This window comes from Malaclemys terrapin, chromosome 7 (genome assembly GCF_027887155.1).
Source record: "Malaclemys terrapin pileata isolate rMalTer1 chromosome 7, rMalTer1.hap1, whole genome shotgun sequence".
Lineage (NCBI taxonomy): Eukaryota > Metazoa > Chordata > Testudines > Emydidae > Malaclemys > Malaclemys terrapin.
This window is the reverse complement of record NC_071511.1, coordinates 60,992,127-61,055,884: the sequence shown is the minus strand read 5'-3', so window position 1 is coordinate 61,055,884 and position 63,758 is coordinate 60,992,127. Positions and strand designations below refer to the sequence as shown.

Sequence of the window (63,758 nt, the reverse complement as noted above, 5' to 3'; positions counted from 1 at the left end):
TGCCATGTTGCTCAATTGCATTTCCATTAAATGTTAAGCATGAGGTACAGAGGGGCAATGGGATCCTTTGCTCTTCCCAAAAGGCAGAGAGAGACCTGGACAGTGTCAATTCCAGATCCAGAATTTGAGCCTCATACATGCAAAATTTGGGAGTGCCTGGCTCAGGGGGATTGGCTCAGACCCAGCTGTTCTTCTGTATTATTTATTTATTTATTTGTATTATGGTAGCATTGAGTCCCCAGCTCCATTGTGCTAGGCACTGTACATGCACATAATGATTCTTTCAATTGTTTCTGGACTCAACTGGTAGTTGTCCTTCACCTGGTGAGGAAGGGCTGATATCAGGGAACAATAACACGATTAGGCTCCTGGGGTAGAGCGATCTGGCAGCTTAGTTGGCCTAAGACAGGGGTCGGCAACCTTTCAGAAGTGGTGTGCCAAGTCTTCATTTATTCACTCTGATTTAAGGTTTCGCGAGCCAGTCATACATTTTAACGTTTTTAGAAGGTCTCTGTCTATAAGTCTATAATATATAACTAAACTATTGTTGTATGTAAAGTAAATAAGGTTTTTAAAATGTTTAAGAAGCTTCATTTAAAATTAAATTAAAATGCAGAGCTCCCCAGACCGGTGGCCAGGACCCGGGCAGTGTGAGTGCCACTGAAAATCAGCTTGTGTGCTGCCTTTGGCACACGTGCCATAAGTTACCTGCCTCTGGCCTAAGATTTGGGTTTATTTCTCACTCCAGTCCGATACTGCATTTTAGTGCCACATCCATTCCTGCCTCTGTGAATTGCATTTTATAAGGCCAAGATGAAAATGAAGGGAATTTGCTGCTGCTTCTGTTCACCCTCCTTGTGTGCCTTTTAAACCAGGCATTCTCAACCTTTTTCTTTCTGAGGCCCACCCCCAATGGCCTGGCAGTGCCACAACTGTTTTTCTGCATATAAAAGCCATGGCCAGCATTAGGCGGTAGCAATCAGGGCAATTGCCCAGGGACCAACGCCACAGGGGGCCCTACAAAGCTAAGTTGCTCAGGCTTTGGCGTCAGCCCTAGGTGGCAGGGGTCCCATACGGCAGGGCTTCATCTTTCCGCCCTGGGCCCCAGCAAGTCTAATGCCGGCCCTGCTTGGCAGACCCCCTGAAACCAGCTCGCGACCCCACAGTGGGCCCTGGACTCCTGGTTGAGAACTACTGCTTTAAACCACTGGGTGGTTCATACACAGCCAACTTCTGCCTTTTCTTCTCTGAGGCTGGGAACTGCCCGTAGATCTCCTGAGCCCCACTCCAGTGCCTTAACCACAAGCCCATCCTTCCTTCCTGCTCTAACGAATAGTGCATGAGGGGTACAGAAGGACAAAGAAGAGAAGCAGCTGGAGGAACAGAAACTGATCTCTCCTATCACTGAAGGTATTGCACATTCAGGGAACTACAAACAAATGGCTTCTTTGATGCTTACAAGAGTGGAAATGACACTCCCCTAGTTGAGACTGAATCCCTGTATGTGTACTTTCACAGTCCTTAAGCTTCAATAATGGGGGTAGGGTGTGGGTCTCATTACAACCCAGCTGGCCAGGGAAAGCACTATCCAATTGGGTGTTTGATTAGGGAAAGCAGTGAATGCTTAGCACAGTTATCAGGTTTAAGGCCAAGGACTGAAAAGGGGGACCGTATCTTAGACCTAGAAAGAACAGAAAAGTCCATCTTTCCCACCCTCTTCTGGTGACTGGAGGGTGGCTAGCTGCAGCAGGGATGCTGACAAAGACCTGGAATAAAGCAATAAGTCAGAGGTGTTGATTCAGGCTGTTTAGCCAGCTAGTTGTGTTGCTTGTCCACTTTGTCACTTGCAGGAACTCCGCCCATGACCACACCACCACCAAGTGGGTGCTCAGATTTGTCATGCAAAACCTTATAGAGCTGGTGGGGTGGATTTCTCAGCCCATTTGGGAGGCTTGGCTGCCAGTGACAAGTACCTGCTGGAGCTCTGCACTCCTCAAAGACTCCAGACCAGAGCCCACCTGAGCTGCAGCTGCACTTCTCCTCCTGTAACAGCCGAAGAGGATCCAGTTGACATGGCGGCATCCCAGGCCTGGCGCTGCCTCGCATTGCTGCTCCTGCTGCTTTGTGACCCCGCTCGCTTGTCCAGGGTGCCCGCGCGGACGCAGAGGAAAGGGATTCTTGCCGAAGCCATGCGGAGACTGCAGGAGGTCTTTGACATTGAGGCCTTGCCCCATGATGTCCTGCCTCACAGGAAGCCACCCCAGTTTATGGTAGATCTTTTCAATAAGGTGGCAGATTCCAACGGGATCACGAAGGCCCCAGGGCTGCTGGAAGGCAACGTGGTGCGGAGCCTTGAAGACCGAGGTAAGCCACAGAGAAGGAGGCTGGGTTAGGATAAGTGGGACAAGACAAAGCTAGGGAGGCAAATTCACCCCTGGTGTAACTCCACTGAAGCTAATGGGTTTGTGGGGAGAGCAGGGCTGTATATGGAGGGGGGGAGGGGGAATGAAGAGTATGCTGGTGTGTATGTGTGTAGGAATGTGGAAGGGTGTTGGGTGATGTAAAGTGTTTTGTGTATACATGACCCCTGTAGATTAAACTTTTATATGGAAGCCTTTGATACAAACTCATTGCTACTTAGTGAATGCAGGGGGAGGTGGGGCATCCCAAATTCAGAATAAACACAGGTCTGATTATTTTTTAAAAATTCTTTTAAAATATCCTGTGCACAGAAAATTCAATTTGGTCCATTTTATTAGCAGCCTGGCTCTTGCATGGTTATATGCTTTTGGTTTGCTGTGAAGATCTATTTTTAATTCTATTTTCACTTCATTGTCTTAAGTCTATCACTATTTTAACACACATTTGAATAGTTCTTCCTGTTACTGCAGGTGACATATTGCCATTTCTTGGAAAATCAGAGTATTCTTTCTGTGTCTTGCATGTTGGACTGGTTATTAATAGTCCTGGGTTTTTTTCCAGATTATTTTGATCAGTTTTATTTCTACTTCAACATCTCTTCGGTTGGGAGGAATGAACAAATGCTAAAAGCTGAGCTCAGAGTTTTCAAGCTGAATAAAAACCATGTGCCTCAAAAATCTTTTTGGCAACATTTTCTCAAAGTAAGTGGGCGATTATATTATTAACAATAATAACAAATGACTAATCAACAGACAGTGTCTTTAAGCTAACAGAGTTAAAAAAATCAAGCATGAAAGAAATGAGACTGAAACCAACTACCCCATGAAACTATCCTGTGTTTTATGTGATTACTGCCAGCAATTTAGAAGTTTGACTTCAACAAGCAAAGCAATACAGCCAGGTTTTTGGTTTTGTTGCTAGGCTGTTTCTTTTTTTCCCTTGAGCTTTTTTCAATGAAACATTCATGCGGCCAAACAATCTACTGGTTTATCTGTGCAAAAGCAAACAGGACAGTTCAGTGATCCCTGAAGGTGAGCTCAAACCACAGCCAAGCTATCCCGGATTTTGAGACATTTGCAATCCAGATCCAAATTCTGCAGCTCCCTCCAGTCCATATCTACGGAATCAGGTGGCCTGTGAACCCAATGGGCAAATATGTGGGGCAACAGGAAACTTGGGACAATATCAAGTAGTCAAAAGAGACAAAAAATAGATGGCCAGGTGATTTTTCCATTTGCAGATATTTCTTTTTGTGTGGCTCTTAGTACATGAGATAATATCCAAGTGCTGAGAGAATATTCACTGTTTTGTTTTGTTTTGTTCTTTGTTTCATTATGATTACCAGATATACAGGTTCTTATTTATTACTTACCCCTAAAAAAATACTGAGGATTAGGGGTATATATCTATCTAGGATTAGGGATCTAGATAGACCTATCTGTAAGTATAGTAGATTTACATTACTTCTTGCCCTTATGGGAAGCTGACCAGAAGCAACTTTTTAGTTTCAGTCTAGGTCAACAGACAGGGTGAATCCACGCTGGAAGTGGAGGAAATGTGTTTCTTTGATGCTGACCTCTTTGCTGGAGACCATCAATTGTTCCCCATTTAATTTTGTTTTGTTGTATTACCATATTCAAGGTGGATGTGTATGAGCTTTTGGACAGGGGAAGTAAGCCGCAGAGAAGAAATCTCATTTCATCCAGATTACTGTCTTTGTATACCGAAGGCTGGGAGGTGTTCAATGTCACGCAGACAGTAAGCAGAGAATTCTGAATTCCGTTGTTTTTTATGCTAAAGATATTGTAACAAATTCATGGCCATGGGCTAGGAACTTCATGCTGGATACCAAAACTTCAGGGCACTAGCAGAGACAGAACCTTAAATTCTCTAGCTCCAAAGCCACAAGTCCGATAACCTGAGCTGATTAACTGGTATCAGCATACGGCCTGCGACAGCCAAATGACCTTAATTCTGCTCATAGTAACATCATACAATAACTACATAATTATGATTAAAGCATTTTAATGTTTGCGGTCCCAGGGTAGATGTCATTGATTTCTTCAGAGAAATTGGTTTTTCATTTTCTTTTTATGCTCATGGCATCACTGTAGGGCAGAGTTAAGATTATTTGGGTGCTTTAGCTTTGTATTTTCCATACCTTAATATCTCTAGATCCTTATAAATGTAACCTTAACTCTAAATCTCTTTGGTTTGTAATACACGTTTTGGAGATGCCCTTACATTATTGATATGTACTCTCAACCTTATCTCCAGCTGAACCTGGTTTTTTTGGTGTGGGGAATTTCACTTAAAAAACAAAATTAACCATCTGATATCAGTAATGAGTTGAAAATCTGTGCTATCAGCCTTATCTAATTATTTTATTCTATGTTTAAGATCAGATTCACAAGCATGCTATGGATGACTGGTTGAATTGCCTCTGATGTTACAATGGCTTCAGCCAAGAGTGACCAGAGCCAGTGACTTAGCCTTACTTGTTAGTCCACAATCATAATAGTCAGATCCAGCTATTGTTAATAACTTAGCTTGATTGCTAATTTCTTCAGATGTAGCCTGCGTGTGAGATTTAACAATATGGAAAGTCTGGAGTCTGTATTATTCCATTATTAAGATTACTTGGGAAAAGAGAGGTCTGAAAAAGGATTCTAAATTCCTGGCAAGGATCAATTTTAAAATTAATTTTAACTCATAGATTAATCAATCAATGTATTAGTAAATTCTCCAAAAAATAATTCTGTATTTAAAGGCAAGGGCTGTGGTTTTGGGGAAGTTACACTGTATACACAACACAAAGATGGTGAGTCCCTGGTTTAAGTACTAAGCTCAATTTAACCTTAACTAGGCAGTCACAACTATTGTCTTCATAATAATATACATATCTCCTGACAATCCTTTAACCTCTTCCTTCTTCTCCCATATAAATATTACTTAGTCCTAATGAGATAGACTTATTCAAATGATCTTTTCCACTTTTCTTTTTTGTTCCGAGGTTTCCAAATGGTTTGGAAACAGCAGCACTAACCATGGCTTTTTGATCACTACAACTCATCTATCTAAAACCAAAATGGAATCCAACTTCGTCAAGTTTGCCAAGAGCCGGCACAATATGCGAGACAGTAGGAATGCTTTCTTGGTCCTCTTCACCAATAATGACAGACAGAAATCTTCCAGCTTCCTGCCCTCTTCCACTGGTAAGACAATGCAACAGTAACTCTTTGAACAGCCGCTCCCTTTAATTAGTTCCGTTACTTCCTCATCCATTTTCTGCAGATAGTTTCATGAGTCACATGCAGTTTCTGACACTGAAACTGATTCTGGTTTGCCACTGTCAAAAGCTTGCTTTGATAGAATCATTTTATTATTTCCTCCTGTAGTGGGTCACCAGACATTTTAGGCCAGGTCTGTACTAGGAGCGCTTTGCTGGTATAGTTATACTAGTATTCTATACAGGCAAAGCACTCCTAGTTTGGAGGCAGTTTAGACCAGCAAAACTGAAGCTTATTCGAGCCTCACCATGAGCAAAACAAGTTATACTGACAAAAGTGCAGTTTTGCCTGATATAACTGCATCTACACTAGGTGCTTTTACCAGCACAGCTATGTCAGTCCCAAAACACAACTCATCGCATCCCTGACCAACATAGCTATGCTATGCCAACAAAAGTTTGTAATCTTCAGTCTACAGACCCGGCCTAAGTATGTCTTCTCTTCATGCCCACCATTCTAGTCAAAGGTGTAGAGCCAGTGACTCCCAGCCTCTGAGCATGCAATGTCAACTCCATCAATATGTGGAGTTCAGGACCTCATGGGATGCAAGGTAGAGCTGGGGAAGAGGCACAAAATGCTAGGGAGGGTAGCAAGCAGAAGGAGGGAAAAGGAGATACACTGGAGGAAGGGAGAGAAGAAGGCCAGAAGGGAAGACACGCTGGAAGTGTCACTCAGATTGTGTGTTTGTGTGTGTGTGTGTGTGTGTGTGTGTGTGTGTGCATGTGTCCACCATGCAATGTTTTAGTAAGTTAAAGAAAAAAATTGTAATTTATACTACAAAGGTTTCCTATTTATTAAATTTATCTCCCACAAAAAATGTGATGGCTATGAAGCTAAGGTTGCAGGCTCATATCGGGCTTTAGTGCATATTACCTTTCAAGCAGGTAAACAACAAACAGAATAACACAAACAAAAATGAGAATCCAGGAATGCAGAGGTAGAAGGCAGAAGGTTGCACTTCTCAAATGAGGCACTCAAGCCACCTTAACTCAGCCCCTGTAGAGAGATGTTCATACCATCTTTCCTTCTTTCCCTGTAGACTATCGAAAGCATGCTTGAGAGAATGTTGGTTTTTATCTTTTGTTTCCCACAATCATGTCTTTAATACTAAGTGTGATGATTTGTCACTTCTTAAGTATCTAACATCCTGACAGGGCCATAAGCAGTTAGAAAATGGAGTTATGCAGTATCTGTATTCTCTACTTGACAAACCTCCTAGGGTACCTCAGAGGGGAATGCTATTGCTGCAAGCTACAAATCATCTCAGGAGGTCCACAGAGAGGAGGGACTCGGTGAGCACTAAGCTTGGGGAACAGAAGATCAGGAAGGCAACCCCTTCATTCCTGTGGACCTTCTGAGGTCTGCAAAAGCCCTTGGAGAAACTAAGGAGGCTTCTTGGTCCCTCACTCAGGAGGCTGGCCAGGGTTTCCTTAGGGGCTGAGTTACAATTTTAAGTCTATCTGTGCAAGGAAAAGGAGTAGAAAACTTTTAGTTATTTTATTTAGGTAAGAAAGTGACCTGCCAAGGAAAAATATATTGTGTTGATATCTACTTTTGCTTCTTTATGACTCATAATAAAAGCCAAAAGGGTGTTTTGTTTTGTTTGTTTAAAAAGGAGGAAGGGTTCTGCTTCTTCTTTACATACATTAGACTTGCAGGTCCTGTCTAGGCTGGAAGATTCTACATGACTGGAGAGCTTATGCAAATGGTGATATCTCAAAATGGAAGCTCAGCTGTCCAGAGGGGAAGGGGTTTTTAGTCGGGTAGTTTAAAACTTTTTTTGCTTTTGCTTTTGGTTTGCATTTTAAAACATTGATTTAACTGCAATGACTAACTGACACTTTGAATAAGGGAAGTCTTTGTTGACTGTTCAATACTTCACCTCTTAAATTACAACAAACATCCCTTACACCTCCCACTGATCCTCTACCAAAGCTAAGAGAGATTAGTCTTTACAGTCCTGATACGTCCAAATAAATAAAACTTAAAAATAAACTTTCCAGCCTTATTTGTACATCAGAAAGGACCCAAACAAGACAACATTGTGCTGGCTCATGAGAACCAGACAGTGAAACTGACTAGAAAAACAGTGAAACAGACCTGCCTAGTGTCAAGTTTACAGTGAAATTCTGGCTCCCTGTCCAGTAAAAGGACTTTATGTTGTAGCTTGGAGACAGAATCCTGCTTCTCAGCGTAGGGAACCTTTGCCCCATCTACAATTTGTGGTCAATAAATCTGGGCAGTCCGTGTTTCTCTGGTTCTCTCCGTTTCTTTCCCCTCCGCTTTATTATACAGAGACATAACCAGATTTGGCTCCGTAGTGCAGGGAGCTGTGCAGTCTCCAACTGTTTCATGATTTCCTGACCCTTTGCTTTGTATTTTCACTGCTTTTTGGGTCTTGCATGCCAAGTTGAAGCTATACATATTCAGACTGGAAATAAGGCGTGCATTTTGAACATAGGATCAGGATGAGGATAATGAATCATTGGAACAACGTACCAAGGGTCATGGTGGATTCTCCATCACTGGCAATTTTTAAATCAATATTGGATTTTTACTTTTTTTAAAGCTAGGCTGTAGTTCCAAAGGGATCCTTCTGGAGGAGTTCTCTGGCCTGTGTTACACAGGAGATCAGACTAGATGATCACAATGTACCTTCTGGCCTTGGAATCTAGGACTCTATGAAGAAGACTTCAGGATTTGGTCCTGAGGGAAGTGCAGCCTAATGTATAAGTATTTAAGATTTATAATACTGTCATTATCTAAGGCTATGTCTACACTCCGAGCTGGGAATGTGATTCCCCTGCCTTTGTATACATACTCACACTATCTTTGAGTAGCAGTGTAGCCACGGAAGCACGGATAGCACAGTGGAGACATGACTAAGCCATGGGTAGCATGCACATGGCGAAGCCATGCCTCCACTGCAACTGCCTGCACTATTGTAGCTGCGCTGCTATTTGTATTCGTGTTAGCTCAATGAAAGCTATGTGTAGCCTATGTGTATACGGACAAGAGCAACCACAACCCTTACTCATGGTATAGATGAAGCATAAGTGTCATGGTCGTTACCCAGTTTTGTTTAAATCTATGTGTTTCATGGGGACTGTCTCCTTTGAGAGCAATAAACTCCTCCCAACGTCTAGACAGAAATACTGTGTTCTTCATGACAAAGAACTTACCCCTGTCATGTCCTTTTGCTTTCAGAATTCCAGCCATCCTTGCCTGAAGACGATACTTCATCACACCTACCTCACCAAAACGAGGTCTTTGCAAACATCAGAGTGAACAAAAGCAGAAGAATTCGGGATACCTCCTTCTTCTCCCCCAAAGGCCAAATTGTGCCATGCCAGCTCAATGATCTCTTCGTCGACTTCCATGAAATTGGTTGGGCGGGGTGGATCATTTCCCCACGTGGCTACAAGGCTTATTATTGCAAAGGGGCCTGCCTGTTCCCCTTAGGGGAAAGTCTAAGAGCGACCAACCATGCTACCGTCCAGTCCATAGTGCATACGCTGAAACTGTCCAAAGACGTCAGCACGCCGTGCTGTGTCCCAGACAAACTGAGTTCCATTAGCATTATGTACTTTGACGACAGTGAGAATGTTGTCCTTAAGAATTATAAAGACATGGTGGCCACGAGCTGTGGTTGTCACTAACAAGAGCCCTTTCTGCCTGCAACTGACTTGCATCTGGACTCGGTGCACCCATTCTCCACAGCCCCAGTGGTGCTGGAACAACTTTTATAGTGAGGGTGCTGAAGGCGGATACCATGTATTTGGGTTGTTATTTCTACGTCAAGCCGGGGGGGCGGTAGCACCCCTAGTTCCAGCACCTACGCACAGCTCTTGTGATGTTCAGTTTAATAACATGTCAGATAAGGGAGGAGCCAGGCAGTCTGAGAGTCAGGACTTCAGGGTTCTGCTCCATGCTTGGAGGCATGGGGGCATCCTCTGCAGCTGGTTCCCAGGCCAGGCCCGCTCCCGATCTGCGTATCCGTCTAGTGCTCCTTTCCAGGGACCTGGGTCTCTGTAGACTGCTCCTCTATGGTTAGTGTCATTCATAGCCACTACGACACTAAACTATAGAGACCCCCCAAAAGTCCTCCAGGACAGTAAGAGCACATTCCTCCCCAAGCCCAGGAGATCGGGTGGGAGCTGGGGACTACACTTTAGGCAGGGGCTGTATGGTCAAGCATGTCTGTGGGTGGATTCAGAGAGGTGGCTGGAACCTGGAGGGGAAGGGGAAGGAGAGGAGCTGGGGCAAGGGAACCTGGAATGGGGGTGGGGCAGAGATTTTATGCAAATTAACTAATACATATTCATCAAATATGCAAATATGGTATTGCTCTATTTGCATGGGCTCCAGATTTGCAGGCCTACAACCCTAAGGGTCAGGTCCCACCAAGGGGGCCCCAACAGTGCTGGGCACATAGTGGCAGAGTTGTTCCTCAGCCTTGATCCAACACCTGCCTGGCACACCAGCTCCTGCATGTGCAATTGCCCAGCATGGCCCATTACACTCCCCTGCCCCCTACTCTTTCTAAAGCGAGAGGGAGACCATGCTGCCCAGGCTGCAGGAACAGCTCTTTCTGCTGTGCGTACATGGCAAATGCCTGCCATGTCTTGAGGCCTTTTTCCACTTTGTCACATGCTCTGGACCTGTGTATGATAAAGGTTAACGATGCAGGGTAGACATTAGAAATAGCAAAACTCATTGCTAAACAAATATTGTAGTTTCTTCAAGTTCAACAGTAACTTTCTGGAGACATGGCGGCTGCAGAGAGCTGGAGAAAATATTTATACTGTAGGGAGCTATCTTTGTTTCTGTAAATAGCAACTTCTGTAATTAGCAAATTGCCAAATTGTTTTTACTGTATTAAATAAATGTGTGGAATATTTTTAATTAATCTGTAATAGAGTTATTTAATTTTCCAATAAAATTATGAAATACGTCTTCAATGTATGTTATTGCAATGTTATTACATTGGTCAGTTTCCCTTCTAAGGCCTGGTCCAATGCTCATTAAAAACAACGGACACATTTCCATTGCCTTCAGTGGGTGCTGAATCAGTCCCTAAACTCCCATGGCAAAATTGAAAAAACAAAACACAATATCTATCCCTATGCGCTTGATCCTGTAGTCGTCATTCAAATAAAACTCACACTAAAGCCTTCTAGGATTTTTGCCTGAGTACCATCAGCAAACTCAGATCCACTGGGATTAGCCCCAGTCACTTTTTTTTGCCAATGCCCAAGTAATTTGAGTCCCAAGCTGCACTTTTTGAAAGACTGTTTCAGTTTGTTGGCATATAAAGTTCTTAAGGGCAAAAAAGCCCAGTTGTGTTCCTATATTATACACTCCCATGAATATAGAGAGTTGTATGAAGCTATTGCAATTATATTAACAGATCCAAATTATAAAGATTAATGCTTTTTAGAGCCATAGAGTTAAAAGAGACTACAAGGGTCATCTAGTCTAACCCCCAAATGTGGCTCAAACTCAAACCCATTGAATAATTTATTCTGTCATAAATCTAGAAGGCCAATGTGCTACTCATTAAACCGTAGAGCCTGACGATAAAGTGTATAAACTTCAGAGCATAAACTGATCCCCACCTTGGGTCAGGAAGGTATCTGCTCCCATGGTACAGTGACACATGATTAGATGGCCAATTCAGCCCTTGTGTAATTCCACTGAGGACAGTAAAAGCCAGATTTCCAAAGGTGAGCTGCCTAACTCATTGAAATCAATGGGAGTTAGGCACTTCAGATGCTTTTGAAAATAATACCTCTGATAATCTGGCCCTATGTGTAGTTACACTAGGAGTGAATTTGACCTTGAGTGTTTTATACCTTCCTCTGAACCACCTTTCCCAGGCCACTCTCAAAAGTCAAAGACTAACATTCCTAGGTCTCCATCCTTGGAAAACTATTAAAGTGACCCTGTTTGGCCCTAGAAGTAGCTGCATTTCAGTGTTGGGTGAAATGATTCCTGACACCTTTGCTGCAAAAGACATCTGTTTGATGTGCATTTTGGAGAGGGCTGAGGATTGCTTCCCAGAATGATGAAAGGGCAAAAAGGAACTTTTTTTGCAGTTGACTGCATTCCTGTTTGAAAAGTTAATTTCAATGCTGCTAGGACTTTCCTGAACTACTTATTTAGGCTGCAAATTCTTTGGCATGGGGACTTCTTGTTCTGTTTGTACAGCACCTGACACAATGGGGTCCTGGGCCATGGCAGCCCACTACAGTACAAATAATTCAAAATAATGATTACTTGGTAAGGTGCTAAAATCTTCCATAGGCATTGTTTTATTAGTTAAATACAAATTAATAAAATAAAATAATATAATGTTTGGAAAGTGCTTTGAGATCCCTTGGAATAACATTCAATAGGTAAATATGTTATGACACTGTTAATAGGACTACAAGCAGAGACAATGTACACAGGGGTTAAAGTAAGACGCGAGCTTCTCTACCTCTCCCTGATGGAGAGAACAGGAGTCTCTTGGAGCTTTCCCTCCTTCCACCTCCTCACTGGGTTTGCCAACTCACCAGGCTTGGGAATCTGCAGTGGGGGCAGCAGATGTCGGTGCCTTGTAGCAGCTTCTGAGGGGTCCCAGCCTTCCCACAGTGGGGGGAGAAGCAGGAGCCCTTGACAGGGGAAGAAGAGATGTACCAGCGAGGAGATCCCAATTCACCTCTTCTCTCAGAAAGGTCTTTCCCCTTGCTGGGTCCATCACCCTCCCAGGGTGAGAGGGGAAGAACTGGCGTCTCTGCCACTGGTTCCCCTTCTCCTTTGAAGGCAACAAAATGGTCCAATGAACTTTATTCCCTGTCATGGCACCTACAGTGTGTGAGTGGGGGGAAGACAGTGACTGAATTCAGGAGGGATGAGAAGGGAGAATGGGAGTTTGTGGAGATGGGTCTAGGAATGGGAGTGGAATTGGGAGGGAGTGGAAGTTGGACACCACTGACAGAGGATAACTGCCTACTACTGTATCCAGCTAAGGGAGTTACTCCTTTAGTAAGTGAAGTCTGTGGTTTGGTGCTGGAGGTCTCGGTTTCAAACCCTTGCTGCTGACTCATAGACGTTCATGTGACTGGTTGTGGGCCTGCTTGAGAATCCAAACTCCTTTCAGATACTGTATATTTCTTCTCCTGCCAATGTTCTCTTCCCCTTTCTGTGCCCCAGCACCACAAGATGGTCCAATGCTGCATCACCACGTAAAGTTAACTCATGACAATAGCTGCCAAGATGGATAAGCTCCCTATCCTACACTGATCTACCATAACTACTAATATATATATTCCCACACACAAAACACTGTTAACTTAAAGTTGCTCAAGTGTTTTTTCTCTCTTAGGTTTTATAGCACTGTCCATCACCATAGTATCTGGGTGCCTTCCACGTAGAGACAATAGCAACAGCGAAAGCCTTCATGGAGTCTCCGGGTCTTCTCCCTTTTTGGATAAAAATTTGGTTTGGGGTAGGATATTTCTTTTCAAGTTAGATTTTATTGCTGTAGAACCCCTATTTTATGAACTAGTAGTGGATTGAGGAGTTCATAAAATCAAAAAGTTAATAAAATTTAACACCTCAAAACTACAGGAAGTCTGGTGCATAGGTTGCAGTCTGGTGCACTGCATTACGTTCTTCTTGTCCTTCAAACCACTGCAAAGGGCTTTCCAATGTACCAAAGGCATCGGAATGTGAAGGGATGTTGACTTGTTCTTTGTCATCGCTACCTGCGTTATGTGTTTGGTTTTTTTCCTGATGGAAAAAAATTATTCTTATAACTGGCCGTTTGTAAGACTGGTGTTTGTAAAACTGAGGTTCCACTGTAATATCCTCTTCTCTTTTTTATTGATAGGGATGAGTGGGCTGTTGTGTCACTGTTGTGAGTGTCATTCTTATGAGGGAAAGGCTGTTTGTAGTGAGAAAATTCTTCCAGCTATAAGGCTAGCACTAAAAACCTGGGAACCCATGTTAAGACAGTATCTGCACCCAGCACAATACAGATCTCCATGCATTAGCCCAATGCCACCAAGAGATATAAGCATACAAGCATACTGAATGTGGCCCCCTAACACAATCACTTTCAATTCAATAGTATCCCTCAATGCACACATCGAAGAGTCACCTGGTTCCTCTGGGACATCTTTATGGGGCCCCTGTTGATTCAGATGACAGAAAGAAGAAAGTTTTCTATTACAGAGCAGATATAATTAATAAGTACGGTAAGTGATGGCATAGCTGAATACTAGATAATACAGTTCTGTGCCACAACAGGTGAAATATGCACAGCAAGTTACTGCCACTCAGTTCTTTAAATTGTTTTTTTCTGCGCCACTCAACATAGTTTCATTATGGCTCATTAAACACTGATAATTAAAATAAAATATATTGGAATTGTTTATCCTGGACTTTGTAAGGAAATGAGGTTCATCATAATGCTGAGGGAAAAAATGAGAACTGCTCCAGGACTTGTAATTAGAATAACAATTACGCATAAGTTGGCTTTTATTTTTTTAGTAGCAAGGTGCATTTCTTGTTGTTAAATAACTGTACTAAGTAAGAATTCCAGAATAAGAATTGCTGGACTTTGGAGCATTGGTTTAGTTTCAACATTTGAACCGGGCATATGTTTACTTGACATAATCAAAGAAGTAGCAGGAGATTTGAAGGGAATGTGGATCTCTACCAGAGTGAACAGTATGGAAAAGGACTGTGACTCACTTGGAGTCTATCTATATCTATTATTAACAATAATTTGTATTACAGTAGCATCTAGAAGCCCCAAATCTTAATGGGCTCCGTTGTTTTAGGCACTGTTTAAAGCAGGGGTTCTCAAACTGGGGGTTGGGACCCCTCAGGGGGTCGCAAGGTTATTACATGGGGGTTCATGAGCTGTCAACCTCCACCCCAAAACCCACTTTGCCTCCAGCATTTATAATGCTGTTAAATATATAAAAAAGTTTTTTAATTAATAAGGGGGGTGTCACTCTCAGAGGCTTGCTATGTGAAAGGGGTCACCAGTACAAAAGTTTGAGAGCCACTGGTTTAAACCCATAGTAAGAGACAGCCCTTGCCCTGAAGAACTTAACATTCTAAATAGACTTAAGGGATTGAGGGTGGGATCCACAATGGGATTTAGGCATTGCGGTGCTCAGCATCACAGCGCCTAACTTTTAGGCACCTAGGAAATCCGCAGAAGACCACTGCAATTCACAAAGCCTGAGTTAGGTGGCTAGGATCCCTATACAATAAATGGGAAGACACAGGCATTTAAGAATAGGATCTACAAAAGCCACCACACTCAGGGCCGCCCGTGGGGGGGGCAAGTAGGGCAATTTGCCCCAGGCCCCATAGGGGCCCTGCGAGCCCTGGCCTGGCAGCGGCCTGGGTCTTCAGTGGCATTTTGGCGGTGGGGGGCCCTTCAGTGCTGCCGAAGACGCGGAACAACTGAAAGGCTCCACGTCGCCAAAATGCCGCCAAAGACCCGGACCGCCACCCGGGTGAATACAAGTGCCGCAGCTCCCCCGCTTTGCTCCAGGCCCCCTGAATCCTCTGGGCGGCACTGACCACACTAGGTGGGGAGCCGTCTAAACTAGCCAATGGGAGATGCTGACCAGAGGGGGATGTGCTATGCCCCACCCCCTCACAGATATAGGCACTTAAATCCAGAGTGCAGGAAGGCACCGAGCTCTGCTTAGTGATTCATGAATGGAAATGCTGCCTGGAGTCCGGAGGCTTAGGCGCCTCGGCTGTTTTTGTGGGAATGAATAAGGCCTTCTGCCTTGTCTATACAAAACAGCTAGCAGAGGCAGTAGTAGTGGTGGAGCTACCTATCTGAGCAGTTAGCCTACTTACCTAGGATATAGGGGATCCAGGGTCAATTCCCCCATCTGCCTGCAGGGGACCACGTATTTGAACAGGGGTCTCATGTCTCAGAAGAGTCCTCCAGCCATTGAGCTATGCAATATTCTGATTTGAGGCTCTGTCCGTTGACATTGTTCCACTGTGGATAAATTATGAAAGACCATTATATAAATTATTGCAGTATATATACATTTGTCATACAAATATATACATATAATATATATAAAAATAAAGCGTATAAATTATAAAGCAGTTTGCTTGCCTTTGGGTCTGCTGAATCTACTTTTAATAGCCTAGGCATAAGTCCTTGTATGTGCTTGTGGTAAAGATTCATCATTTTCGAATGCTTGTTACGGCATGGATGGTGACTGACTCCATCCATCCAGCCTGGCAAACTGCATGCAAGCCTCCAATTGCGAAGAGGATGGGTGATCTCCAATGGAGAATTCGTCACAGAGCTATAGCCATGCATATGTTTGTACATCGTTTGGCTCCACAGGTATCCTGTCCTTTTTGTGACATGGAAGAGACTGCTTTTCATATGTTTCTTACTTGTTCCAGTTTACAGCCATTATTTCTTTTACTTCAGAGTATTTTTTGGTTATTGTCCCTTGATTTTCCCCTCTACTGTATTTATTCTTACTGCTAAATATAGGCTCACAAAGAGATGTGTGGTATGCCTTGCAAACTTATTTTGGGTCAAGCAAACATGGCCATTTTAACAAAACGGACCATGTAAATGATCTGGTACTGGGCTTGCCGATGTTATTCAGTTTTTTAGATTTTCATGCCTTCGGTTAGAGTTTAGATATTTTACTCTCATAGGCAATTTGGATCAGATTATTTAGCAGTGGATTATTGGAAATGTACTTTGTATTAGGATGAGCAACTGTTTTTCAATCTGTAATTTACTGTGTTTTTATACTGATACTATTAAGTGTTTTAAAAGTCAGCCTGTCTCTCTCTCCATCACTCTCCCCTTCCGTGACTATTTAAATATTTATCCACAGTGCCACAGGAGAGACTGAGGAAGCTCCAGATCAGAATATCCCAAATCTGACTGGTTACAGCGCTCTCCTGAGAGATGGGAGAGCCCTGTTCAAATCCTTTCTTCCCCTCAGGTAGAAAGGGAAATTGACCCTGGGTCTCCCACATCCCAGGTGAGTGCTCTAACCACTGGGATAAAAGTTAGAAGGTGGGTGGCCTCCTCCTCCTGCTGGACTTTGAATGGGACCCCATCTGGTAGGCATCCTGCCTGTTGTATTAGGCCCTGCAGACACTTAGGCAGATGAACACCTGTCTTCCCTGGTTTGTGAATCACCCGGGGGCTTAGGCCTCCTGATGCCTAGAGGGAGGAAGCAGCGCGCTTACCCAGCGGCAGGAACGTAGGCGCCTAGGGAACTTTTACCCTGAAAATGTAAGCGCCAACTAGTGAGCTTAGGCAAATACAGGGTTCAGTAGGAGTTTTGTGGATGCCAGTGGAGCAAAACTTGGATTTAGGATTGAGAGGAGAGGGGCAATATCCTCCTAAAGGCTTGAGGCAGAGAGGCAGCTCCATAGACTAGAGGAGCAAGCAGTGACTTCATAGAGATCTGAAGCAGGGGGGCAGCCCCATAGGATGCAAGGAGGCAGTGACCTCACAGAAGCCTAAGGCAGGAGTAGCCTTGAGGATCTGGGCAGGAGGAAGTTGACCTCTCAAGGGCCTAAGGCAGGAGGCAGCCCCACAGGCTACAGCTCTTCTGTGGGTGGGGAACATTTGAGTCCCTTGCAGAGGGTGGTGTTCCAGTTCTCCAAATCCTGATGTTTCCCAGCTGTTCTTTTGTTCTGAGAGTTTTCACGGTGCTCCTTGAAAGGGTGGAGTTGCTGTGTTAGAGTAGGGGAAGACAATAGTGCAGCTGGGGGAAAGGGGCTCCTATTGGGGGGAGAAGGGTTGGGTACATTGTGTTTGTGTGGGAGAGGGAGGTGGGACTGTGTGGGTGTGTGCAATGGGAATCAGTCAGGAGTGGTTTCCTTTTGCCCAGGCCATGGGCTAGGACTGGGGATGAGGAAAGGTAGGATGCCTCTAGCACATGCTAAGCTGGTGAAGTTGGATACGGCAAGAGCCTGCGCTTCAGCTCAACCGGCTTAGCATGCGCTGAAATACTATTTGCTTTGTCTAAACCAGAGCATTATAACATGTTAGATCATCCTAGCTAACAGGGGCCAAAAAAACCTGACATTTTATCCTAGGCAAGCCAACACCCTAGGTCTGCATCTGGCTGCCTAGGATAGTTACTATGGGGATGTCACTTACTTCTTTGTAGGAGATGGATGCTGATGTCCTCTCTCTACAGGTATGTCTACACTGGATAAAAAAATAAGGGGTATTCTTAACTCAGGCGACAAGAGCAGTGAAGACACAGCAACTCGGGTTAGCAGCTTGAGTTTAAGCCTATAGGGCAGCCTGGGGTCGAAGTGGAGCTGCTGATTCAAGTTGCCATGACTTCACTGATATTTTAACTCAGGTTAGTGACTCCGATTTAAGAACCCACACTTGTTCTGCAGTGTCCCATATTTTATGTGACAGCTCCACTACTCCTGTTGCTGCAGAGGATAGAGCTATGGAAAAGGGCCTCCTTGTCCAAAGTAGTGTCTGGCTGAGGGTACTGACCAGCCCTGGAGTTTATAGAATCACAGAATCATAGAAGATTAGGGTTGGAAGAGACCTCAGGAGGTCATCTAGTCCAACCCTTTCCTCAAAGCAGGACCAACCCCAACTAAATCATCCCAGCCAGGGCTTTGTCAAGCTGGGCCTTAAAAACCTCTAAGGATGGAGATTCCACCACTTCCCTAGGTAACCCATTCTAGTGCTTCACCACCCTCCTAGTGAAATAGTGTTTCCTAATATCCAACCTCCAATTTGTCTATGTCATTCTGGACCCTATCCCTACCCTCCAGCGTATCTACCTCTTCCCCCAGCTTAGTGTCAACCATGAACTTGCTGAGGGTGCAATCCATCCCATCATCCAGATCATTAATGAATATGTTGAACACAACCAGGCACAGTACAGATCCCTGGGGCATGCCACTTGATACTGGCTGCAAACTAGATATCGAGCCATTGATCACTACCCATTGAGCCCAACGATCTAGCCAGCTTTCTATCCACCTTATACTCCATTCATTCAATCCATACTTCTTTAACTTGCTGGCAAGAATACTGTGGGAGACGGTATCAAAAGCTTTGCTAAAGTCAAGGTATATCATGTCCACTGCTTTCCCCATATACACAGAGCCAGTTATCTCATCATAGAAGGCAATCAGGTTAGTCAGGCACAACTTGCCCTTGGTGAATCCACGTTGACTCTTCCTGATCACCTTCCTCTCCTCCAAGTGCTTCAAAATGGATTCCTTGAGGACCTGCTCCATGATTTTTCCAGGGACGGAGGTGAGGCTGACCAGTCTGTAGTTCCCCAGATTCTCCTTCTTCCCTTTTTTAAAGATGGGCACTATATTTGTGTTTTTCCAATCATCTGGGACCTCCCCAAATCACCACAAATTTTCAAAGATAATCGCCAGTGGCTCTGCAATCACATCAGCTGACTCCCTCTGCACTCTCGGATGCATTGCATCTGGCCCCATGGACTTGTGCATGTCCAGCTTTTCTAAATTTCTTTCCTTAGGAAGGGAGGGGAGAGAAGGATAGTACCTAACAAAGGTCTCAAGCCCCACCCTTTCCCAAATTTCAAAACCTCCAATTCTCCCCAACTGCACAACCCAATGAGTAACCCAATCCCTCCCCCACCCACCCCAGCTGGCACTCCCTCCTATAGGACAGTGCCATTCACTGTAAATATACAGGTGCTCTCACAGTTAATTGGGAAGATTGTCAAGGGGATGCATTTCAATGACTCTGTGTAAAAATGTCACACCTAGTCCATTTAAGTGTCCTGCTAGTGTTGTTTGGACTCCACCATGGGAGAGCATTTAGCAGGTGTGAACTGATGTTTAGTGAATGAGTCAACTGTGCCTTGTTATTAAAAGCCATTCACAGAAATAAGAGGGCCTTTCCCTTATTACAATATACAAGACCATAATGGGAAGTTTCTGTACCTACAAGAGCATGTGTGGATACAGCTGCATGGAGAAACTAAGTCACGCCTGTTTCTTTACTGTAAAAGCAACAGCAAGTGACCTGAAATCTGGGCTTTGACACTTTGTTGGCATTAGGAAAATGACCTCTTACTGGCAACAAGTGCAGCTGGGTATAATTTAATGGCAAGCATTTTCAAACCAATGCTTTGATGCATTTGAGTCAAAATTATGTCTTTTTTCTGTTAAAATTTCAGAGGTGGAAAATAAGAATCAACAGAAAAAAATGTTGATGAAATCAAAAAGAAAAAGGAGAAATTTGAAGTAGATCAGTTCTGCTACCTGCAGGATTGAAGCAAAAAGACCTGCATAGGAGCACAAACTTCTACTGCTTGAGCTAAAGGACTCCTTTTGTCAATTGGAGAGCAGAAGCAGACTTATACATCATTGTATACGGTTCAGCTACTTAAATGGACAACACACTTCTTAAGAAAAATGTCCTTTGTCTTTGAAAAACATGTAATGACTTTGCAATCTGGGATTTTTCCAGGCACTTCAGAAAGGAGCGGTGAAAATAGTTTTGTTTTAAAAATTTCTTATATATGTTCGCTTCTCCCCTCTGGTTATCCACATTATTCAGATTACTTAATAAATCTCTTGTAAATTTTTTTTTGCATCTTTCTATCCTCAATAGATACAGCAGAATTATGCAGCAAATTTAGTGAGAGAAAGAAATTATTACTTAGCTGAATACCAGAGTACATCTCTTTCTGGATTTATCCAAAGCTGAGCAGGAAGAAATGTCTATTTCATATTTCACATTGCATTATTTAGCTTCCATTTAGCCCACAAAACTTTGTCTTGTTAAAGGTATAAGAAAAACACATGTTTATTCCATAATTATGACAATGTGAAAGCATTGTTAAATTCTCATAAAACTAACAACGAATCTTTGAAGGCTCCATGGGAGTTGCACCCTCAGAGTTTACTGACTGAATAATTGCCTACATTCTGATCTGAAAGTGGTTGATTTCTTTTTATATGCCTTATGTATCATTATACCAGATGTTGCTATGTAGTTTTCTGCATGGAAAAAAGAGTTCATGTCTAATTAACATGTTGTGTTTATCAACCCCGAGAAGTTTCATGATCTTGTACAGTATGTCAGGATTACTTCTGCTATTCTATGATATTCTCCTTTCTTTTACAATCCTGCTTTTAATTTGTTTTTTAGTAACGCTTTTTTAAAATAATAAATAATTTTTTAAAAGTGGATTTGACACATCCCCAATTTCCATATATGGAAACAAAATCACATTCAGTGGTAAATTTACAGTTGTGCTGAGGCCCAGCCTCTTTTTTTATACAAGCACAGTAACACCTAGTGACCTGACCCCTACACAGATCAGGGTCCCATTGTGCTTGGTGCTGCACGTACGCATAGTCAGACACCGCCCCCGCCTTGACAATTTTGCAGATTACATAGATGAGTCAGGTGGAGGGAAATGGCCATTGTACAGATGGGGAGCTAAGGCACACAGAGATTAAGACCCAGATTATCAAAGGTATTTAGGTTGTCTAACTCCCAGTGATTTTAATGGAGGATTGGAGGATCTGGGCCTACGTGACTTGCCCAAAGCCAGACAGAAAATCCATGATAGAACCAGTACCTGAACCCAGAAATTGATCACCTGAGTCCCTACACAGTAACTTCAGAGATTACTTACTGTAACTTGAGGTTCTTCAAGATAGGTGGTCCATATCTGTATTCCACACGTCGGGTACACATGCGTGCCATGCTCCCAAGTGCTGAAATTCTTCAAAGCAGTGCGGGTTGACCTGCACATGCTCAGTGGTTTCCCTCGTGCTCCCAAGAGATGGTGTGAGGTGAGGTGCAGGTTGATGCCTCTCCAGTTCCCTCTTACTGCAATCCAACAGGATCCAGAGCAGCGGGGAAGGAGTGTGGGTAGTGGAATACAAACAGGGACCACATATCTCAAAGAACCTCCAGTTACATTAAGTAACTTCCATTTCTTCTTCGAGTGCTGGTCCCTATGCATGGTTCCATTCATGGGTGACTAGCAAGCAGTGCTCAGAGTGGAGGAGGGGACGAAGAAGCTGGTAGCAGAGGTGCCTGTAATACTGCCCTTCCCACAGCCACATCCACCATTGCAGCTTGAGTCAGAGCGTAGTGTGATGCAAATGTGTGGACAGATGTCCTGCAGCAGAAAACCCAGTAAGGATACCTTGGAGGCTGCTTGTGCTTGCGTGGAATGAGCCATAATATCCTCCCAGAATGGGGTGAAGGTCTCTTAGCTACTTTTTAGCATTCTAATATACATCTAATATACAAAACCCAGTTAGAAATCCTCTGTGAGGACACAGCCCATCCACACATCCTTTCTGTTATGGCGACAAAGAGCCTCAGAAATTTTCTAATGGGTTTGGTTCTTTGTAGGTAGAACTCCAGGGCACACCTGATGTCGAAAGAGTGAAGTCTCTTGTCTCTGGAAGAAGCATGGGCTTTCGGGGAAAACACAGGTACGTGGATTGATTGGTTAATGCGGTACTCAGAAACAATCTTGGGGAGGAATTTGGGGTGGAACCCAAGGCAGATCTACTCTTTGTGGAATACTGTGTACGGGGATGCAGGGGTGAGAGGTGTCTGCCATCATCGTTTCTAGCTCACTGAACCTCCTGGCCGAAGTGATTGCCACAAAGAATGCCACCTTCACAGAGAGGTTGGTCAAGGCACATGTTGCTATAGGTTCAAAGGGCGGACCTGTGAGTAGGGGTTACAGTCCCATTGAGTCATAGGTTTAATAACCAGAGGGAAGGTCCTGACCAAGTCCTTCATGAATCGCACAGTAGTTGGGTGTGTAAAGACAGAATGTCCTTCCACGAGGGAGGAAGGTACTGATTGCTACTAGGTGTACTTGCAGTGAACTAAGGAGCGGGAAGGCTGGAGTCTTTAAGGACGCTAGGTAGTCTAGGATAATTGGAACATCCACAGTATCAAGTGAATGTTAGTGGTGTTGTATCCAGGCCAAAAAACACTGCCATTTAGCCCGGCAGCAGGGTCTAGTAGAATCCTTTCTACTTTGGCTAAGGATTTCCTGGACATGGATGAAGTATGAGTGCTCTATTTCTGATGCCCATCCAAAAGTCAGGATATGAGGTGAGTACACCCAGATCGGGGTGCTTGCTTTTGCCCCCATTCTGGGTTCAGAGATCCTGGAACAGGCAGATTCTGATTGGCAGGTGTGCGGATATGGTTAGGAGTTCTGTGAACCAAAATTGTCTAGGTCAATAGGGTGTTAGGAGGATGGTGGCTCTGTCATGACAGATCTGTGGAACTTGTGGCAGCAGTGGGATGGGATGAAAGGCATATTTGAGGCCGGCCATCCAGGGGAGTTGGAGAGCGTCGCCCTAGGAATCATGGTTTCTAGCTCCCCTGGAGCAATACCTGCGGAGCTTCCTGTTCATCTGGGATGCAAAGAGATCCCATTGAGGAGTACCTCACTGTGTAAATATGTGGGTTAGAACTATGTTGTGTATCTCCCATTCTTGGTCTGTGAAGAAACTTCTGCTTAGTTTGTCTGCCCAGAAATTGTGAATGCCTGGGAGGCATGCAGCTTGTATCATAATGTGGTTTCCGAGACACCAGGTCTGATGAGATTTCACTCTCCCCTCTTTATTTATACAGACCACTGAGGTGCTGTTGTTTCACATTATCTATACATGGAGTGAGCATATGAAGGGAAGGAAGGCCTTGCACTGTGGATCGCTCATAGCTCTAGTAAGTTTATGTGTAATCTGGACTCTCTTGTGGTCCTGATGGAGGACATGATTCCAACTCAGGCCAGGAGGCGGTAAGAAGGAATTGGAAAGGTGTCGGCCCGCACCACCCCTTATAGTCTCAGTCGGGAGAATGAGGGAAACTACTGCGCATGGATCAACAGACATCACTTTGAAGAATTTCCAGACTTGGGCACATGGCGTGCATCCGTACGCCTCATGTGGAATACCCATAGGGATCAGCACTCGAAGAAGAACTACAAGACCGTCTTTCACTTTGCCCCCAGTAAATCAGTTATAGATCCAGGGTAAAATTTTCAAACATCCTAAATGACTTAGGAGCCTTCGTCTCATTGACTTTCAGTGGAACATAGGCTACATAGGGACTTCTGAAAATGTTATCTCTATAGGTATGATTCAAGGTACAAGTTCTCAGATCTGCACTTGCAGTTCAAATGCAGGTCTAAAATGTGGGCACAGATTTTGAGAGAGAAAATTTCACCTGCCTGACTAAGAATATGCCCCTTAACACAAAAATAACAAGGTCTGAGCTTTGCAACATATGGATACAAATCAGGAAGCCACTAACTGAGTATTCCAGTCTCACTAGATCATAAAGCATAAACAGAGATGAACAGCAAGACCATCAACATTCCTCTCCATATTTTGTTTGCAAGATGACAGCTCACGATTTCATCCCCTGCTTCTGAGTCCAAGAGACATATAATAACTTCTTCCTTTCCCTCTTGCATGCAATGCTCAAGCTATATAAATTCTTCCATCTTTTTCTCCATCAGTGATATGCTGTTGCTGCTGGAATGTTGCTTCTTATTCTCATATCTCCCAAAGTTATATGTAATATTTTCTCAAGCAGAGGGATGATTCAGTGACACACAAATGCACCAAAGAACCATGAAAAGGAAACACAAAGATCAGGTTCACAACCTGGCATAAAAGAAACAGTATCCCATAGGCCACTGCCTGTGACCTTTCCCACAAGGCGATGTGAAAATGCAAAGAGAAACAACAGTGGTTCAACTGACATTTATTGCTCACATGATGAGCATAGAACATTGTACAGGAGCACTCCCTAGACAGGTGTACACTGTTCGTATGTGGATCACACACACAGGTTCCGGAGGACAAGCGCATATTGTTTAGTCATATGATGTGAACTCCTCACTCCCCTCAATACCTCAGCACACAGCAAACATGGAGATCCAAAGAAATGGGGAACAACCATGCCAGACAACACTGCTAAGCTGTATGGCACCTGTACTGTGTAAAAACACCCACATATTGTAAAGTTACCTTACAGCTTTGGGAATGGTGCCTTGTTTGGAGGAGCACACTGCAATTTAGTTTGAGCTCTAACATGACCCAGCCCCCTTTTTTCACTTTGTATTGTGACTTCTCTTTAACAGCCATTTGCTACCTACTTAGCTGTATACATGAGGGCAGCATATCTGTGCATGTCTGGTTAAACTCACCTCCTTTTTCCAAGCATCTACAGCAATTTCTGCTTTTCTGTGCCGTATCTTTACCTATCCTTCGTAATGACATGTTTTGCCATAACCTTGATACTAGTAGTCAGTAATTTACAATTCCCTTTTATTCTCACATTTCCTCTACTGTGCTTTGGCCTTGTATCTACTGTAAAATTAATGCTGTGGGCCAAATTCTTCTCTTGGTTTCACAGCTGTCAATCTGGAGTCACCTAGTGGTACTAATTGTACTATTTATACTGGTACAAATGAGAGCAGCATTTGGCCTTATGGCTAAATCGGCTAACCCATGTAACTCCATTGATTTCACTGGGGTTGTGCAGGGGTAAAAGTGAGCAACATTTGGCCCTATAACTACATTTCATACACAAACCTTCATTAAAACAGAGTTAAGGATGCAATGTTAAACACTCAGAAGGCAGCAGAGGCCAAAGTTAAGGCTGCCTTTGCAAACTAAATTCTGCCCTCTTATGTGTGTACTTCAGACACAGTTTCCAATTGCATGATCACATGCTATATTTAAAATAACACAACATATTCTATGTATTTTTTCTACAACCTTACATATACACATGGAACATCTTAAAGTATAGGCCACTACTCTGTGTATGCCACACCTACTAAGTCCAGAAAAGTCATTTATCTGAAAAGTACACAGTACACAGAGGAATAGTGAAAATCTGCAGGCACATTTAGGGGGTGCCCCACTAGATGTAGGAGATAATGTTATATGCTCTCTTATCTTATTGTTTTTCCACTACACAGATTAATGTCTTGTGAGCAGGTGCTGTTTTCAATCTGCTCTCAGTATGTAGTGTCTGTGCTCTCTGTGTCCAGACTCATCCCTTTCCTGCAGTTTGGCTTTCTTAACATAGAAATTAACAACAATACAATATAAAGTTCAGTTGAAACCTTTTCCCCATGCTTGTCTGCTCCTAGGGTCCCTCCTTCAGGGCTGCTCAGCCCACACCCTATATCCTCTCTAGAGAGTCCCTCCCATCGCCCTTATAACTGGGCCATAAGCTAATTCTCTTTTATTCATATTTTCTTTCTTTAAAATGGAAAAAGAAAATATCCTTAAATCAGGAGAATAGTTGGGTGACACAAAAATATCTGCATCTAAATTTCTGGGTTTCAGCCTTATTTGGTTTATACTTCTGGAGACCACTTTGATTATTTTTACAAATGTAACATAAATGAGAAACACAGGCATTATCCTAAGCAAAAATCATAAGAATTCTCTGTGTTAGAACCCATATGCAAATACAAAGCAAGAGAGGTTCTGTGAACTATAAAATATTCATGGACTTCTTTCTCATAATTAAAAAAAAAATAACAATTTTGTCTTCCCGGTGTGTAATTCTTGTGTGTTGGTAAGATTTACAAATATAGAGCAACATCAAAATTTTCCAAATTCAGCTGCTGATAGTTGGATGCCTAAATAAGTACTTTATTTTTCAGAGCTGATAAGAGCTCCCCAATACTTCAGTGGCCACTGAGAACATTCAGCATCTCCAGAAGGAGATTACTTATTTAGGAGCCTAAATATAAAAATAGGCACCTAACATTAGGCCCTCAGGTTTGAAAATACTAGCTTCAATGATCACGCTGTGTGAGTACTAAATACGTCAAACAGCAAAACTGGGATAAATTATAATGAAACTGGTGTCAATTCTATGGACCTAGCCCTGCAAACTATAGCCTCACAGTCAGGAATCAGGACCTGTAGCAAATCCAGTCTCCAGGCAAACTAATGAGCACAGATGGCCTGTAGAAGGCTACTTGATTGGCTACAATGCCTGATTGGTGGGAGGAGTCAGCAGACTGTCTCTAAAGCCCAGCAGCAGCAGTAAAGGGTCAATGGCTGCCCAAAGTGTTTGCCCATGGCTATGATAGTTCTTGCTTGTTCCTAGCCCTGCTCCTGGCTTGGACCCAGCCATTCCTCACTGCAGGAAACCTGGCTGTGACCCTCGGCTCTGATTCCTCACTTTGGTCCTGACCCTTGGCTCTGGCATCTGGCCTCTGATTCCAGTTCTGGCCTCCTACTCCTGCCTACTGACTCCTGCTCTAACCACTAGGCATGACTATCCATGTCCCAGTCACTGACAGAGTGATTCCACTGATGTTAATAGGACTAGATGTCTGAATATGGACTCTCACATGAGAAATGAGTGACAGGATCTGGTCCTAAATCTGTAAATCTCATGAGTCTTTCAGTATTCAAGGCCTCTGGTGATCTCTAACAGTGAGCTCTGCAGCTCTCAATTTTCTAATTTCTCAGGGCATATTTTAGGGTTTAGGCCATAAACAGTTACAGAGAAACGTGGAAATACATCTAAAGCAAACAATGACACCTTCTGCCATTAGGTGCAAAGGAGAGTTAAGTAGGGGAAAGTCTGCTAAAATTGCCTCAAACCTGCTGATGTCAAGGGAGCCAACTTAGCCTCACCTAGAGGAAGGATGATCCAGTAGTTAGGGTGCTAACTCAGGAGACCTGGGTTCAATTCCATGCTCTGCCACAGAGTCTCTGTGTGACCTTGGGTGGGCTGCTTAGCCTCTCAGTGCTTCCATTCCCTATGGGTACAATGGGGGAAAATATCCCTGCCCTGCCTCATAGGGGTGTTGTGAAGATCAATATGTTAAAGCCTCTGCAGTGCTCAATTCTATGGTAGTGGGGAGCAGAGGAGTACCATACATGGATAGATCTCACCCTTTACTTACCCTTTGGAAACCATTCCTCATTAACCCTACTTTGGGGCACAGCTGGGTGGGGTGAGAACATGACCAGTAGAGAGTTGCTTTGTATGTTGTCAGCCAGAGCAAACCCATGGGGACATACTTCTTGGGAGTTATGCTGACTCTGTCACCATTCATCCCTGTGGATCCTTGATCTCTGCTATCACGTGGGGCTAGGTAAGGAAGGGTAAAGGCAGGGATCCAGATGGAGAAGTATTGCCACTGAGATGGAGCTAACTCTCTGCACTTGTGTCCCAGCCATCTACAGATGCCAGACTCTGCCTGATTTCTCTGAGGATCTCAGAACATGGAATGGAAGGCTGTGAACTCTGCACTGAGCATTCCCTGGAGGATCTAAAGAACAATGCTTCCTGGGGAGGCAAGCTCAGCTCCCTCAGACACCAGGCTCCTCGGGAGCTATCTGGGGCTCTGAGAATACCTTTGGGGGGCAGGGAGAGGACTCTGCATGAGGATCTGATATGGCCCAGACTTTGAAACAGTAACTTTTCCTTTCTATTTTGCCTGCTGACTTAGCTGCAGAGCAAATATTTTCATTCCAGACAACACTCCTTATGTGAGAAAAATATATGCAATCCCCATTACAGAAAGCAAGGTTTACTTCCACAGTCAGTGGATGTAAGAATACTATTACCAGAGTGCATTTAATCTGTGCCTTTTAAACCTCCTATAGCTCCTATCATCCCTATATACTGCTTGACCTTATTGCTGCTTTCCATGGTCTCCCTCTGATTTGCAGGCTTCCTTATTAGTCTATGTTTCATTAGACTTTACCCTCCCACTCCCAATTCTAAGATCCCTATCTGGGAGAAAGGGACTCTAGCAATGTGGAGAGTTTTTATGTGAATTAAGATATCTGCTCCTTAGTTGAAATCTGAACAATGAAACAGTAACAGGATAACAAAGAGAGATATTCACCACCTGTGAGTAACCCTTTCTGTAGCAAAACTCCCTTTGAACTCACTGAGGACTGCAACGTTATAAATTCAGGCCAGAAGTATTGTTAATAACCTAACTAGGCTGTGTATATGTAATAGAGGTGTGTTACCCTTAGTGTCTGCAGGGAAGAGAAACTTTTCTTGACCAGAGAATCCGGTGTGTTTGCCATGGGAAGTGATTTAAATAAAACCTTTTGAAATATGGTTTTAGCTTTAAATAAGCGTTTCCGTCATCATAAAAAAGGCTCTAATGTCTCCTGCAGCTTTGATGTTGAACACGTCACATTCTTCATTAAAGCAATCACTGTTAAAACAGAGGGACATAAAGCAACATAGGATTTATTCCTTCATTAAACTGATGATCCGTATATGAAGCCAATTAACATGATGAGTCTGGTGAACATCAAGTGTAAAGAGGTTACAGAAAATTAAAAGCAGTCACCTTGGTCTTTAGCTAAAGAAAGAACACTTTTACATTATAAATTATAAGAGTGTCCAAGCGGGACAAATCGGCAAATTTGGTTAATTGGAAAATACATTTTACTGCACATGAATTAAGGTAAAATAACCTTTTAGCTACTAGCCTTTTTTTGTGGCCAGGTATTGAGCATCACCTAGAAAGCAAGTGTTTATGACAGTGAGAGGCCAGCAGCTGCTTCATCAAACTTTGGTCACTCTGAGTTTCTTAAAGCTTTGCCAAATCAAAGCTTAAATCTCCAAAGGAAAAGATTTTCTCCACACATGATTTTGTTCGGTCCGTTCAATCCATGTCTAAGATTTATTGTAACGACTAAGTCTGCCATGGATAGCGTTGGGGACGGGGAGTTGCCGCCTACAGCACAAAAACAGTTTTGCTATAAGATTCAAACACAAACGGCAAAAGAGAAAGTCTACCCACAAGTAATATGTTTTCATGACTTCCCTGGAAAGGCGAGCTGTGCTGTAATATTTTTTTAGCGCACTTAGATGTTATTTTACACTTGGATTTTTAAAACATTGGTCTTTGATAGTGAGGTAATAGTACCTCCCTTACTGAAACTTCCTAGATATTTTCCAGCTGCACCAACTTGGGAGGAAAATAACGAGAACAATCAAGAGGTAATGTGGAGTTTCTGAGATATATAGAAATAGTCTTTCCGCAGCTACCCCTGTCAGTGTTAAATCGAAGCGACAGTGAAGGGATCTTAATGAAGAGGAGGAAGGGAATGTTTGGGGCTACAACTGGAGCTGTGCTGTATGTGATACCAAAGGCGCTGTCCCAGGTGCTGAAATAAATCGTTCCACTTGAATCTGCTTTATGACTTTGACCACTGGAGAAAAAGACTCCAATCAGACATAACTTTTCATTATGTCAAATATACGTTTTGTGCATTAAAATTAAACAGGCGAGGGGTGGGGGAATTATATACTGCTTAGTCATCTTGCTTGTTTTTGCAACGGCTGCTTCTTGGAGAAAAGGCAGCCTCGCCCGGTTATGAACTGGGAGCTTAACGAAAGATCCTTCTGGTTCTATTTAAAAAGAAAACAACTTAGAGCACTTACCCTTGCTCCATTTGATCAGCTCTGCCTCCTGCAATACGCTGAACTTGCAGACTTTAAACCGCTGGGGAAAGTGAGACTTGGAGCCAAAACAGCAATGCATCCCTTGACAAGAGCAAGGCCTGAAAGCGCCAGAATGAAGTTATTATTATTTTATTAGGAGTTCTTATGATAAAACACTTTCTCTTTCTTCCCCATCCTCTCCCCCCCGATACACACACACAAACACACACACGACGTCAGAGAGAAAGGAAAAGGCACATCTGTCTACATGCATAGGGATCCTGCAGTGCCAGTCCTGTCATTGGGTTTGAAAGCAGTGGATGTAGGGGCTGCAGATGAGAGATTCAGCTTTGAACTTTGGGTTTTCTTCTTCTTCCTCTTTTTCTCCCCCCTTTTTAAGGGAAAAATGACCCTCTGCAGCTATTTTGAGGCTAAGGCTGGACTAGACCATTGCAGGAATTGGTGCCTAGTCCTGTAATAACCAGCTCGAATTCATAATACAGTTTTCTGTAGAGACTTGCCCAGATGGTAAGTCAACAGCGATATATATGTTGTCAGAGGGTGCTTTGGAAGATAGAACACGTGCAGGTTCTAAATATATCATAATCATGTTAGATAGATTCCATATCCAATCTGTTTTAGTTCTGCTTTACAAATAACGAGTCTGAAACAGACTTTTAGTCTGTGTACACTTCTTTGGAGAAATTTTCAAATCCATGCCTTGTTTAAAGCAGATGTATAGACGAATTTCCAAAGGCTTATTCGTGTTTATTTAATGAGATCATATATGCGGACTAACTACCTAAAGACCTCTTCGTTTTGAATCTGTCTCTGCTTCTGCAGCTGTGCAATCTACATCCATCTCCTTTGCTTGTCTTTAAACGTGCTGTGTCTTTAAGCTCCCACCAGGTCTGTGAGAGCTTCTGTAGGTTTGTTCGCCTTTACTGCTGTTCCTGCACAGAACATTACAGTGTTTATAAAATATTAAATCTGTGTAGTCTGCCCAAGAAGCAATTGTTCCAAAATAAAATCAGTAGTCTAGACGAAACATAGACACCAGAACTTATCAACAGTTGTCTGACTTGCATCTTCTGATGCATCTTGAGTGGGTCATAATACCAACTTTATTTTCAGTGGTGCATAAATTAATTACACGCATTTAATAACCAAAATATCATTATATTCCCCCTTTAATATCATAAAGGCTTTACGCCAGGGAAGCACTTAATAGTGCAGGGGGCCATAACAGGCCATTATCCTTGTGTAATGCTATTACAGAACCAATTATGCGCCATTATACTTGCTTTTTTTTGCAGTTTATGTGATTTGATCCAATCCCGCGTCCCTGACTTGAAAATTTCATCTGGGTACTTTAAAGTCTAATTTTCACCCGGGCTGAGGGAAGGGCTATCTCTCTCCGCTGAGCCTACGTCTCGGATGCATTTTAAAAGTAATTGCAAAGGGTCCCGCCGCAGACGGGAAGCGAGCATAAATCCAGGGACCCCTCGCTGTGAACAAAATCAAACTTTGCTTTGGTACGGTCGCTTGGAAAGACAAGACGTGTGCAAAGCGGGGCCCCAAAAAACCCATCCGCGGGCAATTAACAAGCGCTTTGTCAGATTCCGCATCCAGGGGAAGATGCCGTGTGATCGTGCCATGCACAAGTACTAACAGTCCCCCACCACTCCCATCAATAAGGGGGCAACCCAAAGGGGATGTACAGAGGGTCTGGGGAGCTCTGTGAAAGCGTAATGCATATAAAATAATGGGATTTTTTGTTCACATTCCTGATGTTTGCTGAGAAATGACGCTTTTTTTTCCTCCTCCACACACCACGTGGGCCATTTGTAGGGCCCAATAGACCTATCCAAGTTACTCACTGTAGACAGCGCTGGAAATAATCAGATTAAGGCCAATTATGCGTGAGATTATAAAGGCAAGTGCTGAGAGGCAGAGCATGCTGTAGACAGATATAAAGACATCTGGCCACTTCCAGAACTCCGCAGAGCCCTTCTGTCTCTGCAGCCAACAACTCACAGCATCTTATTCCAATTAAAATCACCCCAAATCTCACTGCTGATTTTTACCTCTGTTTGTTTTAGGTATGGAATTTTTTTTCTTATTATTTACCTTCCGGATTTGGGATGTCACGCTATGTACATTTTAAGAGTTATTTTGCTTAAAAGGAAACTGGTGCCCAAACTGAACGCAGCTTCCAGTGGATTGGATCATTTGAAATGAAGACAGCCTTTAGAGTAATGGAAGGTTTTACTGCTGCTATTTACTTGGGTCAGAATAGTTTAGATTGGAAAATAACTTTTTTTTTAAATCAATCCATTAGTATTTCTAGGTAGTTCTCCTTTGTGTATGTGTTTTATTTGTGGAGAGAGAGAGAGAATTTAGAAACTTTTGTTGGTTCTGAATGCTGTCCACCAGCAATGAACTCTTCTTCTTTTAAGATCACTGTATACAGTATTGGAGGCGATTATTTTCTGATACTGTTGAGATGGGGTGAGGACTCACCACTAAGTTTCTATAGGAGCGCTCAGTTTATTGTCTGTTCATTAATAATTATTTGCCGCCTGATGAAATCTCGCCGCTGGGGTTTGTAGTTGTTTTGTGAGGGGGGGAGGGTAGGGTGTTGGCTGATTTTTGGGGGGGCAAATCCGTATCACTCCGATCAGGAGAATGACTCTTTGGTGTTTGTTTCGCAGCTCTGGACAGCCGCCGTCCTTTGCCTTGCTCCTGGCAATGTTTTACTTCCACTGTCCCCCGCAGTTAGAGGGTGAGTGTTGTGGCACAAATTCGTGTAAGTACCGAAGTTTCACTTTGGGCGGGGGTGGGTCTGGGCAGTGAACCCCCGTGAACCTTGCAGATTTTGCCATTTCTTCCTTGATTTCCCCTTCCATCGGGAAACAGCAGAAAAGCTCAGCGTTACCCGAAGAGGAAATATAATAGCACCACTTGGTGTTTCCTCCAGCCTCAGGATGGAGGCAGGGATGGGGGGGGGTATTTTTTTTTAATTTGATTTATGTTGGAAGTGCCTTGTTTTTGTTGTGTTCCCTCCCCCCCCCCCCCCCATGACATTTTGCCACCTGCCTCCCCTCTGTGGATAGAGAGCCCACAGATCAGCCCCAGGCTACGAAGGAAATGCTTTCCTCCCCTACCAGCACAGATGTTGGTTTCACGGCTGTAATCGGGACACTTTCAGGACCCCTCCCCCCCTTGTAGCCAAAGGGGCCGCATAAATCTTTAATGCTATTTTACAAACGTGCTGCGGAGCGGCTAGAAAGGAGAGGACTTTAAATGGGCTTTTTTTTTTTATTACGGCTATTGCAGCAATTGCGATTCCACTGTAATCCCGGTATCAGATCTGCCCTGTCACCCGGGCCGAGGCTGAAGGAGCGCCTCTTGCCTGGTCAGAGGCTCGGAATAAAACCAGATTCAACTCATGTAAAGTTCATTTTCGGAGCGGAAAACCCGTGTGGGGCTGACTCTCCCATTGTCCTCTGCATGTGCTCCCGATGATTAAATAACCAGTGGAGGGTTCCTACCCAGCTGACACATTTCCACCCAGCACAGGGGATTTTTCCCCCTTTCAGCCACTTACAGAACTAGCCTGCAAACACCGAGAGTCAGGGATTTCAGCGGACAGAAAATACCCCATCTCTTCACCCGAGCTTTGATGTGCCCAGTTTTGTACACGCACCCCCTCTATTCCAGCTATTAAACCGGACCAGCACTAACCAAGTGCTTTATACAGGGCTTCCCCCAAACTCCCATTGCATGCCAGACAATTTGTTCATGTAGTTTATTGCTCAAAACCAGACACGCTGTGACTTTTTAAAAAATGACACATTCAAAAGCGACCGTGGTGTGTTCAGAGATCAGCCTGAAGCCGATCTTGTCAACCCCCTTCCTGAAAATGACACCTGAAAGTTGTTTTCAGTTTAGACGAAGAAGCAGAAGCTTGGCATATGGGCTGGAGTTATGGCTACCAGCACCTCTCCTACGGAACAGCCTCAAAAATAAATTCTTTCTTTGTGAGTTTTCCCAGGATGTGATTTTTTTTAAAAAACAACTTGGGGAAAATATTTTGGCAATTTAAGTTAAACTCTCTTTTTTTAAAGCTCAAAATGCTCCTCTAGTACCCCCCCCCACACACACACACACGCAAAAGTGTCAAAACTATTTTTGTTTTTTGTTTTAAATGACAATCGATTAGTGAATGACTCACTTTTCTCTACTTAGTATCTCTGCTTAGGAAACTGGCTGAGGTACTAAATTATTAGCCACTGTGCATGAGGAGTGAGAAACTTTCCACACAATATGCATCGTGATTTGCTGACATGCAGATTCGGTCTGTATGTGCAGTAGAGAAACTGACACGATACTCCCCGGTTATTAATCTATGAATTATTTTTTTAAATAGATCCTCTTTCAGAGCATTCCCCCGAGTCAAAATCCACTTTCTATAAGTATCTAAAGATTAGTTTATGGGTTAATTCTTATTTCCAAAATTAATACACATGCAAAATGCACGCCCAGGATAGATGAAAACACCTCCTTATCGCACATTATAACAGCTCCTTAACAATTTACACGTGCCAGATGACATATAATACAAAACCCTAAAGACATGCCAGATACAGGTATTCAACATGCAACTCATTACATGTAGTGCATATAATACCAACATGCCATTCAACTAATTAGTCGTATTATTTTTAAATAATTTGTTTAGTGAATTCTGAACAAGTACCATTCAGAACAATATAGTGTGTAAAATATGCATAAAATAGCAGAAAAGAAACATTTCGCAGGGAAAGGGGCCATCTGATTAAATAACTCTTGATTGCTCCTTTGTTGTTACTGAAGGGGAAGGAAAAGAAGTATAAAAACCAGATTTAAATAGTACTAACTCCGTGGGCCATAAACACAAAAAAGGTTATCCTTGAAGTGAGGGCGACTGCATAATTTAAAATGTAGACTGTTTGTCTCCCTACCGCCAGCCCTCAACAAAAGGGGCATTTCCTCTGTTTAACACCCAGGTTTGATCTGAAAACATGAAAGGGCCGTCATTGCTTCTGTTAGAAAATCCTTGTACAAGAATGGACAGGAGCTGATTTTACAGTACTACATATTGCCCTAATGCAACGTCTGTCTAAGATCAGTATCTCACAGCCAGTAAAGGGTGCATTTTCTCGCTCTTCATAGTTTCTATAGACTGCTGGGATTCCTATTATTATAATTTATTTCTAGTACGGTAGCGCCTAGGGAGACTAGATAATGGACCAGGAGCCCATTGTGCTAGGAGCTGTACAACCATAAACTCCTGTGTTCAACACATCATTCGACTTTCGGGGGTAGAGGTTAGTAAGCAAAGCATTAGCTCTAGGGTGACTTTGAGTGCTTGCGGGTGAGTGTTTCTAAACATTCAAACAAAATAAGTTTTGCTGTTTAACAAACAGAAATGCACTGATCTGGGACTTTTCAAATACTATTCTAATTTTTAAAATACCTGGTTTGTTTCTAAAAGGTAAATTTGCAATTCAATCATCCATAATGTATGGAACAGGCTCTTGTTTTATTCTTTTTATAATTGGGAATGGACAGAATGTGAATATTTACGAGTTAGCTGCTATGCACGCATGCAACTGTTTCGCCGATCTTTTAGAAACACATACCACTGAATCGCTAGCATAAATTATCGAAGGGAATGAATGCAGTCCGTCAGGTGAAAAGTTCACTTGTTAATTCAGATTCATGCTATAAATGGTTACTTCTATTTACACTATAGATCATAGCCATTGTGGTTGATCAGGAAATGAATACACATTTATATGTCAGGCTGGAGCCTTTCAGGTAAATAATATGCAGTTGATAATGCGAGAAGTTAATTTAATCGTAATGAAACTGATGCGCTGATAGAGTTCGGACTTAATATGTATTTGTAAATACCCTAAATAGCTACCTGCCCCAAGTTACAGAACAACAATAACCGTCTATTCTGTCCCCCTCTGCGTCCAAACCGCTTCAATATAGGTTTCTTTCTTTTTCTTTCTTTCTGTCGTCCTTCCATCCATCCATCCATCCATCCATCCAATAAGGGGACATAAACCACAAAACACAGATGTAAGGAGCTGAGTGCCTGAAAGCAGGCACCCTCCGTTCCTTCTCGCTATGCCCAAAGTGGTCACCCTGGCTGGCTCGTGTGCTGCCATCTGGGTTTCCGTAGCAGCGCCCCTTGACTTCAGCGGAGAGTCCTGTTGTGAAATGGATTGATTGCACCACGGCCCTCACAGGCTCAGGAACAGAAGTTCGGAGCAGAGTGTCCGCTTCCAGCACCTCTGCGCCTTGCAGTCAGACACCTGGCGCTGGGTAAATGGAGAGGTTTAGGGGATATTCATAGTTTGGAACATTTTATTGTATTTTGGGGCTTGGACAAGTAAAGTGGACATAGGGCCCGCTGGAGATCTCAGCCAGACTGATGTGAATCTGGGGTGACTTCAATGGAGTGACTCCGGATTTACACCGCCCCGAGGTCCGAGTCCGGGCCACAGGGGAGAACTGGTCGGGGGAACCGCGCGCTGCAGGGCGCAGGCAATGCCGGGTTCCCAGCAGGAACCTACGCAGAGCCCCACGCATTCCTCAGGCACTGCCCTGTCCCTTGCCCCCATAGGTTCTGCCCCCTTCGGAGGCCACTCCACGGGAGACTTTGACGATGGCTTCTTACGCAGGAAACAACGCAGAAACAGAACCACGTTCACCCTGCAGCAGGTACGGGCGCCTCCTTCCCTTCCCTGTCCCTGCCCCTGCAGGCTCACCTCTGCCCCTCCCCGCGGAGCGCAGAAAGCCCCTCGGATAGAGCCTGCTGCCTACAGCCCGCAAGATACAGCCTGACCGGCCTGGCTCAGTCTGCCCTGTGGCTGTGCTGTGGGGAACACAGCATCCAGAGATTCCCCCTTTACCAGCGTGGATAAACCCCAGCAACTCAGACAGACAGCAAACCCAAACCCCTCCTCTTGATAGATATTTCCTCTCGTCCTTTAACCAGCTGGAGGCACTGGAAGCAGTTTTTGCTCAAACCCACTACCCCGATGTGTTCACTAGAGAAGAGCTGGCCATGAAAATCAACCTCACAGAAGCCAGGGTGCAGGTAAACATTCTGGTGAATTATTTAACTCTGATATTAAAACTGGCAAACTTTTTTTTCCCTTTTGACATCATGATTGCAGAGTGCACATTTGGCCAAAGAAAGCAAATGAAGACTATCTGTCATTTTCATGATGCACTTTAATAACATCAACATAATGTGGAATATTAGATTAGGTTGATTAATCGGTCATTCATAATTAACTAGTGATAATGTTCTACACTAATTTGTCCGCGTCTCTAAGGTACTAAATTACATCAATGCACATCCATTTCCTTGCTTTGGAAAAAATAAAAAAAGAGCTGAGACGTGATTCTCCAAAGCAGCTATGACCACTACCAAGCAACGGGGCTAGTCAATTGCAGGAGTCCAGTTGCCAGAATAGAAACCCTTACTTTAACTTTCCTCCCCTTCCACTACTTTCAAAATGCTGCATTTAGGTGGATTAAAAAGCTTGCAATACTATTTAAACACCTTTAATTTGATCCCATAATTAGCCCGGTCCACAAACACCACTTCTTAAAAAAATTCCCCAGATCCATAGATTAACTTTATTTAAGTGTTTTCAAACTCTGCTGAGAGCTGCAGTCCTGCAGTCGCATGAGATGGATGCATATAGTTTTGCAAGCATCCACCGCTGGTTTTCAAGCCATTCTTTGAGCACAATTATGTATTCATTTTATTTATGGAGCTTTTCTGCATGCTGTTTTTTCCCCCAATGTAGGTGCTCGGGGTTAAGACTATGCAAAGATCTAATTGTAGGAAATATAACAGCTTGCCTTTTGTTCCCTAGGGTCATGTTAGTATCTCTTAAAACCCAATGGCTGAAGAGCGATAATGGAATTCACCGCAGTAAATAGGGGATTGTAAACAAATTATTTCTCCTATAATCAGATTATGCGATCCTGATTATTAAATCTGAACATGAATCATTGGTCATATACAGGCAAATGAAACTGATTATTATTTGGAAATGAAAATCCCCTTTTGCCAGTGCATTGTAGGTGCTGTCTTTTTTTGCTTTTTTGTTTAAATAATGCCATTTTGGCTATTGGTGCCTAAAGACTGAACTGCAAATTGAGATAAATGGGACAATTATCGAGCATTCAGAAGTGGAAGATCATAACTTCTCTCTGGAAGGTGCAAGGGTGAGATAGGGGTGGTGACAATTAGATTGCTGAGGACTGGTGTTTAGCCTTGTTGTTGGCTATTATGCAAACAGACAATAGATGCAAGCATTTGTTTAGTCTGCTTTCATGCAGGGACATGGGGAAACACAGAGGATGGGAGATATGTTTACATTTATACCCCTTGCTCATTCAAATATGATTAATGTGCTATAAAGCAGAGTCTTAATCGAAGATGATGTTGTCAAACAATAACTAAATAGGGAAATAAACGACTTCATCATGCTCTTTCCTCAGAAGCAGGCAACTGTCAGTGCAAAGTCATTAAAATATGATAATGAAAAATAGCTCAATTAAATGTTGTTATAGCTGTGACCTTCATTCAATTAAGACGCAAGAAAGTGTCTGCATTTTGCTTTGCATTTAACTGCCCTAAATTTAGAATATAGATAAAATCATTATTCAACGTTTGCTGATACATGCAATTAAAAGCTAGCTAAATAAAAATGAAGTTGTAGGAGAATAATAATTATAATAACAATGCTGGCCATTCGGTGATCATGAGGTGCATTGCCTGCCCCATGGCTCAAGGGGGGTTTTCAGCATTTTCAACCTGCCTAACTATTTGAAGGGGGGAAGAAGAATGATATGGGGATGGGAGGGGGAGAACTAGGAATAATGGAATGAAATTAAGAACATGAATGTTTAGGCTGAATGTCAGGAAAAAGTTTCAGACAGTGAGATCTGTTAGACTGGAATCTAACAGATAATCTACCATCCCTTGAGACATTTACTATAGGCAACAATGCCAGACAATATACTGTAGGCAACATCCCACCACTAAAAACTGGATGGAGAAAATGACCTCTCATGGGCCTTTTCATTTCTGACTTCTTTGATCCTAGCTGAAACTTAGTAAGGATTTGGGTCTGAAATCAACTAAGCACTTAGACAAGTCCTTATGTGCATCTATCCTACACTGGCATGTGCTTAATTTTAGTTACATGCTTAAGTCCCAAATAAGTCAATGGAAATTAAAGTTAAGCACTTGCTGATGGGTGTTGGTCAGTAGGGGCACTGTGTTGGATTGGGGCCTTACTATTGAAGAAAATTGTCATTAAAATATTCCTATTGAGTGTTTTTAAACACAGTTTGGTTTTCAGAGACAGAAGTAATTGTGCTTGTAAGGGCTTAGCAAAAATCCTGCTGAGGACACACTTGATTGTTCCACAAGAGAAAAGGAGAAGTTTTCGGCGAGCTTCAGACAACTGTCTCTACTGAAATAGTAATTCACAGGCAGCTTTATTGCTTCGTGTCTGGTTAAACAGGGCATTCATCATTGATTTCTCTCCTCTTTTAGGTATGGTTCCAAAATCGAAGGGCTAAATGGAGGAAGACGGAACGAGGCGCATCAGACCAGGAAGGCTCTAAAGAAACAATGACTGAGGTGGCACCCCCAGTAAGGAACTTAAATTCCCCCTCTCCAGTTGATCAAACTAGGAACAAGAAGGAGAGCCTAGAGATTCAGCAGAGGTAAGGGTAATGAATGCATTCATAATTTCTCTCTCTAAACGTACACACACACACTCACTGATGTCTTCAATCAAACAATTCTGTTTTTCTAAGTTACTTTCTCTTCTCTCTCAGCCTAAGCCGATCAGTTGGCCCCACCGGGCCTTTCTTCCCCTCATGTCTACCTGGGACTCTTCTCAACACAGCCACCTATGCTCAAGCTTTATCTCACGTCGCTTCTCTGAAAGGTAAAGAGTCTCTTTGTTTAAATGTGGAGTGAAAGACAAAAGTGGATTTTTCAGGTTAAAGGGCTTGCTCCCATGAAAAGCCAAATCCTGCCTCTCTGCACTCATGCGGTTAACCCCACTGACTTTGATGGGGAGGAACAGGTGCAGTATTGGGTCCTTAACTGAATATTTTGCATGATTTTGAGTCAAAGCCTGCTCTCTTTACTCTAGCAGCTAGTCCTATTGCAGTCAGTGGGTTTACTCATAGGAGTAAGGCAAACAAGAGTTGGCCCTTTCAGATGTACTTTGCATGCATTTTTTTAGATTCAAATTTATACTAATAAATTAGTTCTACATGTCCTTTTGCATTATACATTCCCTGGCACTATTACTGAGTGCCCCACCCGTTCTCTGTGTGCAGTTGCTTTTGCAGCAGATCTCTGTGTAAAGCCCAATCTTTATCTTTCTGCCTGGCAGGACCTCTCTAAAGAATTACATTACTTGAGCGTCAGTGTGTGAGGATATACAAAGGTAATTTCCCATTACTTCAGGTCCATGCATTGAGATGGGAACACTCCGTACCCACGCCCCTTAGTGTTGCCAAAATGCCGTAGTATGCATCTTCTACAAATAAATTACCAGCTGATCCATTAGCTGTTCTTTGCCTAGCAATTTATAAGGCTATGGGTGTAACCGGGATGAATTCAATTTATAGATTTATAAAACATGAAGTCCCAGAATACTGCCAAGCACAAAGTGGTACATTTCTGTGCCACATGCATCTATGTATTAAATACATTTCATGAGGAAAGTTACCGAGAGTTTAAGTGCATCTCCTGGGAGTAAAAACTGAACCTTGTCCCCTTCAGAATACTCTCTTGGTTTGTGTTCATGCCACTTGGGCTGGTAGCAAGTGTTATCATTTCAATAAATGTATTTTGGTGAATTTTAAAGCAGGTTAATATTTGCTGATGCTGAGTCTGGCATTCGGGGACAAATCCAGCCATTGCTTCTACAGCTGCAGAATCCACACTAGTCACGAAGCCAGTGTAGTTCTGGTGAACAAAGGGCCAGGGACTGGATCTGGGAGGAGTCGCACAGGGTGTGCCCTGGACCAGACCCCAGCTCCAGAGAGGCAGCTGGCATGACAGTTCTCAGGAATTGGGCAGGAAGACATAAAAAGTTAGACGATCTGATGCTAGACAGATCTTCTGCACAAATCCTCGGCGGCAGTAGCAGGTTGGGGCTGTGGAGGTTGGCTTCATCCCTTGGGCTGAAACAGCCTCCCTGGAGCAGTACCAGGGCCTCCAGGCAGGAGGATTCCCTTTCCCTAGTTTCCTGCAGAGACACAGAATATACAGTCAGCTACCCCAGCTGGGGACTGGCTCCCTGAATTTGGCTCCAAATACGTGCTTTGAATTGAGGCAGGTCAGAACTAAAGCTAGGTAGCCGAGCATTCCCTTCCCACACAAACTTTGGAGAAGTTTGCACCCAGACCCAGATTTAATGGCTCAGACGCATGGCTAATATTTACTGCCGTGCACAGGGGAAAGTCCTGAGCATGGCTAGGAGCTCCGGGCTACTGCAGAATGGCGTTACTTAAGAAATCCAGGATGGATTTGCATATCTGTATGTAGTGGGGGGCTAGGAAGGGTCTGTTCTGCCTGGTATGTCACGACATTGCCAGTCACAGAGATGAACTAGTGACCTGAGATGCTGCTTTGAGCATAGGATACATTTTTGTACAGTTACCTTTTGGGGAGCATTGTATTCTATTGTATGTGTGTGGGAGTTGGGTATTGTCGTTTGATGTGGTAGGGTTGATTTCTAGCCCTTGGAAAATAATTGTAGCATCCACTTTATGGTGATCACATGCAAAACATCGTCACCTTTCCCCGACACTGCTCCTTCCCACCTCCAGCGTGTTCCCCTTCTCTGCAGCACTGACTGCAATCCACATGGCGTGGGAAGGGACTGTGCAGGTAGGGGAGCACCTGGAAGTGGTACACAACAAAGGTGTCTCTCAGAGAAGAACACAGCTCTCTCCCTGACCTAAGATATCTGCTGTGATCTCCATGGGAGTGTCAGTTGGCAAAGAGTAAGGAGAGACTCCTAGAGAGTGGGGTTGGTCAGCATCCACTATGGCACATCATATTACTGGAGATAGGATGAGACCAAGTTTTGCCACCTGCATCTCTGCAAAGGCCTGCCTCAAAGATCAGGTTTCAGAGGGGTAGCCGTGTTAGTCTGTATCAGCAAAAACAATGAGGAGTTCTTGTGGCACCTTAGAGACTAACACATTTATTTGGGCATAAGCTTTCATGGGCTAAAAGTGGGTTTTAGCCCACGAAAGCTTATACCCAAATAAATGTGTTAGTCTCTTAAGGTGCCACAAGGACTCCTCAAAGATCAGTGACTGCAGAAGTGGCCCTGGAGATAAAGCAACAGGATTAAGAAAATTATGCACAGGGTGGCGGTTCAACATGTGCATCCATCTCAGCCTTTCTTAACGGGTGTGCAGGGCATCTAAATGCTGTGATGATGGGTGCATTAAAAAGACAATGGATGTGATGAAAGGCAGACAGACTTACCTGGTAGGATTAGTCATAAAGCAAATCTCAAAGCAGGCATGTCTGAACAGGCAGGAAGGACTTGAGTAACAAAAGGTTTGGGGCCAATTTAACAAACTTCTTCCCCTTGTTTGTGCTGTGTGATCCCAAACAAACCCCAGTCCACTGGCCTTTCAGGACATGATCTGCAGCACGGAAGCCAAGCTGAATTTTTATTGACTCTGGATTTTTTGTGGGAGCAAATTTGCTTACACTTTCCCAGCTCACTAGAGCCCTGAGTCAGGAAAACACTTAAGCATGTGCTTAACTCCCATTGAGCTCAATGGGACATAAGCCTGTGTTTACTGAATGAGATTGTCTAGCTTCTGTTATTCAGGAGGTCAGACTAGAAGATCATAATGGTCCCTTGTAGCCTTAAAAAATGATGAGTCTGTGACTTTAAATTGTTTCTTGATTCAGGACATAGGTTTGCAAATCTTGGACCATATTATATCACCAGTTTTTAGGTGGACATCCTCATTATTAGGATTAGCTATGTTGGGTAAAATACTGGTTTCTGACCACACTGCAGATTTCAGTTGCATAATTGATAAACCTCCTATTTACATCAACAGAAGCTCAATATTTGCAGGATTGAGTCCTCAGCTGGTAAATTAGTTTCATGGTCAAACGGTGTTGGGTTAGAACTACTGGGCAAAATAGCCATGAGCCTCATCCTGATCTCAGTTATGCTAGCTTTTCACTAGTGGAATGCTACTGAATTACTCCTGATTTACACCAGTGTGAAAGCAGAACCAAACCCCAGATGTCAGTTTGGAGGGGAAGTAAGGAAAGGGGAGAGAGACACAGTGTTTAAGAGAGTCTGTAAATCATTTTTACATCTTGTTGAATTCAACCAGCGTCTTGGTTTGTCCCTCTCGTCCTGTGCCCCCCACAAACTATGAGTAACTTACATTGGTTTGGGAGTTAATTTGTAACCAGGACAGTGGGGAAGTAGGGGAAAATCCAACCCCTGGGTAGATATTATTAATTAATTAATAATGGAGATATCCCATCTCCTAGAACTGGAAGGGACCTTGAAAGGTCATCGAGTCCAGCCCCCTGCCTTCACTAGCAGGACCAAGTACTGATTTTGCCCCAGATCCCCAAGTGGCCCCCTCAAGGATTGAACTCACAACCCTGGGTTTAGCAGGCCAATGCTCAAACCACTGAGCTATCCCTCCCCCCCCGGATATTTCAATCCCCTGGGTAGATATTACATTTTTATCTTTGGAGATGATTGAAGTGGCCTACATGGCTAGAAACTGCTTTTAGAATCACTTTGCAAGAGGAATCAGGGCTGGATTCTGCCACAGTTACTCACACTGAGTAGGACCTTATCTTGCAAGTAGTTCTGTCAACATCAATGAGGGATGTAAGATGCCAGTCTGGGTGAGTAACAATGGCAGAATCAGGCCTTCCATTTTTTCTTTGAGGAATGGAGCGGGGAGGAAAGGGGAGAATTAAGGAGAGTCTAACTTTGCAGGGAAGATCTGAAGCGTTTTTGCAAAGTGCAGGAGTCAGGTGACCTAAAACTCTTAGGATCTCTGTCATGCTGGCCATGCGTGACTGCTTTTGAGTCAGCAGAAGTATTTATATCCTGTGGAGGTAAAACAGGCCCCCCAGAATCAAGGTGCCTTTTCCATAGTCATACACCATCCAGCATGAATCTCCCCAGAACAATGTTACCGGTGTCTCTGGATCCATCTGTGGTGGGTCCTGTGAATGGCAGCAAGGGCTGTGCATGCCCATGATTGGGAGAACAGCCCCTGCTAATGTGTTCCTTGATAAGACAGTGAAAGCAGCCTGCCTGGCAAGCAGTGACTCACAGATGAGTGGTGCATGCCCAGTGAACCAAACATTACTGGAAAGTTTAGGTTATTTTACAGTTCCTAATGAGAAAAAGGATTTGCTGGACTGTACTGGACCACTGAGCCATCTAGTTCAGCAACAGGCCAGTATCAGTGGACAATATTCAATGGACGTTTTAGAGGAAGACAATTAAAAATTAATGCTGCTAATAATAAATGATGATTCGCCTAGTTAACCATTATTCTACCCCCCAAGGCTCATTTTCATTCCATCACCTGAAAGCTCTACAACTAGGGGTAGCCTGTGTAAAGAAACCAAAACGTTTTCTCCTCTCAGTTTTGGATCACCTGGCCCAAGTTGTCCAAAGCCATCCACAAATGCCATCTGGATCTGACACCTTGTGATACAAACCATGGCAGGATGGGGCCTTCCTAGGGGAAGGCAACCCAGTTGAGACAAGAGATTTAGGACTAGCCTCGTATGGTGCAGGGATTCAAGATGAGCTTCATCCTCAGAGATTACTATTCACTCAGCACAGCTTTGCAGCTCTGGCCCGAGCCTGGGCCACCCAGAGGATCAGGGGGCCTGGGGCAAAGCAATTTTGGGGGCCCCTTCCATAAAAAAAAGCTGCAATATTATAGAATACTATATTCTCGTGGGGGCCCCTGTGGGCCCCGGGGCCTGGGGCAAATTGCCCCACTTTCCCCCCATTTTCCCCCCGGGCGGCCCTGGCCTGAGCACAGTGAGTGCTATTTCCGACAGACTAGGAAATGTTGCTGTAGAGCAAAGCAAAGTCAACCCTGCTCTCTCAGGAAAAGAGCCCCATGCCTCCAGACCTCTGCTGGTTCAGGAATTCAGATCTGTTCCAAAGGGAATATTCCCACTCTAAGGCCATCCAGGAAGGAAACAGGCCATTGGTACTATAACATCAGAGAATCATGGTGCAGAACACAGACTATTCCACAGAGTAGCTCATCTTGCCATCAGGAAGTGTTCTTGATTTTCAGCCTATATTCTCCCCATATTAATTGTATCCCATTAACCCCTTCTATCATCTGGGACAACTCCTCTCCCTCCTAGGTGTTTATCCCATCAAATACTGTATTGAGACAGTCATCATCAAGCCACCACGAGAGCTATACATTTGGGAACAAACATTTGATAGTGGGCTTGTCAATCTAGCAGAGAAAGATCTAACACACTCCAATGGCTGGAAGTTGAAGCTAGACAAATGCAGACTGGAAATAAAGTTTACATTTTTAAAGGTGAGAGTAATTAACCATTTGAACACTTGACCAAGGATCGTGGTGGATTCTCCATCTCTGACAATCTTTAAATCAAGATTGGATGTTTTTCTAAAAGCTCTGCTCTAGGACTTATTGTGGGGCAGTTCTCTGGTCTGTGTTAGACAGGGTCAAATTAGATGATCACGATGGTCCCTTCTGGCCTTGGAATTGATAAATCTATTAATCAAGATGATACAGTTTATCAGTTGAAGAATCACCATTGCATTCATAAATGGGATCAGCCTTTATGAGAGATATAAAGCCTCATGTTTCAGGATACTAGTCATCCACTAAGTTCCTGGGGATTGGAAATAGCTTGTTTTAGTCCATCAAAGCATCAGGCGTTGGGCACCATCAGAAATTGGACTAGTTGGACGGGACCACTGCACTGGTCCACTATAGCAATTCCTATGTTTCCCCTATGTTCCAAGATAAATCACTTACCGTAAACCAGGCCTATGCAGTCCATTTAGCAGATTTAATTGCAGAGCCTCAAATATGAAGGGGAAATACTAGCTTTATTTATGGGCTGCATAACAATAGTCATCAGGAGAAGCTAGTGTTCTAAATGGAGAGACCTCAGAGCACCTCCTTAATGGATGACAGTATGAATGCAATTCATTAATGGAGAAGAGGTTATTAATGCGTGTAAACAAGAATCTCCGTTCTTAGCGGAAGTGCTCTGCTATTCTTGCGGCTGAGGCCAAAAGCGCGTCCGTTAGATTCAGCTGAAACTTCCTGAGAACCTGCGATACATAGTGCAGCGTATGTGGAGAAAAATAATTACACTTGCCAGGGAATTACTTTCATAATTCACTCCCAGCTCCTTCCCGTGCGAGTGAGAGCTGGCTCTGTTTTCCTAGCAGCCCCACGCCATGGATAGAGAACCAGCATTGCACGTTATATACCAAAGCGGCTAATCCAAAGCAACATTGATTAGGGTCTTTCATGGTTGGTTTGCTGCTGTGCTTGCAGCTGGGAGCATTATGGAGGATTAATTGTGTAATGTCCAGTAAACGGGCTAGAAATGTAGCTCCGCTGTGCTTAAATTTTTATTATGGACAGATGAGGAGAATTTGTCAAATGTCACTTCAGTAGAGAGAGACTGGGAATGAAACATGCAAGATCCTGAGTTATGCTTGAACAGGTGTTTACAAGATGAAAGAAATGTTATCTAGTGTAAAAAATAGGGGACTGGGAATCAGGACTCCCAGGTACTCTTCCCTGGCTCTGTCGCAATTTGGACCCTGCTTCAGGAAAGCACTTAATTACGTGCTTAAGTGCTTTCCTCGGTGTGGGACCTTGGACAACTCATTTAATCTGTCTGGATCTCCTTCTGCTAACCCAATGCAGTGATCTGGTAAAGTGGAAAAGCTGCTGCTTTGTGCACAGGTGAACACAGGTTCAAATCCTGGCTTATCTCGTGCAGAGAGGTAAAAGCGCTGCTGCCTTATGGGGGAAGGGCTGGTGCAGTTGTCAGAGTGCCGACCTGGGTTCAGTTCTCTGATCTCCAACGGATTCCCTGTGGGAGCTCTTGGACAGTCACTTGGTCTCTCAGTGCCTCAGCTCCCTGTGTACAAAGGGTATGCTAGCACTGCCCTACCTCACAGGGATGTTGCAAGGATAAATACATTAGAGAGTGTTAGGTGCTCAGATACCAAGGTAATGGGGGCCAGATAAGTAGCTAAGATAGAATGAGGTAGATGGAAGTTTTGCTGTTGATTTCAGTGGGAAGAAGGATCAGGCCCTTTGTGGCATGGCTTTCTTCATGGGGGATGACAGCGATGGTGGGAGGATTGAATCCTGCCAAGCCTTGGTGGTGAGACCGATACTTACTGGTGTAGGTGTTCACTCCGACCTCACACAGGGTGGCACACATCCACAAGGTGAAGGATTGTACCTGTTTGGAGAGGACTTGAAGATGCTTAGGGAAAAGGTGGTGGGGGAGGTGCTAAATTCTGGTTGTTTCTAAGAATTATTGTTGCTCTCAGATACACATGCCCTGCCCTTGTGGGCTTCCCTGCCCATGCAGCCAAAGGCAGAATCCGGCCGCAGGTTCCTAAATTATTTTTGGAATTGCACTAACAGCACATAAAGGCTGGATACGGACTCCTTGGAGCTGGGATTGTCTCTTCTCACGTGTGTGGGCAATGCTTAGTGCACCACACATACTGCCCTAATAACAGGAATAATGGAAAAATGAGCTTCCCTTTAATGTAAAACGGGTGAGTACAATTCATGTAACGTGAAATACCCTGGACCCAAAGCTGTATTGTATGCCAGCCAAAGCTCGCATTGAATTAACCGGGCCACCACCTCAGCCCTGTTTTGCCTGCTTTGCGCTGCTCCAGTGGCAAACCTGGCAGATCTGAAATCGTGGTGGCATTAGACTATTAGAGCCAGCGTAGCCTGTTCTGTACCACCCTTTCCCAGCCTCCAATGCAGAGGGCGTGGCTGGAAGAAAAGAGATGTGGGTGACATTCCCCTACACTAGGGCAATTTGGGAATGTGAATTTATAGCAGGTGTGAAGCTGCTCTAAGTTACACCAGGGACCAGGTGGGCCCTTACCAGCTCTAGGCTGAAGGAGCCAGAAAGTTAGCAAAAGGCCACTTTTACCCTCCCACTGATCAGTCCTGAGTGCAACTAGGTATATTGGCTGTTTGTAGTAATCATGGAACACTGGGTTAGGCCCCCTTTGAATCAAATCTCAATAGCAATTTAAAGTCTGTATTCTGGGTATTGGCTGGCCATACATCCCTGGTAAAGGCAATTTTACTGTGTGGGGTTCATGTGGGTGCAAACAAGTTGAAAAAAAACCCCAGCTGAATATTATAAAGAAAAAACTCTACCCCACCCCCACCCCTTTACTGTAAATTAAACAGCATTTAGTGACGTGCCACAGCCCAGGATTTTAAATGAGGATTTCAAAGGAGCAGAAGGTAGATAGATACTCCATTTCCTACAATTTCAGGTTCCAGCTAAGATTTTCACCCCCACACAGAGTTTGTGAGAGGAGGAGAATTGGTTTTTGGCTTTCAAGAAGAAGATCTATTGAATTTCTGAAACTGTTGAGCTAAAATCATATATACCCGATATATATTTTTGAATATTCCTAAATCAATATATGCGCCACTCCACTTCCATTTTCCTACGCTGACTCTGAACATTAAAACAACACAGACTGGGCCAAAGGGTTCTGTGTGTAACCCAAATTGTAGTTCAAGTACCTTTACAATTAAAATGTGCTGTTGGCAGAGACAAGACAGAATTAATTTAATTTTTCCTGTCAGTCTCTGTAGTAGATCAATTAAACTGCCAAGTGGATCAAATATTTCAGACTGTATTTATTACATTAAATATTTATGTTCAGGCTGAGCCTTTAAAGCATGATGTCATATAGGAATGCAAGGAGGCTTCGATCAATTCAGCAGAATTTGCTGTAACTTAATGGAAACCTAATTGTGTATTTTAATTTAGTATACAGGAGGCAGAGAGTTCTTGAACTAAAACAGTTCACATGCGGTACTGGAGCAGCCTGATCCAACTCCCTTTGAAATCAATGGAGTAACTCTCATCGATTTCAGTGGAAGGTGGATCAGGCACTAAGGGTACATCTACATTGGAATAAAAGATCCGTGGCATGGCCGCGGCTGGCCCGGATCAGCTGACTCAGGCTCACAGGTGTCAGGCTGTGGGGCTAAAAATTGCTGTGTAGATGTTCAGGGTTGGGCTGCAGCCCCAGCTCTGTGACACTCCCCTCCTCACAGGGTCCTGGAGCCCAAACCTCTACACAGCAATTTTACAGCCCAATAACCCGAGCCCAGACCCGGGCCAGCTATGGCTGCTTGTTTGCTGTGTAGATGTACCCTCAGTAATTAAGAACAACTGTTTATTTTCCAGTAGTGTTGCAGGCACTCCCAGGCTATTGCAATGAGATAATGGGCCAAGTTCTTCCCTGGCAAGCGTGGATGCATATACCAGTGAAGTCAATGCGCTTTTCCACCATAGGCCCACTGACAAGCATGTAGAAGGCATGGGAACCGATTCCAAAGTCACTTATGCTGCTTTATTCCGATATAGCTCCACTGACTCCATTGTGCTTACTGCCCATTTACACAGGTGAGGTTAGAATCAAATCTGCCTTCACATGACTTGCTACTGTGTATTGTAATGAAGGGCCAGTTCCTGCTTTCATTTACACCAGCATGATCCCGGAGCAACGACACTAGATTAAATTGAGTTATTCTGGATTTATACAGGATAACTGAGAATGGAATTTGACCCACCATCATACAGGCATTTTAGTGGCAAAGAAAATTAGGCAAGCAGTTCATGGATGAATTATTGATGGGGGTATCCATGTGTTCACCGGGGGTAGCTCAACTGCATTCGACTGCAGAAAGCCACTGGGTAATAGCAGATCTAATTATTAAGCAAAGAACCTAGATTGGTATTGAAAACTGATAAATATTTTATCCCTTGCTAACCATAGAGCAAAAATTATTCTTATTCAATTGAGTCTATTCACACTCATCTGAACTCAGCCAGGGTGGCCTCAGAAGGGGAGATACTAATTTCTACCTCCCCTCTCCTCCCATACAGCTGGCCAAATTAATGCTAGCCTCGCTTTTGTGTTACCTGGGCCCACTTCCTTCCCTTCCAAAGGACTCTGAGTGGCCGTGTCGGGAGGTCGACTATTCTCACAAAAAGGTTGCAAAAAATGACTAGCTGAGCTGGGTGCTGAACTTGATGAAACATCAGGACTTTTCCCTCTCTCGGTTCGGGACCTAATCCTGCTGCCACGGAAGTCAGTGGGAGTTTTGCTATTGATTCCAATGTAGGTAGTGTCAGGTGCTCTGTGACTAAGGCCATGTCTACACTACACAATTAAGTCGACCTATGTTCCCAATTCACTACACAATTCAGCTACCGCAGTAATTACTGCATTTTTTTTGTGTCCACACAACCCTCCTTCAGTTGGTGGTGTGCATCCTCACCAGGAGTGCTTGCAGCGACTTCGGAGGGGCAGCATGGGGGTCTGAGAGCTCCCAGCTTGGCTACAGCCCATAATCTCAGTTCCCTGGTCCCCATGGGAGGGAGCTCCCAGCTGGAGCCTACCTGCCACCCAGGCTCTCAACTCCCCGTGAGAGGGAACTCCCTGTGGAGGGGGGAGCTGAGAGGCTGGGCAGCAGCCAGACTCCAGTTGGGAGCTCTGCAGGGAGGCCCCAGCCTGCGCTCTCAGTGCCAGGCAGCAAGACTGCAACTGTCAGCACTGCTGGGCTCAGAGCTGGAACACCTCCTCCCACCTCAATTTCAAAACAGGGATCCTACCAGTAGTGAAATTGACATTCTTGTCAATTTCACCACTCTGGCTGTCAGCCACCCTGACAGCCAACAGGCGATGCAAGTAACACAGTGTCTATACAGACAGTGTCTGTATAGATACTGTGTCACCTGAACTGTGTCGACCTAAGCCTTACGCCTCTTGTCGAGGTGGGTTTACTAGGCTGGCATAGCAAGCGAGTTACAGCAGCAGAAGGAACACTGTTGTGTGTACACTTACATAGTTAGGTTGACGTAAGCTGCATTACGTCCACTTAACTTTGTAGTGTAGGCATACCCTAAATCACAATGTTACAGCACTTGATGGCCAGTGGGAAATAATGACAGTGACAGAAATAACACAGCATTACTATCTGGATTTTTAAAAGAACTGCTGAATATTAGCATTGATATTGTGGTAGAATCTGCTGGCAGTTGCCACATCTGGATTGGTTCCCATTTTACTAGGTGCAGTGCATATAAACAAATGAGATCTAATTTTTGGATATTTTCTTTCCCTATCTGTTTCTTTTTCATAGTGAGAAAAAGCAGCAACATTTCTTAAAAGCCTGGAAAAACCTAATCATGTTTTTTTATTGTAGAACATCATAGTCCTGCTTCCTTTCCTAAACTGTCATGATATGCCGCTCTGTGCTGTTAAACCATTGCTGCATTTCACCCCAGAGATGGCTGCATTTCAGTGGGGATAAGCGTACTGATGTATTTGTTTGTGGGTAGAAAAAATTATACTTCATGTTATATACTGTGCAGATTTTGTTATAAATGCCCTTTTTCATGTGCTCAAAACTTCACCTTGTTATTTAAATTTGAAAGCCACAAAATTCAGTATGCTGTGTTGTTGTAGCCATGTTAGTCCCAGGATATTAGAGAGACAAGCAGGCTGTCGTAATATCTTTTATCGGACCAACTTCTGTTGGTGAAGAGACAAAAGCTTCAAGCTTACACAGAGCTCTTCTTCAGGTTTGGGAAATATACTCAGAGTGTCCCAGCTAAATACAAGTTGGAACAGATTGTTTAGCATAAGTAATTAACACATATTTCAAGGGACCATTCAAGGTGAAGTGGCCAGTTAACACCTCTCTAGTCACAGGGAGGGGGGAGGAGAAAAAAAAACTGGGGGCAGAAGGGGTTAGTGGGTTATAGATTATTGTAATGAGCCATAAATCCAGTGTTTCTATTCAGTCCATGATTTTTAGTGTCTAGCTAAGTTATGCATTTAAGCTCCCAGGCTCATCTTCTGGAGGTGTTGTGCAGGTTTCCTTTGAGGATGAGAACTGAGAGATCAGATCTAGTGTGATCTTTGTGATCACACACCTTGTCTCTACCAAATTTAGTGTCCGATATCAAACACCCTCAAGGTAGAGATATTCAGCCCACTAGAGACAGCAACATCTGCAGGTTTGGATTGTGAATGCCAGTTTGGGAGGTTTAGGATCTGGGGTTTGTGCAATGGGTTAGGGCTCGTACACACTACCACTTATGTCGGTATATCTTATATCAGAGGGGTAGCCATGTTAGTCTAGATCTGTAAAAAGTGACAAAGAGTCCTGTGGCACCTTATAGACTAACAGACGTATTGGAGCATAAGTGAATACCTACTTCGTCGGATGAATGGGTGTGAATAAGCTGCCCCCTGAGTGACGTAGTAAATTACACTGACCCCAGCGCAGGTGTGGACTGCTCCCACTGACATGCCATCACCTCTCCTGGAGGTGGTTTTATCATGCTGACAGGAGAGCTCTCTGGTCGGGATAGAGCGTCTTCACCAGATGCGCTACAGCAGCGCAGCTGCATTGATGAAGCTGCGCTGCTGTTGCGCTTCTAGTGTAGACTAGCCCTTAGTAACACTTGCAAGCACAGTGGGATTAATTTGGAAAAAAGGCACGGCAGAAGTGTTACTTCACTGATCGTAAGCTCTGTGTCTAGGAGAATTGCAGGGGTTAAAAAGACAGCTCAGTTATATTAATAAACTCTCCACACTTCCTCCTGACTTTTCAGAAAGCATTTTCTCAAGAAGCCTTCCTATGAATAACTAATATCCAATAACTGTCCCTGGGAAGTTTTGCTAATGTCCAGAAAACAAACAACTGTCTAGATTCATGTTGACCAAGTAGCACTGAAATTAGCTCTGTAATATGAAGAATACCTGCTTCATGGAGGTTATAAAATCCATCACTCTGTCATGAGCCATTTAACTTGGATATTAACTGCTGAAATTAACGCAAGTCCTTGGCTTGGAAAGATCAGATGCAGACGCTGCATTGCATCAGTAGTGGTCTGTCGTGCCGTTGCCTGCTGGGGATTGGCTGAGGGTAGGATTCTGCCCTGAGTACTGAAGGGGGCACACAGGAGCTGTGGGGCTGCTGGAGTCCCTTGGAGGAATTCTGGCTGTGAAGCTCCCCAGGGGGAGTGCATGTTGGAACTGTAGCTCAGCCATCGCTGCAGAGGGGGAAGGGCCATGGCTCTGCCCTCAGGTTGTCCCTGAACTCCCCATGCCTTTCAGACACGACCCAAGGAGGCATTAACGGGGATTCCACCCCCCACCCCCCGGTGGGATTCCTGCTTGCTCAGTGGTACAATGGGAGGGAGTTAGACAGCACTTGCTATGGGTTATTTAGCACACACTTGCCAGGACATTGAGGGGCAAAGTGGCAGCATGGGGCAGGCAGACAGAAAAGGCGGGACTGTCTGGAACTTAGAAAAGGCAGAGACACATTGCCCTGCTGGGGACAAAGGGGAGAGGGGCTTTCGTTCAGTTTGTCCCAGGCCAGTAAATAAATGTCTCCCTGGCCCCACTGGCCTTCATCTGCCCCCAAATCCTCCCAAAGTAAAATACAGCTGCACTGATGTAATGGGACTCCTGGCGCGTAGCCACCAGGTGAGTCCATCAGCACAATCTACTTCCTTCCAAAGTTCCCCCTCCTATTTCCCAGCAGGCCTCACAAGAATCTAGAATTACAAATATGACCAACAGCAGGGACTACATTTCCCCTCACACCTGCTGTCCTGGCTCTCTGGAGGAGCCTGGCTGGGAACCGTCCAGGGTTTAAAGTCAATTGAACAAGAAGGGGGAGTTCTCATCACTCCAGCCAAGGAGTGGGGGCACCCCAGGCTAGGGAGAGGAGGGGGCTCTCCCTTCTGTTTTTAGCACTGGGGTGGGGAGGAGAAAGCCATGCTCCACACTCTCCCTATTGTTTTATCTCCTGCCTTGTCTCTCAGTCCTGCTGGAGGAGGGCAGCTCCAGCCCAACCAGCTAATGGAACTCCAGGCTCGGGCCCTAAAGCCAGGTATTCAACCTCAGACCACTTCCCCAGACCTCCACTCCCCCTCAGGAGTCATGTCCTCTGCCCCAGAGATGTTGTCCCAGGAAAACCTGGCCACAAGGGCTCCCCTCAGTGTGTGGGTACAGCCTGTTAAGGCAAACATGGTGCCCATCTAGCTACAAAGGAGCCAAGTTTTTAGTATGGAACAAGTCACCTTGTATTTCAAGAGACACCCACTCCCCTATCTGGTGTCTTGTTGTCTCTCCTAAGCTAAGTGTGAACAAGTGGGATCAGAATTGGATGCGGGGCCTTGTCAAGGACAACCCAGGAGGTAGTGCTAACTATTCAGTCAGTAGTGCTTGTTGCTGTGTGTTATGGCTGGGGGTGCTGTGTTGCCTTTTGATGAGCCATACAGCCAAGGTCCTCACCACTTGAGTTCATCAATGATCCCACAGCACTTTTTAGAAGAGTAGGAATGGCTCCGTTCCATCCATCCCAGCTCCCTAACTCCCCCTGCGCCTTCATGTGGATGTGGGATTCTTCCCTGCCCTGAACTGCTGGGTGGCGTAGCAGAACATCTGCATTTCACGAGACTGCAGATCAACTGGTGGAACAAGTGGTTTCTTGCTAGAGATGGCAAAGTTTGCAGTGCCCTGTGGGATGGTAGGTGCAATGAAGCAAAATGATCCTTACAACACAGATAGATGTAATTGACACAGTAATTGACTAACAAGGCTAATGGGTGCGTGTTACTGGGGGTTAAGCAGTTAATACCTGCCCCACAGCCCTGCCTGCCCCTTTCCTTTCCTACTTTTCCTTTCTCTGCCTATCGCCTGTGTTTTCAACTCCACCCTTACTCCAGTGCTCTGGCATCTGCACTTTCCCCAGGGCACAGGAATTCCTGACCCCCTCCAGCTGCCAATAATTTTCCCCCTCATTCCTGAAAAGAAAAATAGATCCAGGATCAAAGGGGTTAATGAACCCACTCACACAATCTGCAGTTTCCTGCAGGTGATCCCAGTCATGGACATTTCCCACCAGTTTAGCTAGTTTAGAGCCCAGCTCTTAATGTCAAACACAAGATACTGGGCTCACTACAGGCGTAACTGGGTGAAATGTAAATGGCCTGTGATATACAGGCAGTCAGACAGTTGATCTAATGGCCCCTTCTGGCCTTAAACGCTACCTGTAATGCTTTTAGCGCAATTGCCCTGATCAGGCCTGACCAAAGCAGCATGTTCAATATGCCCCTCGGACACTTCTCATAACTGGCAATAATGTCTTGCTTGGAAGGTCATGGGCAGTACTCATGAAACACAGAGAGGGGGATTTCCCAGGCATCTCCTGGCTCTTTGTTTGAAGACGAATACAGCACAAAATTGAAATGATGGTGATTTGCACACGCCTCTGGCATCATTTGGGCGCGGGTGCTTTTACACTTTAATCTTATTCCTGTTTCTGGGTGGGTGTTTTTTTTTTTTTTTTGCTGAGGCGACTACCCATTTAGCACAATAAATATCCAGGGTTAAAGTTCAAAGATGCCTGTAGAGCTCAGAATTTCATTTCGGGGATCTCAGTATTAAGGATCTCAGTATTGGGGTTGATCTCCCATATGAAGCACAGGGAAACGAATTCAGCAGCATCAAATTGCACCTTAGGGCTTGGTGCTGAATTTGTGGAAGAAGACCGCATATGACTCTAAACGGCTCGACCAACTTCTATCTATGGGCCAAATTCTGCTGCCCTCAGTCACATTGATTAATAACTTACTTTACAAGTTGCCTTGGGCAGCGTGCGAAGCAAGGTACTAATCAGAATAAGGGCAGCAGATTCTGGCTCTTATGGGTCCTGATCCTGCAAGGACCTGAGCATCCACAACGCCCACTGACAGCAATTGAGTGCACTCAACTTTTGGAAGGACCAGGCCTTATAAAGAGGCCAAAATAATACCTGAGATGTAAGCATCTGTTCTCTCCAGCTTTGGAGAAAGTTTGGATCCCAACTTCAGGGTGTTGGATTCACCTTATTGTTCATGGAGACTTTTAGCTTCAGAGCTAAGGAAGGGCCAGATTCCAACCTGGTGTGGATCAGGGAACCTCCCTTGCTGCCAATGGCATGATGAGGTTTACACCAGCTGGGAATCAGTCCCGAATTAGGTCATCAACTTGAACTGGTTGAAATTTTTTTGTCGTACTGGTTTTTCAATGGGAAATGACATTTTGATTAAAATGAAATTTTTTCATGACATTGTCTCACTTTCCATGAAATTTTGTTTAGAAAAAGAATCGTGGGGAAAAAACATTTTGACGTTTCTGGAAAGAAAAGCTTTGACTTTTTGTTTCACAACCTTTTTCTGTTTCAAAATGTAATTTATTTTATATACATTTTTTTAAAAAAAGCTCAAAAAATGGTCAAACTGAAACAGGATTTTCTAAATGCTGGGTTTTCATCCTGAATGGTGACAAATAGTTTTTTCAAAAGCTAGACATTTTTCAGGAATGGAAAATCCATTTTCCTCCCAGCTCTAAGTTATCATGAAGCTGATTGTAGCTTTAGACCCAGTGAAGGTCCAGATCTACAGCTGCTGTGAATAAGGGAGCCTCTTTTGAAGGCAATGGTGCTGTGGGGGTGATGCCAGCTGGGGATTTGGCGCTGGTTGTGACACCACATTATCAGAAGCTGACAGTGGCTTGTCTCTTTCCTCCCCCAGGGAGCCCGCTGTGCTCTTGCTGCGTTCCAGACCCCATGGGCCTCTCCTTCCTCCCCACCTATGGCTGCCAAAGCAACCGCACAGCCAGCGTGGCAGCACTGCGCATGAAAGCGCGGGAACACTCAGAGGCCGTGCTGCAGTCCGCCAACCTCCTGCCATCCACCAGCAGCAGCCCCACCCCCCCGGCCAAACCTGGCCTGGAGAACAGCCAGGATAACAGGTCGTCTCCGGCCAAGGAACAGATGGATGGGGAGAAGAGTGTATGAGGATGGATGATCCCCACCCACCAGCTCCTTGCAACGAACCCTTGGCCTCAACCTCGGGAAATGCCATGTAATGGACTGTGACGTGGGCCCCTCCAGACCAGATGCCATGAGGCCACCATGGATCCTGAGGATCCAGAGCAAATACGAGAGAACTCCGGCTGCACGTCACACATCCCTGCTTTCCTGATGCCGCTGTAGATTTATTCCTTTGATTTACTGGCACCTTCTGGGTTTGGAACCGTCCGTGATACCATCTTTAGCCTCCTTGCATCCCAGTGATACCAAATCATCCAGGGCTCTGGCCTGCTCCTGCTGAACTCAGCGATGCCCCCTGGCATTGGCTTTGTGAGGAGCAGGATTGACCCCAAACACCTTTGGCCTGGCTTGGGACAGTGCCTCGGGGTAGCCTGGGCCTTCCCAGCTTGGAGTCAGGGACAGGCGGGTCTTTACCTGGCTCTGAGCTTCCTTTGCGTGACGAGCCCCCACTTCCCAGAGGAGTAGCAGCACTCAGGAATTCCCTGGGTGCCTCTCACAGAGCATCTGCCTTTCAAAATGGTGGTGCCTAGAAAAAGACAGACAGCTCAGGGGGTGGAAAGCCACGTATCACTGCCACTGGCCACGCACCTTCATCTCTGGTGGGGAGGGAGTTGGGCACAGGGGGCTGATGGGGAGACTCAGCAGTGCTAACTAGTGCAGTGCCTTGCAGTGGGACTCCCCAGCTCTGCTCTTGGACAAGCCAGGCAAAACCACAGAGCTGCAGGGCTGTCACACAGCGTGGCTCCTGCTGCCTCTGGTTCAATGGGGGAACTAAGCCACAGAGGCACCATGTATTTGGGGTCTGCCCTGGCCTATTTAGCTCTACCCCTAGGAGAGCTCGTAACCCTTTGTGTGCCAGTTTTGCCTGCTACTTTCCACTGTCACCAACTTTCACTGAATCTGTCCCAGCCAGCCTCGGTCTGAAAAGCAGAAAACAGTCAAACACATTCCAATCGTACTAAAATGAGTGAAACTTCCATCAAGTGTTACAGCAGAATACAGTGATCACCAGCAAAATGAAACTGCTAGTGATTGAAATCCCAGCGCCGGGCTCCATGTTAATATTTTTTCCATTGTTTGTGGTACTTCCTGTATCCACTATAAGGAATGCTGGAAGTACCATGGCGGCATGAATAACTCACAAGCAGCAATGTCAGCATTGTACTGGAGATGGCAGTAATTTCTGGGAAGTTAAAGGCTTTTTTTAGGTGGGATTGTTGAGCTTTGAAAAAGTTCTAGGACAATTCCATGCCATTTTGCAAACATGTTTGGAAAGAGAAGGTGGCAAATGGAGTTGCAAAAGGGCAAATGCTTCCTTGTGTGTTGTATTTTTAATAAAGAGGAAGAAAGGATCTCTGGATAGTCCTTTATTCGAGCCAAAAACAGGCTGTCCTATCTCCTGATGCTGGTCAGTTTACTGGAAAGCCAGGAGTACGTCTTAATTTGTTGGCTGTATGCACAGTGAGAAGGAGAAATTGACCCTACTGGAAATACAGTCTCCTCTCCAGCCCGAAACTCACCCTAAACGTAGTAGCATATGAACTAATACTCTAGAACTCAATCTAAATTGCACTGAAGTTAATGGAAAGACTCCATTGACTTCAATGGTCTTTGGCTCAGGGCCTAAATTAATCAGGTTACAGAGTTAAAATCAGCCCTGGTGCAAATGGGGAAAATTCCACTGAAGTCAACAGAACTGTGCTGCTTATTGTAAGGGCTGAATTTGACCCACGATCTCAGCCAAGCACTGTTTGCAGTGCTGCATTATCCACCCAGGCACTGTGCTATCACCCTGTGTGATGGTGTGCTGAGAGCCTCCTTAGCTAGACGGGGTAGTGCTCAGCACTTTGCAGGACTTGACTCTTGTGGAGCTCTGCTCCAGTGAGCCAGGCCTGGAATAGGACTGTGCTGACTGCTATTGACAGGAAAATTCCTGCTCCTGCCTGTAGGATCTCAGTTCAGGAGTTTCACAGAACCTCATGACCTCTTTGGGATGCAAAGGGACTCTCCATTGGCTTACGGTGTTGGCAGGATTTTGTTAGCCCTAAGCCATCACTCATTAGAAAGCGGAGAGGGGGAACAAACATGCAGGCCTGGTCTCTACAGGCTCAATCCTGCTGTCCTAAATGCCCTCAACTCCCATTGACTTTGAGGGGGTCGAGATCCCGCAGCACCTATCAGGAATAGGCCATGAGTGAAGGGCAAACGCAGGCAAAAGGCGCAATCCCGCTCCTGTTGACACAGGCTGATCCGGGGTACGGTTTTTATTCTGGCGTCAGTCTGGTCACAAGGAAAATTCCAGTGGGTCTGGCACTGGTAGAATGGGATTCATTTTTGAATTTGGCCCTTCTTGAACTTTTTCCTCCTGCACTGATGCTAAAACCATGTCCTATCAAAGGGGGAATGTGCAATAGCTTGTGATCATTATTGTTCCAATGCTGCTGAACGGTAAGTAATGAAGATTTCACTGACTATAAATTATGTCTCAATTCAAGCTAAAAGAACAGGAGTACTTGTGGCACCTTAGAGACTAACAAATTTATTAGAGCATAAGCTTTCGTGGACTACAGCCCACTTCTCTGAAGAAGAAGCCCATGAAAGCTTATGCTCTAATAAATTTGTTAGTCTCTAAGGTGCCACAAGTACTCCTGTTCTTTTTGTGGATACAGACTAACACGGCTGCTACTCTGAAACCTGTCAATTCAAGCTATTATTATTCTTTTAAACAACAGCAACAAACCAACTCCTTCCTACCACCAAAGGAAAAAAGAGCTTATGTCCTAAGGGACAGGGGAAATCACTGTTTTCTTAGTGATCTTTCCAGTCATAGTTTGTGTTTTAGATTTCTGGAGAAAAAAAAAAAAAAAAAAGATCTGTCTAAAATGGGCAAACCCAACTTCATTTCAACATAATTACTTTGCATTCAGTTACACTCCAACCCCTCTGTACACTAACTCTTCAATCTAATTGTTTGATTAAACTCGTATTTCCTCCAGAAAGGTACATAAATAAGTGAATTGTTGAGCAAATTAAGAATACTTAACAGCATTGCATCTGAAAAGTAGTTACGCTGATTAAATTTTCTGTCCTTGAGGATTTTCAGGAAATTACTTTTGATCGTCAATAACACAATTAAGTAAACTACACGCACATTAGCATGAATAATTGATAAGAAATTATGTATTACCACGAAGCACTGATTTAATAATTCATGATGCGACACTCTAGTGACTGTGCAAAACTGGATAACATCAAAAAGTCTGCCTGATGTTGCTGGAAACGCTGCAATTACAAATGACACCGTAGTTTTGTTGTACAATAAAGAAAAGTATCTGATGCATGTTGTAGTTTCTGTTTGTTTAATAAACAAATACATTTAGAAAAACTACACCAAGAAGAGTTCTGTATTATTTTCATTCATGACAGTTTCTCCATGAAAGATTCTGTTCTCATATTGATCAAATGCTGATTCTGCTTACCCATCAAAGTTATTGGAATGGGAAGTCTACTCCAGGATATGTGGTTGAAGCCCTGCTCTCTTGCAGTTTTTCAGAACTAGGTGGCTCAGAGCTTTGCAGAGTATATTGTAGGGAACAAACTTCCATTGGCCACCCACAGGAGGAATGACCCAATAGGTCTTTTGACGCCCCAGTTTCGGATAATTCTGTGATTCCAATATTATGCTAAGGTGCTAACTCCAAGCAGCATTAAACGTGGAATTTGGATTTGCACTTCCTGGGTTTACAGAACACCATCCAGCTGAGACCCCCAAAGCATTTCACAAACAACTCTTGAAACTTCATTTAGAAGAAAGTAGATATTCTCATCCTCATTTAACACAGAGAGTCAAATTCTGCTCTTAGTTACAGCTGTGTAAATCCAGAGTTTGGTGGAATTATTTGGATTTACACCTGTATCCCACAGCGGGTAAGTGACTTTCTCAAGGTCACAGGGTAACACAGTAGGAGAGGAAGGCTAGAATCTAAGAGTCCTGAGTCTTGGGGCCCACTTTAAACACTAGACCTCACTCTCTTCCAGACTGGGGAATCTCATTGGAAATGGGACACCCAACTGCCGTCTGTGCTAAGTGTACTTGGAGATGTCACATAGATATATCAGAGCCATGCCCCTTAAACCACTACTGTAATGGTTGTCTCAGTATCGCTATGATTAAGTCTGGCCTTTAAAAGTTTATAACTCAGCTATAAAAAGTCACTCAGGCTGAAACCTGGCACAAAAGGCCCTACCCCCAGGGAATGATTTATACACACACAATTCAAAACCAGCACAGATGATATTTTTCAGTTCTGGGAATGAAAACTAGAAGCCTCAGGTTTGGGAGACATTTCACATGCAAAGAATTTTTTGAAACGACTTACTTCAGTTTGGGCTAAAGTCGATCAAGAGATTTAATTGTTCACTAATTGATATCACTGTGTCAGCCAGGTGTAGTGCGAACAGGCTAAATGCACACTTTAGCTACGTCATCCTGGCAAAGAAACCTCAGTCCTGAGCTATTGATGCCCCTTAGTCCTGACCCAGAACACAGCTTAGATGATGTCCCTCAACCCCACCCAGTAGCTTCCCCCTCGGCTACTATCCCAGACTTTACTTCCCCCCAACACTCACAGCTCCATCAACATCCCTCCCTCCATTTTGCCCAGCACCCCCGCTATTCCTGTCCAGGATTCCACCAAGAGTCCTGTGACAGAGTGCTGAGATCTGACAGGTGGGTCAGCACTCTGCTCACGGTAGCCTCAATTAGTTTCCCCAGTCACAGGTGATGGAATAATTAACTAACCAGAAGGAGAGGCTGGGGGGTAAGGAACTAATTAGCCCTCAGCTGACCAATCTGATAAAAACCCCGGACGGACTTGTTACGGGGGACGAGGACAAGGCTAGCTGAGCTGCAATGAAGGAGCTCCCTAGAGAGAGGGAGACCTCCTAGGGTCCTAGCAAAGAAGGACTGACTGGAGTAGAGGTTAAAACTGTGGTGTTGCACTACACTGGTGTTGGTGGATGGGGTTAGAATCACATGCAGCCTGAACCCAAAAAGAAAGTGGGTCTGAGCAGTTTTGGGGGCATCAGAGGATGAGGACAAGGCATGGCCCCGTCACCGGTCCCGATTAATTGCTGTTGATGCCTGGGAGGTGTAATTTGCCAGTGGAGCCCTATTGAGGTGGGAGAAGATTCACTCACGGAGGAGGCCATTACCACTTCCCCCATGTTGGGTAAAACTGGGGGCAGCTGCTTCAGGGATAGCAGGGAACCTTTCTATTATAGCCACAAATTAAAGGTCTGATCCAAGCCTATCCAGGCTGATCAATGGGAATATTTCCATTGACTTTGATCGGGCCCTGATGCAGCTGCTCCAGAGAAATCTCTGATCCTCGCCAAGCCAACTGGGAAGGAGAGATTGGCAGGCATGCTCTGATTTGCTGCAGTGGTATTTCAGAAAGAACTAATACTGTCCTCTCCTGAATCAATCAGTGCACCCTCGTAACTAGCTAACATTGCACCTGGCCTCGGCACTGTGACCTCTGATGGGAGTAAATCATGTGAACTGGCCCACATGGCTGCTGTCAGTTACTCATGGTGAGGCTGGTTGGCTGTTACACCACCCTCCTCTGCCCGCAGGTGCTTTTCTGCTGTCATTACAGCCACCAGTTGCCTGCAGGTCTGGACAGTTGGATAAGCAGGAACAGCTTGAGCTAGAAAGTGGCTTAGCATGCCACTCAGCATGGGTAGCTAGGCTCCAGGACTGCTCCCATCCTGAGCCCCAACTCCAGAGTCCAGCAGCAGCAGTGTCAAGATCCCTCCCTCCCTCTGATGCCGAAGTCAGTGGAAGCAGGAGCATCTGCCCAAGTAACTCCCAAAGAAGGCAGGTCAGGATTGAGGGAGGAAGGGCGAGATTGACAGAGTCCTGGCCCTATGGGGGAGCAATAAGTGTCGGGCACACAGGATAGTAGGTAAGAGATGGGCAGTGGCAATATCAATGTGTAATGACACAGCAGTGTCAATGGTGACTGAGTGCAGTGGTGGTTGCACTGGGCTGGCTGCTGTTCTGGGGGATGATGCTGTTAACAGGGTTGGGGTTAGTGTCATGTCATGGGAGCATCTGTCTGGTGGCATCCAGATCTGCCACGTATCACTGTGATGGGGTCTATACCGACCTCATCCTGGCTCTGCAAGGGTTAATGGGGGCC

General features: G+C 44.4%; 2 protein-coding genes across 2 annotated transcripts; both read left to right on the top strand.

The window, feature by feature from the left end:
• Positions 1-2,072: 2,072 nt before the first annotated feature.
• On the top strand, positions 2,073-9,370 carry LOC128839947 (bone morphogenetic protein 2-like). The gene is made up of 5 exons (XM_054033305.1): positions 2,073-2,364; positions 2,983-3,122; positions 4,063-4,179; positions 5,435-5,636; positions 8,919-9,370. The coding sequence occupies exons 1-5, from the start codon at positions 2,073-2,075 to the stop codon at positions 9,368-9,370; spliced, it is 1,203 nt and encodes a 400-aa protein (XP_053889280.1).
• Positions 9,371-32,236: 22,866 nt separating this feature from the next.
• DRGX (dorsal root ganglia homeobox) lies at positions 32,237-57,775 on the top strand. Its single transcript, XM_054035679.1, has 7 exons — positions 32,237-32,306; positions 32,919-32,989; positions 36,887-36,984; positions 37,262-37,363; positions 39,848-40,020; positions 40,135-40,247; positions 57,251-57,775. The coding sequence occupies exons 2-7, from the start codon at positions 32,956-32,958 to the stop codon at positions 57,514-57,516; spliced, it is 786 nt and encodes a 261-aa protein (XP_053891654.1). The 5' UTR covers positions 32,237-32,306; positions 32,919-32,955; the 3' UTR covers positions 57,517-57,775.
• The last annotated feature ends 5,983 nt before the right edge of the window (positions 57,776-63,758 follow it).

Excerpts from the sequence above, each read along its gene's own strand:
- LOC128839947 (XM_054033305.1), top strand. The coding sequence starts at position 2,073 with ATGGCGGCATCCCAGGCCTGGCGCTGCCTCGCATTGCTGCTCCTGCTG. Across the intron at positions 2,365-2,982 it reads GCGGAGCCTTGAAGACCGAG|ATTATTTTGATCAGTTTTAT; the intron begins GTAAGCCACAGA and ends GTTTTTTTCCAG. Across the intron at positions 4,180-5,434 it reads TGTTCAATGTCACGCAGACA|GTTTCCAAATGGTTTGGAAA; the intron begins GTAAGCAGAGAA and ends TTTTGTTCCGAG.
- DRGX (XM_054035679.1), top strand. The coding sequence starts at position 32,956 with ATGTTTTACTTCCACTGTCCCCCGCAGTTAGAGG. Across the intron at positions 40,021-40,134 it reads AGCCTAGAGATTCAGCAGAG|CCTAAGCCGATCAGTTGGCC; the intron begins GTAAGGGTAATG and ends CTTCTCTCTCAG. Across the intron at positions 40,248-57,250 it reads TCACGTCGCTTCTCTGAAAG|GGAGCCCGCTGTGCTCTTGC; the intron begins GTAAAGAGTCTC and ends TTCCTCCCCCAG.